At 42.6% G+C, this 72,089-nt stretch overlaps 2 pseudogenes; one reads left to right on the forward strand and one right to left on the reverse strand.

Annotated features, from left to right (window-relative positions):
* Positions 1 to 988: 988 nt before the first annotated feature.
* On the forward strand, positions 989 to 35,378 carry LOC146575916 (protein cramped-like; annotated as a pseudogene).
* LOC146575917 (peroxisomal reductase activating PPAR-gamma-like) lies at positions 35,327 to 39,587 on the reverse strand (annotated as a pseudogene).
* Positions 39,588 to 72,089: the final 32,502 nt, after the last annotated feature.

Here is a 72,089-nt window from a genome sequence, read left to right on the forward strand (position 1 = left end):
GTCTTCCGCTTGATATCTGGAACACTGATTGGAAAATTATATAGTGCAATAAAGTCGTTGTAAGTAAGTAGTTGTCCCTCTTTACTAACCAGCTGAGCCACCAATAGGATCCCATTTTGGAGCCAAGTTTCCAGGAAAAGTGATTTATTTTTCTATAAAATATCTCTGTTGTTCCAGATAAGGTATTTGTGAGGTGAGAAGTTGTGTTTATAAATGAGGGTCCACGCTAAGAGGACCTGCTTATGGAAGGATGAAAGCTTTACAGGGACTTTCTCAACATTGTAATTACAATTTCAAATAAAAGTAAAGCCACCAAAACGAGAGAAAATGTGGTATGGTATAAAGTTCCAGATAGAGGTAGGGTTTTAAGAAAATGTTTGGCCCAATTAATTTTGAAAGTGTTATTTAAAGTAGAAAAGTCTAAGACGTTAAGCCCACCTGATTCGTACTTATTCATCACAACAGTTTTTCTAATATAGTGCGTACGGTTTTTCCATATAAAATTAAAGAGCATACGGTCAATATCTTTACTACTTTTCTTATCCAGATGTAAGGAGAGAGCAGCATATGTTCATCGGGATATCCCTTCAGCTTTAGTAATTAACACTCTACCTTTCAAAGACAAGTCCCTTGTTCCAAGATGGCGCCGCCGCGTATGGATGCCCCGGTGCTTCAGTGCGTTACTTCTGTTTTGTTTTTGTGCATAACTTCTGTGTCTGGGCACTCCTCTGGATATTCTTACACTAGAGAAGAGCTTCTTAACTACAGGACTACAACACCTGTGGATTTACTTCCAATATTTGTCGCATCTGCGGCAGATTTACTGCAGACTCTGATCAGGAAAGTGAGACGCCGAAAGCGAGGAAAGCGAGCCGGCGCACTCGTGCGTCTGAGGAGACGCGGACTGCGAACTGCTCTTCCTGGGATCTTCCTTTCCAACGTACGCTCACTCAGGAATGAGATGGACGAGCTGGCCCTGATGAGAAGCATGAACAGAGACGTTGCCTCCTCCTGTGTCTTGTGTTTTACGGAGTCGTGGCTCTGTGAGGACATCCCGGACAGCGCGCTCAAGCTGGAGGGCTTTCATCTGCTGCGCGCGGACCGGCAGGCCTCTCTCTCTGGTAAGACCACAGGTGGACGTGTCTGCTTCTACATTAATAGTGGCTGGTGCACAGATGTAACAGTGATTGCTCAGCACTGCTCTTCCTCTCTGGAATACCTTTTTATTCACTGCAAACCGTTTTATTCTCCGCGGGAGTTTGCTTCATTCATCTTGGCCGCTGTTTACATCCCGCCAGATGCGGATGCGCAGGCAGCTCAGTGCGCACTCGCGGAGCAGATACTGCACATGGAGCGGACATTCCCGGACTCTCTCATCATTGCTCTTGGGGACTTTTACAACACCCCCCTCCTCACCCCACACAAAAGAGGATTTCACACCACCTCCTCCCACCACAACCCTTCATATTCATGAAGCAGATGCGAGGAAGCAGTTTAAGAGTCTGAATGCTCGGAAAGCTCCCGGCCCAGACGGTGTGTCTCGTCTACTGGACGCAGCCGGAGGGTTCACTTGGTTGTTTGCTCTCAATAGAAGCTGAGCGCGTCTCCGTGTCTGTGCTGGTAAACGATACTGAGTCCCAGTGCTCAGTAAACTGTACACCTGACCGTTATTCTCCCACTGAATCCGGTGTGTCCACGGTCCAACACGTGCTCAACACGATGGTGCTGACCGGTGCCCAAACACACCAGAACACCAAATAAGTAAAATAACACAAACACGAACTTCTCCATGGCTCGTCGGGATGGCAACTGCTCCAAAAGTGACACATGAAATAGGCTGACATTTGAGTTTGACACGGGAGGTGAGGGGGTGTTTTGAATATGCTTGACTCCGTCACGAGGTTGCGCACAGCATCACCGGCAAGGGGGCTTGGTTTGAGAGGTTTTTGGCATCTGTGATGTGATTTACAACCATCCACCCGTGTACAGCAAGAAGCCGCACTCACAACCGTGGGCATCAGCAAGTTGGTGAAATTTAAACAAAACAAAACAGCATTCCATCTGAAACTCTCTTATTGTACCCAAAATACAAATTTTAGTGATTACATGTGGCTTCATTAATTATGTTCAAACGGATGAATACATAACGCAAGTAATAACTTTATGATCAGTCAGTGAATGAAGGAGCTCAAGAGTGCAAATATAGTTGCAATAAAGTGACAAATATGCCCTTTTATGTCAAACAAAGACCGAAATAAGTGGCATCAGTGTGAGGATGAGAATGAGCGATCCAACCTCACACTGCAGATATCAGGGCAAAGCACAGTGGGGGGGTTGCAGTCTGCGCGCACAAGAGGGCTAACAACGCTGTGAGTGACGGAATCCACCCAAACTGAGGAACAGCTTGTTCCCCAGAGCTGAAGCCTGCACTGTTTGCACTATAATATAATATAATATAATATAATATAATATAATATAATATAATATAATATAATATAATATAATATAATATAATTAGGGCTGTCAAATGATTAAAATTTTTAATCAGATTAATCACAGCCTAAAAATTAATTAATCATGATTAATCACAACTCGAAATATGACCAAAATGTGTGCAAACATACGGACAGATAGCGGATTTTTACACACTTGTTAGTGTTATTTAATGCTAAGACCACGCTGAGTGGCCTGCGTTCACTCAGCGTGGTCTGACGTAGGCTGGGTGTTGTGCTGGAAGCGAATTAATCACAGCCTAAAAATGTATTAATCGCAACTCGAAATATATGTGTATATGTGTGTATATATGTGTAAAAATCGGGACAGATAGTGGTTTTTAACACACTTGTTTGTTTTATTTATTATTAATTGTGAGTACAAGCAGTACAAGCAGAACAGGGCTTCAAATAATTGTGAGGGATTTTTACTGAATGTTTTCCACCCGTTTAAATCTAGCACATTGTTTTATCCATATACATCTTCAAGTTCACAGAACATAGGCCTAATTCAACAGGCAAAATGTGGAGGCAGGAGTGGCCAGGTATCTGCGAGCAAGGCGGGCCAGCTGGCTGTGGGCTCCTGCATGAGCTGCCCACCACTGTAAGGGACAGTCCTCTAAGGCAGTGCAGGGCTCTGCTCTGTAGCGCTGTATGGCTCTGTCCTGCTGTACCTCCTCCTCTGACTCAGAGTCAGAGTCCATCTGCAGCAGGCTCAGCCTCTTCTTGGCTGGACCTTCTTCTGCAGTGTGTGATCTTCTAGGAGAGTCTTCATGCAGCATGCCTGCCAGTGTGGTCCACACTGCTTCTCTGTCAGTCTTGGGCACACTGCGTAGGTCTTTAAAACGTGGGTCCAGTGCAGTTGCGATCTGGAGCCATGCATAGTTGGTATGTTCCTGGCGGGAAGCAAGGTCTTCCTTAAACTTCTCTTTAAACCTCACCACATATGCAGGGTCCTCATCAGTTACTTCCATGACACGGCGCAGGTGGCAGAAGGCTGGTAGAACTACAGAGCAGGAGACGTAGGCCTCTCCTCCCAGCAGTTCAGTCACATATCTGCAGTGGAATACACACATACACACATGGGGTGGCTGTAGCTCAGGTGGCAGAGCAGGTCAGCCACTAATCAGAAGGTCGGTGGTTCGATCCCAGGCTGCCTCCTGGCTGCATGCCAAATATCCTTGGGCAAGATACTAACCCCGTGTTTGCCTACTGGTGGTGGTCAGAGGGCCCGGTGGCGCCTGTGTCCGGCAGCCTCGCCTCTGTCAGTGCGCCCCAGGGCAGCTGTGGCTACAATGTAGCTTGCCATCGCCAGTGTGTGAATGTGTGCGTGAATGGGTGAATGACTGAATGTAGTGTAAAGCGCTTTGGGGTCCTATGGACTAGAAAAGCGCTATACAAATGCAGGCCATTTACACACACACACACACACAGATAAGACAGCAAATTAAAAAAAGCTTTTTAATACTAGGTAATATTAATAAAATATTTGATTTCATTTATTTTTTAAATAAGACATTTTCATAATAACAAAACTGATTTAAGATGTATGTTTGATACATTTAATCTAAACCTACAATTATGGTCACAATGACAGGCTCACCTGCAGGGCTCTAGAAGTGTCTCCAGTCTCTGGAGTTTGTCCCACTCTGGAGGCGTCAGGAGGACAAGTTTATGCTTTTGTTTATCCAGAGTCGCGGTTACTGCAGTTTGGTTGCGGATCAAGCGCTTCACCATCTCCAGCGTGGAGTTCCAGCGCGTAGGCACGTCCTGGGCCAACGGCTCCTGCTTGCGCCCCAGTGACACCTGCTCTGCGTTCAGCTCTGCTGTGTTTGCTGGGCTGTGCTTAAAATGGCCAACAATTTTGCGGCATTTGGCCAGCGCAGTGACAAAGCCACTGTCTGCGAGACTCACTGTGATGCATCTCTGTAGAATGTGCGCGGTACACGGCATGTGATTGAATGGCATGATGCGAGCCGCGGCGATCATATTGCGCGCACTGTCCGTGCCTACTGTTGTCACCTTCTCCTCAATTCTCCACCTGCGAGCAACAGTCTGGAACTGCTCTGCACAAGCCTCCGCAAAGTGCCGCTCTTCCGTTTTCATTATAGTCAGCGCAAAGGATGTCAGACCCCAGGCTTCAGTGATTAAATGCGCAGTAACTCCCAGGTAATTGTCATTACTCAATGATGTCCAGTGGTCTCCTGTCAGAGCCACGCATTCTGTGTGAACTAAAGCCTCTTCTTTTTTCTTTTTCTCCGTTTCATACAGTTCGTGGATTCGAATTGTTATTGTGCTTCTCGCTGGGGGCTTGTAGGACGCGTCCTGAGATGCAACCTTTAAAACATCCGCAAAGCCCTTGTCCTCCACAATGCTTAGCGGTCTGCAGTCCTTTGCTATCCATTTGGCTATATTGTCGGTCAGTTTGTCCAAAGAAGACTTACCGAGTGGCCTGCGTTCACTAAGAGTGGTCTGACGCAGGCCGGGTGAAGCTGCTGCCCCGACAAACGCGTGTTTGGCATTAAGGTGGTATTTTAAGGTCGAATTTGAACGGTGAAATTGAAACTCTTTACTACAGTGAGTGCAAATTACAACGCGTTTGTTTATTGTCCCATCTATGTTCTTCTTGTATTTAAATTCCCCATCCAGAAGGCCATCCGCTTCCTGCTTCTCCATTTTCAGTGGCGCGGTAAACAAATCAAGTGGAATTATGGGAGCGACTTATCTGCGTGTTGCGCTAAATAGTTAAATATTCTAACGTAATTAATTCCAAAATTTAATTATCGCAATTAACGCGTTAATTTCGACAGCTATAAATATAATATAATATAATATAATATAATATAATATAATATAATATAATATAATATAATATATCATGTTGCTATTTAATGTTTTTTGTTCGTGTTGCAGCTGCTCTGTGAGCCAAGCTTTCGTTGTCTAAATTCAATGGCAATATATCTCTGCACCACACGATGGCGATAGATTCTCACAGACAGTCTGTGCTCTGCTTCCGCCACCAGTCATCTTTAAATCTTTTTTTTTAATTCAATGAAACCTTTATTTAACTGTCCATCTCGCGGCATTACTTAAAAAAAATCATATTTAAATACAAAGAAGATTAAATACATGAACGACAGTAAATTGATAAAATAAGAGCAAATAAATATATTTACAAATGATAGCAACATCAATGGAATAAAAGCATGAACAGCAGCAGAAGGAGAAAGAGGCCTGTATCTACATTATTACTCTGGCAGCTCTCAGTCTCCATACAGACAGGACACGTTGCAGCGTAATTGCAGACAGGTGCGTGGGCCTGAGCTCCGCCCAGGCAGAATGACGAGTGGAAGAAAGCAGCAACACAATAAACATATGTAGCCTTGCGGAGCCGGCCGGGCAGACACCGAGACAGAGTGCAAAGATTTTATACGTGACAACACACACAAAAAAACACACACAACAAAAATCAGAATGTGTTTGTGATTTGGATTTTTATTTAAAGGTGAAACCTTTTTTCTTTTCTTGTTTTGCCAGATTAGACATTTTGATTCATTTCATTTAGTTTTTTTGTTTTACTTTGATGCTATAATAGATGTTTTTAAAATGTAGTCATATTTAATACTATATTGCATCATGGCAAAACAACAGTCTCCTCAAGCTGCTTTATACTGTAAGGTGAAAACACTACAGAAAAAGCCAGAAAACCCCAACAATCCAAAGATCCCCTTTGAGCAAGCACTGGGCGACAGTGGGGAGGAAAAACTCCCTTTAGGAAGAAACCTCCGGCAGAACCAGGCTCAAGAAGGGGCGGCCATCTGCTGCGACCGGTTGGGGGTGATGGAAAGAGAATAGAGGGAGACAAGATGAAGTATACTTCTAATGGCCTATTCCAATTGGTGGTAATACATCATAAGAATTGAGGAAAGGTGGTGTTGATGGAGACTCTGGGGAAGGCCTTCGTCTGCCAGGGTGTTTTGGAGCCACTTGAATAAATTTAGTTTGCACTGGAGGTGGACGAGGTTTAATCTGTGGAAAGATCTGAGACGGAGTCGGAGTCTCCCCATAACATCTCCCCATCACGCCTCTATGGACCAACGGTGCGAGCTTTTGTCCTTTCTGTTTTTCTAATTTAAGCTGGAGTTGAACGTCTTTCACTCTAGATTTTAGATGACCTATCTCTTTTTCTTCATTGCCAGCTTTTCTGATCATCTGGTTCACTGGTCCAATGAGCTCCTGTTTTTGTTTGAATAAAGCGTATTCGGAAGACTTTACCATATCATTGTACTGCTTTTTAAATGATTCCAGCTCCCGTGTTTTATCTAGTAAAGCTGCATCTAGATCCTTGCATCTGATACGTAGACAGTTCAGCTGTTTTTCAAGAAACTCCTTCGTTGTTCCAACAAAGGGGATGCCTTCCACACCGTCTACGTATTTCTTTTTCAAGTTGTGGAATATATCCCTAAATTCCACCTTTTCTTTTTCTCTGAAGTGACCTGCATGTGGAAATGCCTTTTCAAAGGACAAAACGCACTGGTACAATTCCTCTTGGAAGTGGCGCTTTTTCTTTTCCAGGCAATTCGTTTTTTGTGTGAATATTTCTGTTTGCTTTTTTGTGGCGCGCAGTTGCTCTTCCAGTGAGATCTTTTCAGCCAGTGCCTGATTGTGTGCCGTTTTTACTTTATACCTGTCCACTGCTGTCTTTCTGTGGTTTTCCTGCTCTGTGCTTAGGGCCTTTTTTAGGTCTTCATTTTTCTTTTTCAAAGAATCAACTTCATCTTCGACCATAGCCTTCATTTTCTTTTCAAAGGCCAGAGCCCTAATATTTCTCTGACATTTCCGTTTGATCTCCATATTCTGGGCCTTTTGGTTGTCTATTACTTTGCCCATTTGATCTTTCTCGTCTGTTAATTCTTTCACGGTTTTATCCATCAATTCATTTTCGTCCTGTAACTTTGTATTACGTGTCAGAAGACCCTCAATCCAACACTGCGAGGATTGATGTTGTTCCTCGCGTTCTTTAACCGCATTGACGGCCACACCTCTACTATTTTTTACTGTTCTCTCAAGCTTTTCTATTTTGGAATCATACATTTCCATGACCTCTTCTAACTTTCTGTCTGCAGCATTGGCTTTGTCTTCGAGTTTTTTTTAGTATTTTCCTCGTAAAATTGCTGCATCTTATTTTTTTCCTCTTTGTGGCGTTTCAATAATAATTCAACAACTTGGCTGTTGTGAAATTCCTGACGTACCACCTTTTCTTTTGCTGTTTCCAGCAGTCCTTGCAGGACTTCGACTTCGTCCTCATCATCTGTGATTAGGTATTGAAACAGCTGTTTACTCCCCAGATGTTTGTGTCCTCAAAGAAATTCCATTTAGATTTATGTGAATGTATTGTGCAGGTACTTTCTCTGCTTCGCCCTCATTGCTTGCTTTATCTGAGGACATAATCTGCCTTCTTTCAGCTTGGGGTAGGCCTCAGTTTATGTTTTAAATTAAAAAGCTTGAAGACAAAGTGAACTCTGGACAAGCGTGTGGCCTACCTGAAGCCCAGGTGGGCTTGTTGATAATCACATTTTCACACTCATCTCGGGGCACATCCGTGGTGTTCTGGTGCCAGCCTGTCCCCTCTGTTTTTGTGGGGGTCTTCCCCACATACGAAAATGGCCGCTTCTGCCTGGAGGGAGTTTTTTATTTTTGCTTTGCAGCTGCACAGGATCTGTATAGAAGTTTTAAACACTTCTATTTTAGGCAAATTTATAATATTTTAGACGACAGCACTGTTACGAGTTCAAAAATTGGGGATGGAGACAAGAGGAAAAACCACAATAACAACACTGGTCCGGCCGGGTTAAGTCAAACGATGATTTTAATGATCACACGCGTGGGAGATGGACACTGTATGCAGACAGCCTCAGATCTCAAAATGGTGGAGCATTGATCAAACTCTTATAGCCTCTGGTGCCCCCACCTTATCATAAAAGCCTAAACATTCACATGCTTTCTCTCACACGGCGCCTAAGCTACGACCTTGGCTCCCTGTTTATCTGCTCCTGCTGAGATGGGGCAGAAAACTCCAGCATGTTCCGTTCTCTTCTAATCAGACAAATAAGGCGATGACTTTTCTGCAAACAGTATTTCTTATAACTCAGCAGTATAATGCATCATGAAACAATATCATCCATTCACAATAAATCAGCAGTGTAATGCAAATCAGTTTAACAAATGCAATAGTTATCACCCTCTCCTAATTCAGGAGAATAATGCAAACTAAAACTACATAATAATTCACAATCTTTAATTAGGGGTCTAACATGGCATAAAATAATATTATAAATCTCACAGCACATAAAACACTGTTTGCTTGGATGTGTGTGTTTGTGTGTAAAAAGTGAGATGTTCAGAGGTCTTGCTTCATGGTATCGAACAGCCCACACAAAACAGGTTCTGTATGATTTAATTTAAGTGCTGATGTAAACCACAATGTTCAGCAAACATCTATCAGGTCATTGGACTGTATTTTTTTAAAGCTTAAGTATGCGCACATGGGATATATTAAAAACTGACAAGCCGTTTGAACACATGATGTGAAATCACTTAATCAACCTGCTGGATTTTCCAAAAGTTAAAATATTTATACTACTTTGGCACATTGCTCTTAACTTATTAAGGTGGCTATTAGTGAGGGTCATGATAATCAATTCAATTGAGCAGAAGTGACATTCTTACTTCGATTCGTCCAAATTCATGTGAGTTCCAGTCTGTTCAGCCTGTTTCTGTGTAGCACCAAGCAGTAGACCTAAACCTGGATGTGCTTCTGGGTTCTGCCTCTAATGAAAACGGATGAGTGTAAAATGCAACCATTGTTTGTAGTTTGCTGCCACCTACTGAGTGAAAAAAGAACTGAAGTTGTAAAAAGTCACTATTCCTAATGATAGGCTTCGTTTTGTTTCAGTTTCAGTTCACTATACAGCTCATCAAACTGTTTTCCCTTTACGTTTTGATATACATTGTGAAGTTTGGGTTGTCATGTCTACGTCTCATTATGTTTCCTGTTTTATTGTGAAGAGGTCTGGTGTTTCTGTGTTCATCGTGTTCAGTTTTACTCTTCCCCTGTGGCGTTGTTATGTTTATGTTGATCTACTGTGCCTTTCTGTTCCATGTTTCAGATCCCTATGTTCTGTCTCCCCCAGTCTGTTAAGTCCACATGTCTTGAGTTCCGTCAGTGTGTTTCCTGTTTTACTTTCACAGTCTGTTCTATGTTAATGTTTCTAGTTTTGCTTCCCTTGCCTCGTCCTGCTTAATTACTCTCAGCTGTGCTCTCCTCCTGTGGCTCATTCCCCCTCGTTATCCCTCAGTGTATTTAAGCCCCATGTTTCTCTTTGTCAGTGTTGCGTCCTCCATCATAGCTGTGTGATTTTTCCCTGTGGCTCCTTGTGCTTTAGTTTTTCCCAGTTTAGGTTATTTTGTATTGTTTTTCGTGTCCCACTCCACGCCAGCAATAAAGCTGTGTTTTTTGAGTTTAACTTTTGACTCTGTGAGTTTGCGTTTGGGTCCTTCTCCTGCCTGCCACACAGCCGAACTGTGACACTAAGTAAAGAGAAGGAAGAACACAGAAAGACAGCAGTGGACAGGCATAAAGTAAAAACGGCACACAATCAGGCACTGGCTGAAAAGATCTCACTGGAAGAGCAACTGCGCGCCACAAAAAAGCAAACAGAAATATTCACACAAAAAACGAATTGCCTGGAAAAGAAAAAGCGCCACTTCCAAGAGGAATTGTACCAGTGCGTTTTGTCCTTTGAAAAGGCATTTCCACATGCAGGTCACTTGAGAGAAAAAGAAAAGGTGGAATTTAGGGATATATTCCACAACTTGAAAAAGAAATACGTAGACGGTGTCATGGTCCTGAGTCTGAGGACTCAGTGTTTTGTGTTTCCTTATGCTTTTGTTCATTCCGAGTGTGTATTCTGTTGTTATTTTGCCATTTGTTAGGTTTCTGTTCTTTGCCTGCCTGCTCCCACTTCTCTGTGTTCCCTCTGTCTGTCCATGGTGTTTTTGTGTCTGCTCATGAGTCTGCCTGTCAAGTTCAGTGTCCTGTCTGGTTCTCTGTCTGTTAATTTCCTGTTTTATTCTGAAGGTTCATGTCTGATGTGAGTGTGTTCAGTTTACATTTCCCCTGTCCCGTCAGCTCTGATTTCTCCCAGCTGTGTTGCCCTCCTGTCTCTTATCCCCTGATTACTGGTGTGTGTATTTAAGCCCTGTGTGTTCTCCTGCCTGTTGCCGGTTCGTCTGTATTACTCCATGTAAGTCCGCGCTTTTCTGCATTCATCTGTGTCTCTCTGCGTCTCTGTATCCTCCGTCAGTCTGCGTCTCTCTGCCTTTCTCCCCGTGTCCTGTGGATTTCTAGTTGCTCTTTAGTTTTCCCAGTTTAGGTTTCCGTTAGTTTGTCTCATTATTCGTTTTCTGTTCCTGCCACTGACACCTTGTAAATAAACTCCACTAATCTTTTCATACACTGCTTGCTCTTGGGTCCTTTTTCCAACTCCACACGGCTCGCCTCGGCAGCCGTGACAGACGGTGTGGAAGGCATCCCCTTTGTTGGAACGACCGAGTTTCTTGAAAAACAGCTGAACTGTCTACGTACCAGATGCAAGGATCTAGATGCAGCTTTACTAGATAAAACACGGGAGCTGGAATCATTTAAAAAGCAGTACAATGATATGGTAAAGTCTTCCGAATACGCTTTATTCAAACAAAAACAGGAGCTCATTGGACCAGTGAACCAGATGATCAGAAAGGCTGGCAATGAAGAAAAAGAGATGGGTCATCTAAAATCTAGAGTGAAAGACGTTCAACTCCAGCTTAAATTAGAAAAACAGAAAGGACAAAAGCTCGCACCGTTGGTCCATAGAGGCGTGATGGGGAGATGTTATGGGGAGACTCCGACTCCGTCTCAGATCTTTCCACAGATTAAACCTCGTCCACCTCCAGTGCAAACTAAATTTATTCAAGTGGCTCCAAAACACCCTGGCAGACGAAGGCCTTCCCCAGAGTCTCCATCAACACCACCTTTCCTCAATTCTTATGATGTATTACCACCAATTGGAATAGGCCATTAGAAGTATACTTCATCTTGTCTCCCTCTATTCTCTTTCCATCACCCCCAACCGGTCGCAGCAGATGGCCGCCCCTTCTTGAGCCTGGTTCTGCCGGAGGTTTCTTCCTAAAGGGAGTTTTTCCTCCCCACTGTCGCCCAGTGCTTGCTCAAAGGGGATCTTTGGATTGTTGGGGTTTTCTGGCTTTTTCTGTAGTGTTTTCACCTTACAGTATAAAGCAGCTTGAGGAGACTGTTGTTTTGCCATGATGCAATATAGTATTAAATATTACTAAATTTTAAAAACATCTATTATAGCATCAAAGTAAAACAAAAAAACTAAAGTATACTTCAATGAAATTAATCAAAATGTCTAATCTGGCAAAAAAAAGAAAAGAAAAAAGGTTTCACCTTTAAATAAAAATCCAAATCACAAAAATTCTGATTTTTGTTGTGTGTGGGGGTTTTTGTGTGTGTTGTCAAGTATAAAAGTTTTGCACTCTGTCACGGTCTCGATGTCTGCCCGGCCGGCTCCGCAAGGTTACATATGTTTATTGTGTTGCTGCTTTCTTCCACTCGTCATTCTGCCTGGGCGGAGCTCAGGCCCACGCACCTGTCTGCAATTACGCTGCAACGTGTCCTGTCTGTATGGAGACTGAGAGCTGCCAGAGTAATAATGTAGATACAGGCCTCTTTCTCCTTCTGCTGGTGTTCATGGTTTTATTCCATTGATGTTGCTATCATTTGTAAATATATTTATTTGGTGTTATTTTATCAATTTTCTACTACTGTCGTTCATGTATTTATTTATTTTTTTGTATTTAAATATGATTTTTTTAAAGTAATGCTGCGAGTTAAATAAAGGTTTCATTGAATAAAAAAAAGATTTAAAGATGACTGGTGGCGGAAGCAGAGCACAGACTGTGAGAATCTATCGCCATCGTGTGGTGCAGAGATATATTTCCATTGAATTTAGACTACGAAAGCTTGGCTCACAGAGCAGCTGCAACACGAACAAAAAACATTAAATAGCAACATATTATATTATATTATATTATATTATATTATATTATAGTGCAAACAGTGCAGGCTTCAGCTCTGGGGAAGAAGCTGTTCCTCAGTTTGGGTGGATTCTGTCACTCACAGCGTTGTTAGCCCTCTTGTGCGCGCAGACTGCAACCCCCCCCTCCCCTGCCCCCCCACTGTGCGTTGCCCTGATATCTGCAGTGTGAGGTTGGATCGCTCATTTTCATCCTCACACTGATGCCACTTATTTCGGTCTTTGTTTGACATAAAAGGGCATATTTGTCACTTTATTGCAACTATATTTGCACTCTTGAGCTCCTTCATTCACTGACTGATTATAAAGTTATTACTTGCGTTATGTATTCATCCGTTTGAACATAATTAATGAAGCCACATGTAATCACTAAAATTTGTATTTTGGGTACAATAAGAGAGTTTCAGATGGAATGCTGTTTTGTTTAAATTTCACCAACTTGCTGATGCCCACGGTTGTGAGTGCAGCTTCTTACTGTACATGGGTGGATGGTTGTAAATCACATCACAGATGCCAAAAACCTCTCAAACCAAGCCCTCTTGCCGGTGATGCTGTGCGCAACCTCGTGACAACCACATGACTGATACTAACTCCTGAGCTGACTGTATGCTAACATGCGCCACAAATAAGGGTCATATTTGGATTTAAAACAATCACCGAGAAGCTTCCACTGAATGCTACTTTCCCCTGCATGACACTGAAATCATTAACACATACTAACCCTCACTTATGCTCTTCAGTTTTCTCAGAAATGGATTAAGCCTACACCTAAACCAACGGATATGTTCACTGACTTTTTCTCTTAGTCTGGAAATACTTAGTCAGCCCATTACGCAATTGAATTGATTATCATGACCCTCACTAATAGCCACTTACTAAGCTAAGAGTAATGTGCAAAACCCATTAGCCAAAGTAGTATAAATATTTTAACTTTTAGCAAATCCAGCAGGTTAATTAAGTGATTTCACATCATATGTTCAAACAGCTTGTCAGTTTTTAATATATCCCATGTACGCATACTTAAGCTTTAAAAATAAAGAAAAGTGCAATGACCTGATAGATGTTTGCTGAAAATTGTGGTTTACATCAGCACCTACATTAAAATACAAAGACCCTGTTTTGTGTGAGCTGCTCGATACCATGAAGCAAGACCTCTGAACATCTCAGTTTTTACACACACACACACACACACACACACACAAGTGCAAGCAAATGGTGTTTTATATGCTGTTGTCTAAAATATTATAAAATAAACCGTCTCTTTTTATATGTGGGGGGGGGGCACTCAAAAAACGGAGGGGACAGGTTGGCACCAGAACACCACAGGTCTGCCCCGAGATGAGTGTGAAAATGTGATTATCAACAAGCCCACCTGGACTTCAGTTAGGTCGCACGCTTGTCCAGAGTTCACTTTGTCTTCAAGCGTTTTAATTTAAAACATAAAGTGAGGCCTACCCCAAGCTAAAAGAAGGCAGATTATGTTCTCAGATAAAGCAAGCAATGAGGGCGAAGCAGAGAAAGTACCTGCACAATACATTCACATAAATCAAAATGGAATTTCTTTGAGGACACAAACATCTGGGGAGTAAACAGCTGTTTCAATACCTAATCACAGATTGTGCTCTCTGTTTTACACGTTTTTAGTAAGGCATAATTAACTAAAAGGCTAGAGAGATGAAAGGATGCCAAGCTGATACCAGGCCTCAGTCACATGGATTGTTTCTTAAATTCTGAAATTAAGTGGACATGCAAAAAGATCTGGCACTTCATATATTAAACTGAGAAGCTGTGCTGACCCAAGAAAGCGCCCAGAAATTTGGGCAAATGTCTGCTCTGAAGTTTTTAGCCAAACCAAACTGCAGGTCAGTTTAAAGCGCAAAATTGTGCAAGTAGTCCAAACTAAACCGTTCTTGAGATGCAGAAATGTTGTCACACACAAAAATCAGACGATTGTGCCTCCAAACAAATTGCACTTACAAATGCTTGTAACATAAATGATGAAAATAGTAACTGCAAAGTTGAGACTGAACAGTGTTTCAGTTAAAGTGATAAGCTAGCCATTCAGCTGACTCATTGGTGATTGCAATGATTGCAGGTTTCATTATAGAAGAATATCAAGGAGAAGACAGATGGCAGGGAGTCAGAAACGGGGGATGGAAATGCAAGATATTGAGGACAACTTATGAGCCCAGGCGTCAGGTGTGAACAACAACAATAACTGGGCTGTATTTAGGTGTACAGATCACATGACCATCAAAAGAGCAGTGTAGGAATGAGAGAAGATCAACAGGGGAGCACACAAAGAGGTTTATGGACACAAACTGGGAAAGGTGGCATGCTCAGTTGATCAGTAGAATACCACACTAGACTTTCTTCCAGGACGGTTGAGGACCCTGTTGTGGGGGCGAAGCTTGGGTCCAATGTTCCCTCTAATTTTTCATGTGTCTGAGCGAACACACAAACTCTCTGAGCGGTCCCTTGGACCACTGTGAGCAACAGCAGGCGTGTGCACTGTGGTCACGTCAGCATTGAATCCATCCAAGTTACATGGTTTATTAAAATAATCAAATTACAACATTTAAATTTATGTTAGACTTTTTTTTAATTAACTCCTTTAGCCCACTTACAACAAAAATTCAAAAAAAAATCTTGTTCATGACCTGTGTAGTATGTTAACACTATTGGAAGTAAAAATAACTTGAACTCCAATTTTGAAAACGCAACTTTCTTTTTTAAAAAAAAAAAAAAAAAGCTCTGACTTGTATTATGAGTATGAGTCTGTGGTCTGGGAGAGAGTCCTGTAACTCTCTGTCTGCAAAATACAGTATATAATGACCAATGTTGGGCAATTAATTATATAATTACGTCTTCAAAAAAGTAACTGATCTATGCAAACAAAGTTTTTTGCAGCTGTTTACTTAAAATGCAGCCAAGGCGTTTTTTTAAATAAACATTTCAAACTATTTACAGAACAATCAGCTGTTCTGCATCAAATTTGATGCCACACAAATTATTTGTGCCACTCCAAAAATAATTTCAAATCAAAATCAAATCAAATCACTTTTATTGTCACATCACATGTGCAGGTACATTGGTACAGCACATGTGAGTGAAATTCTTGTGTGCGAGCTTCACAAGCAACAGAGTTGTGCAAAATACAATAATGTAAACAAGCAAAATACAAGAATGGCTACATCTGAAACTAATAAATATATGTACAATATATAATAGTATATGCATTTCTGGATGTGTATACTAAATATTTTTCTACGTGTGTGTGTGTGTGTGTGTGTGTGTGTGTGTGTGTGTGTGTGTGTGTGTGTGTACACATATTTTACAAATTAAATAGAGTCAACAATAAATAAAATATATAAAAATATACAGAGTTGAGACATGTGCAAAACAGTGGCGTTACTGTACAGTATGGAGTGCATAATGTTAAAGTTCCAGTAGTGAAGCTGAGGTGTCTATGAAGTGTTCAGCAGTCTGATGGCCTGATGGAAGAAGCTGTCTCTCAGTCTGCTGGTACGGGACCGGATGCTGCAGAACCTCCTTCCTGATGGAAGCAGTCTGAACAGTTTATGGCTGGGGTGACTGGAGTCCTTGATGATCCTCCCCGCTTTCCTCAGGCACCGCTTCCTGTAGATGTCTTGGAGGGAGGGAAGCTCACCTCCAATTATCCGTTCAGAGCACCGCACTACTCGCTGGAGAGCTTTGCAGTTGTAGGCGGTGCTGTTGCCATACCAGGTGGTGATGCATCCAGTGAGGATGCTCTCAATGGCACAGTGATAGAAGGTCCTGAGGATGCGGGGGCTCATGCCGAATCTTTTCAGTCTCCTGAGAAAGAAGAGGCGCTGCTGCGCCTTCTTCACTGTTTTGTTTGTGTGTACTGACCACGTAAGATCCTCAGCCAGATGTACACCAAGGAACCGGAAGCTGCTCACTCTCTCCACAGCAGCGCCGTTGATGGTGATGGGGGTGTGTACTTCTCTGCACCTCCGGAAGTCCACTATCAGCTCCTTTGTCTTTGCGACGTTGAGTGTGAGATGGTTGTCTTGACACCAGTGGGTCAGGGCGCTGACCTCCTCCCTGTAAGCCGTCTCATCACCATTGGTGATAAGACCCACCACTGTAGTGTCGTCCGCAAACTTCACAATGATGTTGGAGTTGTTAGTGGCTGTGCAGTCGTAGGTGTAGAGTGAGTACAGGAGAGGGCTCAGTACACACCCCTGTGGGGCACCAGTGTTCAGTGTGATGGGGGATGAGGTGATGCTGCCCAGTCTGACCACTTGGCGTCTGTCAGACAGGAAGCTAAGGATCCAGCTGCAGAGGGAGCTGCTCAGTCCTAGATCCTGCAGTTTCCTGTCCAGCTTCGAGGGAACGATGGTATTGAATGCTGAGCTGTAATCTACAAACAGCATTCTCACATACGTGTCTCTCTTCTCCAGGTGTGACAGGGCAGTGTGTAGTGTCAAGGCTATGGCATCATCAGTGGACCTGTTGTGGCGGTATGCGAACTGTAGAGGGTCCAGTGACCGAAGCATTTGCTTACGATGGGGGTCAGGGCTACAGGTCGCCAGTCGTTCAATGAGGAGATGGTGGAGGATTTGGGTACAGGGACGACGGTGGCCATTTTGAAGCAGGCTGGGACTACAGACAGAGAGAGGGAAAGGTTGAAGATGTGCGTGAACACTGCAGCCAGCTGAGCCGCGCATGACTTGAGGACGCGGCCGGGAATCCCGTCCGGACCAGTAGCTTTGCGTGCGTTCACCTTCCTGAAGCACTTCCGCACATCCTCCTCAGACACAGTGTGCGCACTGACGTCATCCGCGGTGCGCACACTGTCCGGTCTCATGGTGTTCGCTGTGTCGAATCTAGCGTAGAATACGTTTAGATCCTCACACAGAGAGGCCGTGGTCTGCGGTGTGCTGGTTTTCCCTCTAAAGTCTGTGATCGTGTTTAGTCCCTGCCACATACTCCGAGGGTTGTCGAACTGTTGCTCCACCCTGTCCCTGTACTCACGTTTGGCTGCTTAGATAGTCTTCCGGAGTTGGTAATGTGCGTGTTTGTAGTCCGATGTGTTCGCGGAGGCAAAGGCGGTGCTCCGTGCCGCCAGTGCCGCGCGAACATCTCCGTTAATCCAGGGTTTTTGATTTGGGAAGGATTTAACTGTTCTGGATGGGACGACATCTTCCACGCATTTCCTGATAAATCCGCAGACTGAGTCTGTGTACTCGTCAATGTCCCTAGCAGCCACGTGAAACATTTCCCAGTCCGCGTGATCAAAACAGCACCGCCCTCCGGGTTGGAGCTTCCTGTTTCAGCTTCTGCCTGTAGGCGGGCAGGAGCAGGATGGAGCGGTGATCTGATTGGCCGAATGGGGTGCGGGGGAGGGCTTTGTACGCATCCCGGAAAGAGATGTAGCAGTGGTCGAGTAGCCGGTCTCCACGAGTGTTAAAATGGATGTGTTGGTGGAGTTTGGGTGAGACTTTCTTCAGGTTTCCCTTATTAAAGTCTCCGGCTGTGATAAACGCTGCCTCTGGGTGTGCGGTTTCCTCACTGCTGATCGCGCTGTACAGTTCCCTGAGTGCTCGGTCAGTGTCGGCTTGTGGGGGAATGTAAACAGCCGTAATAATCACTGCTGTAAATTCCCTCGGTAGCCAGAATGGCCGGCACTTAATCATCAGGTACTCCAGGTCCGGTGAGGTCCAGGTCCACTTATGCTTACTCCAAGCACCGCTGCGAGTTTGGCCGTCAGTGTCAGTTTTCGGATTCGCCTGCTGAGCTGCTGGTGGAGATCCACCCGGACCCAGTGGCGTGTCTAGAAAATTTTTGTTGGGGGGCCAGGTAGGGGCACAGATTTGGAGAAGGGTGGCAGATGTAATTGGCAGATAATGTTTTTAAAAAAAAAATCTACCAACCGTTAACCATAATTCAATAATCCTATAAACCTAATAACCGAATGCGCTTTTAATTCTTATTAGAATGAGATTTTAACCACTATGGTGCAAAGTTTTTAGATACTGCGTTGATAAAGTACAAGAGATACAATCAGTGCTTTGTCAGTGTTTACTCAGCATTCAAGGACAGCAATATTTGCATAATATTTTTACTGACATATAGTGCACATATGTTTTGGGCAAAAACATTTTTGAATATTAAAATACGAACATTTGTAACAAAGAATTGACAAATTAGCCAATGCCAATGCAAAACCAATGCCTATTAAAAAAAAGAAGATAATCTTCTCACAAACTGGTGTTTGATTTTGAAACAGGAAAAAAGTGGGGAAACAACTGAAAAGACTAACATTTGAATAAAACCTGAAAGCAAGTAAATACTTTCTATGCTGCCTTATGGTAAACTTTGGTAATATTGATCAAGAACAACACTGGCTGATGATGAAATACAGTCAGCTGGCATGGTGACACTGCCAGTATTAACCTGCAGGGCTGGACTGGGACAGAAAATCAGGCATTTTGACTAGAGACCGGCCCACCAGGTATTAAAGCCATAAAGACTTTGACTGAAAACAAATGCTGTTGTGACAGTGATGTACACTGTCTTGTTGGTATATGTATGATTTCTATACATTTTACGTCAGATAAAAACTTTGGTTGTAAGATTTAGATAATTATTTAATAAAAGCTAGATATTTTAAATGAGAATAAGAAAGAAAAGTATTTCTTTGTGCCCCACCTTTCCCTGTTAATGCCCTACCTGGCCCCCTGGCAAAACTTTCCTAGATCCACCCCTGCACAGTTGCCAGCTGTCAGCTACATAAAAAAGGATCCTGGTGTTATTTGTGTCTCAGAAACAGTTCATAACTTCCCTTCAACTCATTCATGTGAACTAAAAGGTAAACCTGTTTCTCCATCACCTGTTCAGCTCTGATGATTCAGTAAGGACATCTCCTGGTTTCATCTTCATGTTTCCCTCTCACCACATATCCAAACCGATATCATGACCAGCAGCTTTTACAGCTGTGACTCCAGCAAACATCAGCTGATACTAGAAAGTAATATCAAATAAATTCTAACAACAGCTGATCAAGCTTAAATGTGCTGCTGTTGTTTAGCGCGACATCTGCTGGTTTCCTCTTTCTGGCGCAAAGTGGGCGATAAATAAACAAGGGAGAAAAGCCAATCAGCTGATCATTGATCAGTTTCATGATTGAAGTAGCAACAGGAGAGGCAGGGGAGAGGATGAGAGGAGAAGAGGCAGCTGTGCAGCGTAACGACAGAATAACTCCAGCTTTGTGTCTTTTTTTCATTATAGCGAAAGTCCGGGACAAACTGTGTTCCTTCTCAGCTCAATACGAAACGTGTAATATTTTCTCTGAATGAGGGACCATTCCATTTTTTTAAAGAGCCGTTGGCAACTCTACTAACTAACCTTATGAATAAAATAAAGTTCACTATCAGTAACGTCATAGCACCCACCCAGCTGTATATAAACTCTGTCAAGCTGGCTAGAACCAGTACTAGTTATTGCAACTGAGGGTAAAAAGTCAGCACAACGAAAATAAACTCCACCTAAACTTGGTTTATATCTGACCCAGATAGACTGCAGGTCATAACTTCTTACCTGAAGTTCAGTTCACCTGACACTCGGACTGGCGGTGTTCCAGATCTACTGGCGTTTAGATCAACTGGCGTTGGTCGAACAGATGTGTGGCAGTCTTGCGTTTCAGGAGCTGCTACCGACAAACCAGCAAAAAAACGCCAAATGTGTCATCTGTGACACTTGTGAGGTTATCTCAAACACACTCCGTCAGTCTTGATGCTGTTGAACAACAAAATGTTTAAAATGTGGCGAGTTTATCTGGTGATATCCTCATTCGCGACGCGATCGCGAAAACAGCAAACAATTAACACCACGCCGATGTTGTTCACAGGACAGCAAGAGTAAACGATCGGGAGACTCTTGTCGTCGTTATCGTTCCGCTCGCACGGTTTATTTCTCCGATTTCAGCGTTTTTGCTTCACAACTACAGCGAGCAGTTTACTTTGTGCACTAACATGGAGTCGAGTCAACCAGCGCCACCTCTGGCCAAGTGCCACAGCCTACAGCCAGATCAACCTGTGACACACATCTGCACCACGTTTGAATTCGTGTCATGCACATTTGTACCTTTCAACTGTGTCTGTTTAAATCACGGGCTTAAAATGGACCTGATATCAGGACAGGAAAGGGACATTACTGAACAGGGTTGCTTACAGTTCTTTTGTCTTTTTTCTTATTATTTTCTTTTGGGACTATATAGGAAATTGGACTAGAATGATGTTGCAGTTTTCAGCCAATCATTTCATTGACCCACAGATTTAGCCTAGGCTACCTTTGTTTTGTTTTTTTTATCACCCCCATTTTACAACAAATACCAGTAAAGCAGAGGTTGTAATTTATTTGCCATTATTCAGTTTTGGTTTTGCAAATAATCTGAATGAGCCTCTGTAGTAACTCAGAGGGTGACTGATATCAGGAACTTTCTAAACAATGAATCAAAGCTAGAGATGACTTAAGGCTTTCAGGATGACTTTTAAACACAATGAAGGATTCCCCTGTAGGCTACCAATCACTAATAGTATTGTATTTGCTAAGTGTGAGCTGGTTGGTGTCAGTTTATCTATGCAGACAAGGCATTACCTCCTGGGTTTCCACACTACCTGTCCCTCTGGAGGCACAGACAGCTTTGGGTGGGGCTGAGACTTAGTAAGGTGGTGGTGGTTTTTGAGTTTGTTAATGAGGCTATGCCACCCAGTAATCTGTGTGTTCCTCATTGAAAAGTGGAATTTATTTGGAAAAATATTTCAGTACATTATACATCTGTGATTTTAATTTGTACATTTTTCCTTTTAAAATTGCTTTGTCCACAAAACAGCAGCCATTGATCAGATCAGAAACAATATTATTTACTTGTGTATCCTTTGACAGGTATGACTGGTGGATTTTTGTTGTTTGAAACAGAAAAGCTCTGATTGTGTCAGAAACTATATTTAGATTGAGCACAAACGTTTGACTGTCTGACTAAGAAAGCCTCACTTATTTTTATGTGATGCTATATCGGTGCACTTCTATTTTGAAGGCGACACATTTAGGTTATTGTCTGTGAGCCAGTCACATGCTTGTGTTTGTAAATTAACACCCATTTGGGCTAAAAAAAAACAAAAAAAACAACACTTTTTTTTCTTTATTTATTTTTTTTTATAATGTAGCACAGTACTGCAACAGCAACTCTCTGGGTGCTCCTGCTAATGTCTCCTGGTGTTGTGCACAGTACTGGGCCAGAAAACTTGGCCAGTGGAGCCCACCATGAGTTGGTTTTGGAACTGTGTAATGTAGACCTGACCATAGGGACTGATTGCTTTTCCTGTCTCCTTGCCAGAGCTTAACCACAGAGAGGGAAGCTCTGCAGGTTCTGTGCGCTGTAATGGCAGTGGGTGGCTTTGTGTGCATGTATTTTAACATCTCGCAAATCACACACCTCAGATCAACCTTTTTTCGTTATGACATAAAAAACAGCCAGGGTGGTGAGCTGATATTTAAGTTGTGCCTTTCCTCTGAATGTTTCTGTGTTAAAACAGGGGCAGAGAATGGCTCCTCTTCCCAGGGTGTGGTGGGGCAGACCGGGCCTGTGGTCAGCTCCACGGGGGGAGTATCCAAGACCTCCAAGGGCCAAGGGTCTACAGAGAAGGAAGAACAAGCTGGTAACCAGAAAAGAGCCCGTCGGCAGTGGGAATCCTGGAGCGCCGAGGACAAAAACAGCTTTTTTGAGGGTCTTTATGAGGTAAAGCTTGCAACAACCTTTTACCAAGTTAAAAGTTTACCATGTGTAGATCTTTTGACGTCGTAGATTCACGGCTGCCCTCCTTTGTTCCCAGCACGGGAAGGATTTTGAGGCCATCCAGAACAACATTGCAATGAAGTACAAGAAGAGAGGCAAGCCAGCAAATATGGTGAAGAACAAGGAACAGGTCCGCCACTTTTACTACCGAACTTGGCACAAGATCTCCAAACACATCGACTTCGCTAACGGTGAGTTGCTTTTTTTCTCTCTCTCTTAATTCACCTTGGAATTTTTGATCCCCAAATATGAAGTTTGTACACTGTAATGACTTTATCGAATGACGCCTCATAAAAATGTGTACAACTCATACAACAAGGTGATGTCTTAGGCTGATCTTAATTGGTTTATTTTAGGTTTGTGTTTAGTTGTTTCAGTTATGCTACTTACTGCAGACACTGTGAATGAGAAGTAAAGAAGAGATGCTGTTAAACAGCCACATATATTATTATTTTTTCCTACAACAGAACTCACACTGACATTTTTGTTTTTTAGCAAGCAAAACATATGTTAAAGAAGTTCACCAGATAAGCTGGAGCTCTTTTCCCCTACAAAAAGCACCCAGTGTTACTCTCATGTTATCTTTATGTAGCACGCACAGGCCTCCACCAGTGTTGTGACTTGTGCTTCCTTTCCTTCTCAGTGTACTCCAGGGTGTTAAAGAAATCTTCTCAAGAACTGTACGGCCTCATCTGCTACGCCGAGCTTCGCAAAAAAGTTGGAGGATGTAAGTGAGGGCTGTGAAAGCGCTTGGATGCAATGTAGACTGCGTGTGTTTTGCTGTTTGTTCTGCTGGTTGTGGACACAGGGGATGTGATTAAACTCCAGATGATCCCTGTGGCTCGGGGCAGTTGCCCCTGAGGAGCATGTCTTAACTAGCTGTCTTGTGTTTTGTCTTTGACAGTGATGGATGATAAGAATGTGGCAAAGCTGAACGAACTCATCCAGCAAGGGTAAGTCTGTGGCAGAAGCTTTGGCTAGTGGGTTTACGTACACATCTGGGATTGTGATACTTTAAACTGATGCACTAGATCACATTTGGAAAGATACAGATTAGCACTTTGCTAGTATGAAAAACAAATCTGAGGGCTGAGTTGACAGTATGTAGTCAGATGCTTTCTCTGTGGCACGGCAAGGTTTAGAGCTTACAACATATATGAATAAAGATTCTTCTGTTCCACCAGGGCCACCACCGTGCGCTCTAAGGGGAGGAACCTGCGGATCAAAGCTCCAATGTGCCGAGCGTTGAAGAAACTTTGTGATCCAGATGGTGAGTATGAGCCTGCAGAAACCCAGCACACGCGTTACAGAACAAGCACTGAAAACCTCACTGATGGTGAGACTGGGGGGTTCACGGGGGCGGGGCTTTTTTACAAAAACCATGGCATCAAGTGGGCTGGTGGTGTTTCCATGGTAACTTTGGGTGCAAAGTGAGGAGGATGAAGGAGATGACTGTTCTGACCAGCTGTCATCAACCCCTCTGCTCAATAACACCCACTCATCACACTTACTGAAAATATTTGCTTTCATCAAGGGTAGAAAAAGACTGTCTCTTGTCATTGTTGTATGTAAATCTGTGAATGGATCCCACTGAGATTGATGGCTGCCTTTTCATTTTGTCGTGGTTGATTAAGTGAGAGAGCATAGTTGAGTTTATAGGTTTTGGGCTTTTCTTATAGTGGCTGAATCTGTAATTTTGTGTCCTGCAGGAGTGAGTGATGAAGAGGACCAGAAGCCGGTGCGTCTGCCCTTGAAGGTGGCAGTGGAGCTCCAGCCACGCAGTAACCACTCCTGGGCCCGAGTTCAGAGTCTTGCCCACAACCCTCGCCTCAGGTCTGACATGGATAAGAACCACAATATATTTTCAAAAGCATAACATCCAAGAGTCGGAGAGATGTCATACCTTCATTAATTCATTTTCTATTATTATTTTATTTATTTATTTTATTAGTTCAAGCCATGGTGATGCAACAAAGCCTGAGCTAATTTAAGAACCTCTTCTTGGCTTCAGACTGCTTATTTCAGTTTGATGGTTTGCATGTTTTCCACCGTTTTCTGGGTCAGCTCTTTTTTTTTTTTTTTTTTTTTTTTTGTGCAAATTAAATATGTGTGTATATGTTTTTTTTTTAAGCTAACTCGTGAAATTTGAAAAGTGTAAACACCCTCAGACATGATGCTGTTCAAAGTTTAAACTCTATTTCTTTCATTTTTAATTTTTGTTCTCAGTTCAGTTTTCAGTTAGTGTTCAGACTGGGTTTGCTTCTTTTGAGGTTCAGTTTCGTTTTTACTGGTTTCAGTGTTAGGGTTTTTTTTTGTTTTTTTGTTTAATTATTATGATAATAAGGGTTATTTATCATGGGTAGGTTGAAGAAGGGTAAAGACTTTGTGAAAATGGCTGAATTACAGCAATGTCAGTATGCATTTGTTTGCAAACGTGACAAAACAAATATAGTAAAACTATACATTAATGAACATTTCTGTTTTATTTTAGTTATTTTTGGAGCACGTAGTTGGCGTTTTGATTTTTCCCACACAGGATTATTTCGGTTTTAGAAAACTCTATTAAATTTGATCCACAGTAGTCTAAGTGTAAAATGTAGAAGTAGTTTATGTCAGACGTATTCGACCTGGTAGTGTTGTATTTTGCAAAGTTGACATCAAATGTTTTTTCTGTTTTCTCAGGATGGTGGTGGAGCTCCACAGGAAAGTTTCCAGCCTCATAGAGTATCTGAAACAGAAGTGGGCTTATCATGACCAGTGGATTGTATCCTTTTTAAAAAAAACATTACAGTGCAATATGTATGCAAAACTCTTCAGAGTGTTTTTCATTCCTAGTGTACATATTAGAAATGTACTGCTCTAACATGCTGCTTTCTGGGGCATATACAGTGGGGCAAAAAAGTATTTAGTCAGCCACCGATTGTGCAAGTTCCCCCACCTAAAATGATGACAGAGGTCAGTAATTTGTACCAGAGGTACACTTCAACTGTGAGAGACAGAATGTGGAAAAAAAAAAAAATCCATGAATCCACATGGTAGGATTTGTAAAGAATTTATTCGTAAATCAGGGTGGAAAATAAGTATTTGGTCAATAACAAAAATACAACTCAATACTTTGTAACATAACCTTTGTTGGCAATAACAGAGGTCAAACGTTTACTATAGGTCTTTACCAGGTTTGCACACACAGTAGCTGGTATTTTGGCCCATTCCTCCATGCAGATCTTCTCGAGAGCAGTGATGTTTTGGGGCTGTCGCCGAGCAACACGGACTTTCAACTCCCGCCACAGATTTTCTATGGGGTTGAGGTCTGGAGACTGGCTAGGCCACTCCAGGACTTTCAAATGCTTCTTACGGAGCCACTCCTTTGTTGCCCGGGCGGTGTGTTTTGGATCATTGTCATGTTGGAAGACCCAGCCTCGTTTCATCTTCAAAGTTCTCACTGATGGAAGGAGGTTTTGGCTCAAAATCTCACGATACATGGCCCCATTCATTCTGTCCTTAACACGGATCAGTCGTCCTGTCCCCTTGGCAGAAAAACAGCCCCATAGCATGATGTTTCCACCCCCATGCTTCACAGTAGGTATGGTGTTCTTGGGATGCAACTCAGTATTCTTCTTCCTCCAAACACGACGAGTTGAGTTTATACCAAAAAGTTCTACTTTGGTTTCATCTGACCACATGACATTCTCCCAATCCTCTGCTGTATCATCCATGTGCTCTCTGGCAAACTTCAGACGGGCCTGGACATGCACTGGCTTCAGCAGCGGACCACGTCTGGCACTGCGGGATTTGATTCCCTGCCGTTGTAGTGTGTTACTGATGGTGACCTTTGTTACTTTGGTCCCAGCTCTCTGCAGGTCATTCACCAGGTCCCCCCGTGTGGTTCTGGGATCTTTGCTCACCGTTCTCATGATCATTTTGACCCCACGGGATGAGATCTTGCGTGGAGCCCCAGATCGAGGGAGATTATCAGTGGTCTTGTATGTCTTCCATTTTCTGATGATTGCTCCCACAGTTGATTTTTTCACACCAAGCTGCTTGCCTATTGTAGATTCACTCTTCCCAGTCTGGTGCAGGTCTACAATACTTTTCCTGGTGTCCTTCGAAAGCTCTTTGGTCTTGGCCATAGCGGAGTTTGGAGTCTGACTGTTTGAGGCTGTGGACAGGTGTCTTTTATACAGATGAGTTCAAACAGGTGCCATTCATACAGGTAACGAGTGGGGGGACAGAAAAGCGTCTTACAGAAGACGTTACAGGTCTGTGAGAGCCAGAGATTTTCCTTGTTTGAGGTGACCAAATACTTATTTTCCACCCTGATTTACAAATAAATTCTTTACAAATCCTACCATGTGAATTCATGGATTTTTTTTTTTTCCACATTCTGTCTCTCACAGTTGAAGTGTACCTCTGGTGCAAATTACTGACCTCTGTCATCATTTTAAGTGGGGGAACTTGCACAATCGGTGGCTGACTAAATACTTTTTTGCCCCACTGTACCAGCTTGTGTCGAATATAAACTGGTCCTTAACTTTGAAAACTCAGCTTAAGAGTCTCATGGAGAGAGAGGCTCTAGAAGGCAACCAGACCAGCACAGCCTCTCCCAGCATAACTCAGAAGGAAGAACTTTTTCTTTTTCCAGCTGAGAGCTGCACATTGACTACACTGCCTGGGGTGGCACGTGTGGTTCACTCCAAAGCGTCCTGCACTGTCCATTGGATCGAGAGTGGCAAGAGCCGACCTAATGCCAAGGAGTTGCCAGCTGCCCAGATCCTGGGCATCCATGCAGCTCCACAACCTCGAACTGGCAGCAAATCTGGGCGGGGAAGCGCTGCTGTTGCTGGTGCTTCACTGACTATAACGGGTGATGCTCGTCGAACTGAAACCCCCAACCCTGATCCATCAGCAGACAGTTCTGCAAAGGTAGAGGAGAAGAGACTTCAGTCCCCTTGTGTCCCAGTTTCCTCTCAGCTGACTGTCAGAGAAGAGGGAGATGGGATGGGATCTTCTGATCCAGGAAAGGCCTGCACTGGCGTTGAGGTCAGTGGTGGTTTAGCCATGACCAGAAGCACGGACAGGTCATGTAGTGGTGCCGATGGCTCCGCTGAGCAGTACAAAGAGGAGCAGAGCACCAGCGCGTCTTCCTCGGAGGCAAATCAGCCTCCTTCAGTCAAACCTCCAGTGACTGGCTCAGACGAAGCCGTGTCGCAAGCTTCCCCACCAGCGACCAAAGAACGGGTCGTTGAGCAGATCAGAGAGGAAGGCTGGAGCGCCCGTGACGCAGAGAACGTCACCCTGGCCGAGCTGTACCTGATGTTTGGGAAGCCAGGCAAGCTGCAGCTGGAGTACGAGTGGCAGCCGGTCACAGCTCCACCCAGCAACTCAGAAGAGGGACAAGCCTCAGTGCAGCCAAAGCCCGACAGGACAAATCGAGTTTTGCGCTGCTTACTCAAGCTGGTTTCCACTGAAGTCAACCCCAAACCTCTGGTAAGTTTTCCCTTTTCTGTCTTCCAAGATTGTGGCCTGGTGTGTTGTTTAAATTACAAGTTGAAAAGATGAAAAATGTGTAATTATCAGTGGCATTAAGGCTTAAAATTAAACATTTTTAAGATGCAGCAGTGTGAAGAGTTTATATTCCGTACAAAGCCAGCTGATGAAAAACATGTTACTGGTTATGTACTATGAACACCACAGGTTTTTTTTTTTGTTTGGTTTTTTTTTGTCTTTTTCAATGAAAGTGCTATTTCGAGATAGGAGCATATCATGTGTCTTTTCCTTCAGGCTCCAGAGCTGTGCTCCACAGCCACATCACCCCTCAAGACCTATCAGGAGGAGCAAAACCAGGTCCTCACACCTCCGGCGAAGGGTCCTGTTGCAGGCGCCCGTAGCCCCAGCTGTGGGCGGCCGCAGGCGTCTTTGCGCATGCCCAAGTTACAGCTGCCAAGTGCTGGAGGTATTTATGTCTCTCTCCTGCTGGCTTTTGTGATAAAGTCTTTTCTGTACTTACAGTGCTGTAGTTATTAAACAGCGAGAAGTAATTATGCAGCACCGATGCTTCCTCTTTAGAAGTTGTCTTCAAATAGCTGCCTTTCCTGATGTGGCACCACATCTGTTTCAATCCTGTTCAGGTGGGCGCAACCTTACCCGCTCTCTGCTGGGTTCTACTGCAGTTGGCGAATCAGAAAGCAGCGTGTTCGCAGTACCCACCACGCTGCCACCCAACAGCTCACGGCACAACCGAATGTTCTCCCCTAACAAAGAGGCAGAGCTAGCCTTCAGACAGCAGCTCGACTCGATCAGTGTAAGCCAGAATAATGCATCATTTTTTGTTTATGCCAACTGTACAGAGACATAATTCATGTATTAACGAGCATTAATATGTGCTTTTTTCTTTTCTTTTTCTCACAGATGCAGTCAGATCTTTTCCTTTCTAGACAGAGAAAACCTCGGAACAGACAACTTCGCAAACCACTTGTAGTTCAGGTGAGAGCAAGATCATTATCCATTCATCAGTTCTGGGCTTGGTTGGGTGGAAGGCGGGTTTTCCTAAGTGTGTTTTTGTTTGGCCACTTCTTTCTCGTTCACAGCGAACACTGCTGCCCAGAACTACAGGAGACACTCCTCAACACGTCTGCTCCTTCTCCATCCTCTCCAACTCCTCTGCCACAGGTACTCCTCAGATGGCAGGACAGAACGATAGAATATGTCGTCAGCTGAGGCTGGAAATGTTTAGGGCGTAGTTTTACAGTATGCATTAATGAAATCACAGCTAAAAACGATTTCTCTTTCTCAGCAAGACCCTCTGGTAATTGTCTGCTCTCTCACTTCCTGTTTCTTCCTTCAGGAACTGGATCTTTCCGGCCGATCCATCCCCGACTAGCTCCTTCCTCTCGCTCTGTCCAAACTAAAACAACCCCAGCAACATCCAGCTCTGCGGGGGCCAGCCAGCTCTCTAGTATGGACTTCTTCTGTTATCTACTACATTTTTCTGTTTTATTGAAATATTGATAAACTCTACACCAAATATACTGCAAAAAAATTACATATTGTTGTTTTTATGGGGTCAACAACTTTGCTTTTATAAGCACCCAGTTTCACACCTTGGCTCAGGCGATTAGAGGATCATCAGGGGTCCTTTTGTCCCTCTGTGGGGGGATACTCCCACTAGGTTTAAATCTGGGACTCCCCACCATTTGACCTTAGAACTGAAGAAGCTTCTCGGATGAGAGGTGAAACGTCTTCAAGTAACTTAAAGAAGTCCAGATGCTTTTCTTTGTAAGCTCCTTTGACTACGATGACCTGGATGACTGAGAACCTTCACAGACATATTTTATAAAATTGCTTAAAAACATATTTAAGGTCCAAGTTGTATTTGTGTAAGATTCCTGTGTCAAAATCTAGAACTCTGAGAAGGTCAGTGACAGACAGTATTTCTGTGCAGACGACAGAAGCAAAAACATTTTTCCAGAAGACCTTGGACCATCCTTTTTTTTTTTTTTTCTTCCTGCTCTGCTCTTCACATGCTGTTGCTGTTGATGCTTATCAGGAGTGATATGACAAATCTCTCGTTTGCCTGAACTGTTAATACTTTCAGGTGCCATTGACCTGGCAGCTAAGTCTGCAGGCATCATCCCAGGCAGTCCCTGTCGGGAGGTGGATTCTTCCACTGTGGATAACAGCGCTCTTCTCGCCACCACTCCCATTGCTGATGCTGAGCCAGACTCTCAACTCCACCAGCAAAATGTTCCAGAGGTCAGAGACACACACACACACACACACACACACACACACACACACACACACACACACACACGGACTAGAACCCTCCTTCATTTGATGTCTCCTCCTTGCCTGTGGCATTAGAATAAATGCTATTGCCCATTACCATCTTGGAGTGTTACATTTAAAACGGTCAGTTTTTGATTTATCTTACTTTAATGAAAGTTATTGCTCACTCTAATGATTTTCTGTTTATCTGTGCGGTGTAGGCCAGGTTTTGCATAATGTTTTTCTTTTTACTGTGCATCTGTCGTACAAGACTTCACAAATGATTTAGTAATTTTTATAGATTTTCTTTGTAGACATTATTCTTGCATACAGTTGTCATATTCATGATCACCTGTTTATTTGTCTGTTACGGTTTAAAAACAAGCTGCTCCAAACAGTTTGCCCTGATGGGATAAATAAAGCTGTTTGTATCGCCATCAGAGCGTTTCCTTGCTCACAGTGGACCTTTGTGAGGGAACACTTGGCTTAGTTAAAGGCAGTGAGTCTGCGTAACCTCATTTGTTTTCCAGTCGTAGCTGATCACCATTTGGTAAAGAAAATTGTCAGCTATGCTTGAATAAATGGTTTAAAAAAATGTGATGTGCTAAGTTAAATCGCTCTTTCCATAGAATGGCGTACCACCTCCGTCTCCTGGAGTCACCGGCGGGGGAGACTCACTCCTCTCTCCCCCGAGCGTTGCCTCGCTCCTTGATATCTCACTCCCAGGCCCTCCTGAAGAGGCTCTAACCCCCGGAGAACCTCAAACGCAGATCAGCGACTCCATCATCGAGCTTGCCATCAACTCCACACATTACGGTGCGTGCACGTGCAGACGTCTTACCCGAGCCATATTGACAAGAAACTGCTAAATAAAGCTTGATGATGTTTGTTTAGTGAAATGGAAAGTGAGAGTAGGTTAGAAAGGTTTTGTAATTACCACTGAGGTCAGCTTTGTGGCTCCACAGCATTAATTCCTCTGCAGGTTGTGGAAAAGAGTGCACGTTGACATCCAAACAGCTAAACATCTGAGCCTGCTGAGTTTAATCGCTGATATCTCATTTCTGTTTGCCTGCTGCACTGCAGGTGAGGAGGCTGCTCTCTCTCCAGCCAAGCTGGGCAACAGCGACGGCTCCAAACTGCTGGCCTCGTCTCCCTCGCTCAGCCCATCCAGAGGCTGGATCCCTTCACCCAGCCACGACCCTCAGTGGTACCCCAGCGACTCGTCTGACTCCACACTGGGATGCCTCCTTTGTAAGAGTTTTTTTGCTTCCTTTCTCAAGAGTGTGCCAGAAGTTACATTTTAGGCCAAGAAGAACAGAATATTAAGTGGATGTATTTTTATCATTACTTCCCACTAAAAATGCTGCATACAGCAGCACGTGCAGTCAACATTTACAAAGATTTGTTTGTAAAATCCCCAATATTACTAACACAGCTGTATGATGAAAGGCCATTTACTCAGTCTTTTGCTCTTATTTTCCTTGCAGCCAGCATGGTCTCTCCTGATAAGGGCAGACGGACCACCCTAACCCCCACTGGCCCCTCCAGTGGCACAGCTCTACTCGGTCCTAGCCTCCTGGACTGCAATTCTCATGATTCTCATGATTCAATCCCGTGGCCTTCCTGATGTGGCAGAGGTAAGTAAATGCTTGTTGATTAAATGAAAGAAAGTTGTGACTGAGAAGCAACACTTGCCACAAACACAACACAGTCTGAATCTCAGCAACCAACATGTTATATGTTATTAATTAGTCTCTAAAATGTAAATGTAAAAACATCACTTCCCATTTTAAAAATAACCTGCATTTATATCCACTCTGAAAATGTGGTTCTTATCCCCTTTTGGATCTGTCCTGCTGTGCAAGTGGACTCTGACCCAGAGCCGGTTGTGTTAGGGACCACATGGTACCTTTTGGATAGATCAGCTTCTGGGCTGATCCACCAAATTTTAGGTGATTTTTAATGAAAAACTTGTTGAGTCACACCCTGAGATTCAGACACCATACCTTTTGAAATGCTGACAGCATTTAATATCTGAATCTCAGTCTGTGAACACGTTTCCATTTTTAGTGCTCTCTCTCGCTCTCTTGCGTGCTTTGATAGCGACTTTATGAAGAAATGAATCGGGAGTGTCAGTTAGCTGGTTCAGGTGTGGCAGGAGGGGATGAGGCAGAGAGAAGCTCTAAGTTTGTTAAAGATAACCTGCCAGTGAGCAGGTTTAGTTCAGATTGTGTTAAGTGATTCATCTCAGGGTTAACAAACGCAGACTTGTTAGCTTAAACCTGTTTCCTGGGATGGGGCCCAAACCTGCCTGGGAGGTGAATAGAGCCCGGTGACTGTTGCCTCCTGTGTTTGGACTAACACATCTGCTTTTTCAGTAAATAATTTAATTTCATTGACAGATATTGATGTGATGAACTTTTCCCCCCCTGCACTCTTGACCTAAAGTATGAAACTGTTCGAGGGATGTCTGGAAAAATCTTGTTTTTTGGGGGTTTTTTCTCCTTCTTGGATTTGCCCTTGTTGTCAGTCTGAAAGCTCTTTGGTGTTGCTTGCAGATGGATTCTCAGCTTGCTTGTATGATGAGTGAGAGCAGCATAGACTACATCGCTCGCTTCAATGATCTGGCTCAGGAGCTCGCCGTAACTGAGCCCTCCATTCCACCTCCCTGAGGAAGACTCCACCAAGCCATGGTCATCTGTACCTCTAATCTACAGCCAGTTCCAGGCATTTCCACAGTTCCAGGAGAGAGAGACACAAACTTCTGGGCCCACACTTGGAAGCAGTGACTACTGCTAGAAATTCAAAACCGATTTGCAGCCAGCAGCTGCAAATTACCCCAACTTTTACCACGTCTGGTTCTCACACCTGTCGATAAGCAGGCCATTCCTAAAAAGAGACCAAGGCAGAACTTTGCTCACCTAGAGCATCATGTTGTTGGTGACAAGAGGTACTGTAAGTGAGGAGAGGAGAGGTTTCCTCTCTGTCTTCTCCCTGTTTGGAGAAAGAAGACTGGGGAGAAAGGCCAACCCCATCCCCCCTCAAAGCCATCCATGGCCTGTTTGTAAAAGTGCAATAATAGGTGGTCAACCGTGACCATTGTTCAAAAGCGAGTTGCGTTGGTTTCACTGAACTGTTCTCTAAGGAACAATTCCCTTTAAATACAAACACTTTAGATAAAACAAATGAGTTTACAAAGATACAACCTCATGTACAGGAAAATACTATGCCATATCCGAACAAAATATCTGATCTTTCATGTCTCTTCCTGCTCTCGGTGTGTGAGTGCATGAATGTATCTGTGTGTGCGTGTGTATTAAAGGCTGTAAGGCTGACCGCTCAAAATGTGCAGTTCAGATCATCAGCTGGTGGCAAACAGCCACTGGACTGTGATTTTTATTAAAAGTAATGTCGGTGAGAAAGAGATACTTGGCATAGTTCAGTAGCAAAAGTGGAACAAAACAAAGTGATGTGTAGAAGTTCATTTTTCCTGTTGGCCTCCTTTTTTCTTTTCTTTTTGTTCCTCATCTCTTATGAGTTCAGGTGTTACAGATTGTGTTGTAGTCACACGTGTTTGGAATCGGGTTCTTCATTTCTCAAACCCACATTTAAAAAACAAACAAACAAAAAAACAAAACAAAAAAAACAAACAAATACAAATAAAAAATGGCAGCTTGTTGGTTGACTCCACTTGGGTAGCTCCACAGATGCTGAAAATGTTATTGGAATTATTTTATTGTTGCATTCATTTCTCATTAGTTTTGTGTGCAGAGATGCAAGTTCAAATATTGGATTTTGTTGCATAAACAGGAATACCTTTTTAGATATTTAAGCCCTCTTCACACGTGTGGTATTTGGAGACTGAATCAGAATGTTTTAAAGAGTCTGTGCTGACAGTGCTTATAGCCACAAACAGCATAATGTGCGTAATGTACTGTTCTTCATGGTTGTTGCGTCTGAATGAAAGCCTTGAGGAACGTTCACATTAAAACGTTTCCTTTGACTCGGCGCTTTCCCAGCTCCTCATTCGCAAGCTGCAATAGGGAGAATTTCCCTCCTGTATTGTAGATGTGAGCGTGAATTGCACAGGAAGGTTTTAATGAAGGGAGATGAACAACTCAAAAAGATGCGCGTGAGCGGCAGCACTCTGATGCGTGCCTGTCTGTTAACATACATTCAGGCTTGCGCTGTTTTAAAAGGTGACCTATCCAGACCTGAAGCTTCCAGATCAACAGCAAGGAGGGCGTGTCTTTGTTTACTTTTGCTGTCGTTTTCAGTAACGCTGACACAACAGGTGGGCGCTCTCTTGCCGACGCCATCGATTACAAGGAAATCTAACAATGTTGCTCATTTACTTTCCTTAGTTCTGTTGCTTTCTTGCCGTCCTAATTAGTTCAAACAAATGAGCTGGCTGCAGCCACACATTCATTTTGTTTGACAAACTAGAATTATGAATGTCCTGGCTACTATTGAGTTCCCAGTAGAAATACACTCCATAAGAGCGAGCGGTTAATTTAATGAAACACTAAAGCCATAGTTGACTCCATTTATTTTAATTTTTGTTTTTTATTATATGCCCCCAAATTACTTTCCTCTGACTAGTGGATGCTAACAAAACACTATGACTAAAGAGTGGCTCTTGCATGTTACAGAAGCAGACATCGTTTCTCTGAATTTTTCATGCAGTACAGACTCATTGCCTTCACATTTAATTTGATCAACCAGCATCATCTCTATGCAGCTGTGTGAACCCGTTTGGTGTAAACTGTTAGACCTCTTTGTCATTCCACAAACGAGATTGTAAGACGATCTAACAAATGTAAGCGCTCCTGTGGTGTTAGTTTGTGAACATTTGGAAACGCTTGATCTTGTCACACTAGATGATTCTTAATAAGGAATCCTATTGAAGGATGTATTTGTACAAATGGAAATTCCAGTATTCACTGCGCTTTTGTAACATAATGTAAATCATTATTTGGACTATTTATTGTTAATATTTCTGAGACAAGTGTTTTTTCTGTTTTAATTTAAGGTGACATCCAAGAAAGGAGGAAAAAAAAATACTGTTTTCAGTTTGTAAAAGGTGTTTTATTCTGTGCATAAAGATAGTTATAAAAACCTGCCTGTTTTCTTGTATTCACTGTGTTTGGGGGATACACAGCAGTTCATATGCAAGCTTGTACAAAGTTCGGTCTTTGGCCTTGGGCTTGTTTCTGACAGGTTTGTCAGCTTCTCCAGAGATGGATGAGTGGTTTATCCGCACAGACTCCACACTGAATTCCTCGCTGCTCCCAATAAAAGTACAATCATGCTCCAATCCAGACGACACTTTAAAGTGACAAAGAATATTAGCCGGAAACAAAAACTCGACTGCACGTACGTGTGCTGAAGTGACTCATTTTCAGTGATGTGCTCTGCATACTGCATGGAAAATATGACCCAGAAACAGGTCGGGTGCTGCACCATTTTTCAATGAGAAATTGTTGGCAAACGTTGACTTTGTAACCACAGTAGATATTTTAAAGGAGAGTAAGTGACACAGTTGTGGGTAGACATTCTGCCAAAACATCAGACATGATTCCTTTACCACAGTTTGGTTTATTTAAGCTGTTCTGTTTGCATCAGGAGTCCCAAATTATGGAGTTCAAATTAAACCATCTCTTCTCACCAGCCTGCAAAATGTGATACTGCAGGCTTTTGCCAACAATTTTTGTTGTTTTTGGGTGGGAAGGGTAAAAGTTTCTCAGACATGACAGACAATATCAACATGTAAATTAGACATTAAACAATGAATAGTACAAAAACCCACTCCAGCTCTGTCCCAGATGTTATAAAACAGATCTCCTCATTTCCTCCAAAGTCTTGCTTATTTCAGGTCCTAGACCTCACCAGCTCGAACATCACTTATCCTTAGGTTTTTGCTCCTTTCGAGCGCGCGAGGACATGAGCTTGAAGAAAAGTGCAGGCCAGAGTGTGCGGAGGTATACTGCAGCAGTGGGCAGAGGGCCGGCCAAAACCACGTCTTTACTTTGCTGACGAACAGCCTTTAGGACTTCCCACGCCACGTCCCTGGGGTCCCAGCCCGTAGCTGTAGTTCTGTCCAACACTGAGCGGTAGTTGCAAAGACAAGAGACATGTTGCATCATTGATACAAGAGAGTACAGATTACTTCAATTAATTCAAATTACTTTTATTTATATAGTACCAAATCACAACAGCAGTTGCCTCGAGGTGCTTTTTAATGTAAGGTAAGAAAGACCCTACAATAACTTATAAATTACTCTGGTTATGTTGCTTCTTACTTTTATTATTTAGTTATAAAAATCCATTTGGCTTGTAGTCTTTTCCTTATGTAGTCAAAAAAAAAAATCAGTAAGAAAACACAAAATCCCAGCTGGCATCAAAGATCCACACACATTCCAACACCACCTTAATAACTCTGAGATTTATCACCTGTTACCAGCTGACTCTTAAAAATGCTGCTTTTGCTACTGTTACTCTTTTGTTCCATCCTCTCACTGCCTCACCTCCATACTTGGATCCATCTCCTGTGACAGCATTGATCGACAGGTTGGTTCAGATGTACCCGGGGCTGATCACAGTCACTGGGATCCCGTAGCGCTCCATCTCTGCCCGCAAGCAGTCGAAGTAGGCCTGGGTGGCGTGCTTGGACGCAGCATCTGACCAGCATGAGACAAATCAGAGGCTTGCTTTAGTTACCCTCCTCCTGCTGGCAAACTCATGTTGTGTTTGTTTGCATTAATCAAAGACGACTTACAGGCTGACCGGTAAGGAATGGCTATCTTCCCCTGGACGCTGCTAATCACTACAATATGGCCGCTGTGCCGGCGAACCATGGAAGGCAGGAGAGCTGTGGAGAGAGGAAAGAAATGAAAGAGAGAGGGCTGACTCATATTCATGATAATCTTCACCCAAATCTCTACATAAATGACTTATTAACTTCACATTTAGCTCGGCTCTTTCAACCACAAGCCAAAATAAATGAAAACATCCCGTACGCTGAAACCAACAAGATTAAACAAACCTTGTGTAAGAGCAACGGGCCCGAAGTAATTTGTCTCCATAACATCCCGCTGAACTGAAATGTGAGTCTCTAGTATATTGCCAAGGTAACTGATTCCAGCATTATTAATGAGGATGTCCACTTGTCCGTAACATTTCAGGATCTCTTCTGCAGCTCTCTCCACCGTGTCTGTTTTAGCCAGGTCGAAGACAACAGTACAGGGAGTGTGAATCTGGTGGATAACCAAAGCGAAACAAAACGACTCTTTACAAATGGATCCTTAGAGGCTAAGCTATAGTTCAGACAGACCAGACTTTATTGTGTTACTCCTTTGTGTGTATATACATACCAGTTTCTGTGTGTTTGCTGAACTCGCTGTTAGTTCTTGGACCACCTGCTGCAGGCGAGCTGCGTCACGTCCACACAAGCCGTGCACCTGCAGCGTGGAAGACCCGCGCAGACTCTACAATGCAGAATTCTCGTTGTAGATTAGTGAGCATAAAACAGGGGTGGGTGCAGAGAGCCACACCACTAAGCTGAACTCAAATCTGCTCAGTATCTCTTTAATTCTTACCAGGAGCACTTTATAAAACTGAAATAAGCATAGAAGAAAACTGCTAACATTTTTATCATGATATAATAAACATTCCCCAAAACAATTGTGCACAAAATGTCCATATTTTTGCAAAATTTAAAAGACTTAACTTTATTTTAAAATAAGTGCTATTGCTATTTTTAATTATTTTTTCTTGCTCAGCTACAGGAATCTAGTCCGTCTTGAGTTTCTACAAGTGCATCCAGTGAATCAACAGTGCAACAAACTGAAGTTAACGGTTTTAGTTACAACACCAACAGCATGGTTCACTGACTTGCACAACACCTTCTGCTGTACGATTCAGCGGGGAAAAAAAGCAATTTTACTTCTGGCTTCATTTCAGTCACTTTATCTTGCATCTGCTTTAAAAGTCCCACATTTTTCCCTGTCAGATTTTGACAGGTGTAAGTTGTTTACAAACAAACAAACCTTGGTAGTCCCTTTTACTGAGCCTGTGGCTGCTAAACTCTTTTCGTTGTCCCATGTAAAAAATTCATTAACAGGGCTGGGTCATCACAACTGTCATCCACAGCCACCAAGCACTCTTTGATAAACTCCTCAGAGGATGGCTTGTTTGAAATCACAAAGCTGGTCTTGCCTGCTCCATCCCTGGATGTGTGAGGCTTAGTGAAAAGTCCTGTTGCTTTTCGCAGATTTGCTAGCAACAGTCCAGCTCTTTTCTCTCTCTGTTTAGTCTCACAAAGGGGATTCAATCTGTAATCCATAAACAGAGCACTCTGCTCTCCACAAACTAAACACATGGCTTTACCTCTGACTTCAGTAATTAAATATTGAGAAGTCTACGTCCTGTTAAAAACTCTACACTCCGTATCAATCTTTCCTGTTTTTAAAGGTCAGCTGACATCTTTCGGGGCTAGAAACTCTCAGAAACAAAAGATCAGGCACACTTACAGAGGAGATGCATTCGCTCACAAACATGTGTTTGTAAAGTAAAAAAATAGCATTCATGTTCAAAATAGAAGTGACAAATTTGTAATGTGGTTTCCTACAAAAATCAGGAATCCACTCTCTGACCAGGAATTTATCAAAGAGTGTTTGGTGTCTGAAATGGGACAAAATGATTCATGTATACGTATATATGTTTAAATCCTAATTTCCCATTGATCGCACGCAGACTGGTCCGAGACAACCAACGGGCAGTACAATGTCCAAATCTGATAAAGAACTACAACTACATGTTGGCATCTGCACAACAACACTGAAGAATGAGATTGCACATTATCTAAATAAAAGCCTACTAGCACTAAAGCAGTATGGTTTAGAGAGTTTGCACATGTAAGCTGAAATGAATGAATGGAGGCTGACCTTTCCCGAGTCCAGAGCTGGCCCCAGTTATGACCACTACAGCACCTTGGACTGAAGCCCCTTTTCTGAGACGTACAAGTATCCGGTACAACAATACGACTCCCAAACCGGTTAAAACCACCGGTAGCATTCCTCCTCCCATCACACGCTCCATTACTTGGCAATCACCAGCTACCTGCAGGTAAAAAATAATCAGTAAATACCTTATAAGAAATTATTTACTGTACCTTTAAAGTCCATCTGAATGCAACTACCAACATGACAATAATAAACACACATACAGCCAAAAAAGCGGGGGAATTAAATGGTAATTCATTGTAATAAGAACAGTAGGAGTTATGGATCTTCCTTTATCTTCTTAACCACTTAAGCCCCACCTGCTAGCAACAACCAATAACTTGATATCACCAGACTTCGGACAATCTTATTAAGCAAATGTTAACTAAATACATGCATCACTTAGCACATTAATATTCGCATGGTTAAAAAGTACAGTTCAGTATGCCAGGTGAACACCTTGCACATGCACACACTGGGTTTAGCACTAGCTTGTTCTGCGCAGGCAGTGTCAAAATAACGGCTACTGAGGCTAAAGCTAACAACAGCTAGCATCTCTAGCAAATACTAACAAGTGTTGGTTTGTAGTTCTGTTTTTTACAGGTCTCACCTGAGCCGAGCTGCTGAGCAGAGCAGCAGTAATGTGTCAATGTGTCTCCTCTTCTTTTAGCTGATCTTCTTCCTTCTGTTTTGTCTTTATTGACGGTTAGAAAAACAGCTTTTGGTCGCTTTAGCGCCACCGTCTGATCTGGAGTATGCACTTAACAAAATGCGCTCTTTCAAATGATTAACAAATAAGGAAATAAGCTATTATTTCTCGTAAAGCTCATAATTTGATAATTTGCTATATTAATGCTTTACATTTATATTTAGAGGTCTTTTTAAACCACTAGTGCCTATTTAATCAGCTGCTATCTTCTTCATTGCTACATGATCCATTAGAAGTGTGCTCTACATCTCATTTCAGTTTTTCTTTTTAATTATTTAAAAATTCTTAGTTTACTTTATTTTTTATTATTTATTACAAATTGTAGGGTATTTGTCAGGTTCATATTCTTCAGAAGTCCATCCATCCATCCATTCACTTCCGCTTATCCTTTTCAGGGTCGCGGGGGGCGCTGGAGCCTATCCCAGCTGTCATAGGGCGAGAGGCGGGGTACACCCTGGACAGGTCGCCAGTCTGTCGCAAGGCTAACACACAAGGACAAACAACCATTCGCACTCACATACATTTGCACATTCACACCTAGTGACAATTTGGGTTATCCAATTAACCTATCCCCACAAGCTTCATGTCTTTGGACGGTGGGAGGAAGCCGGAGTACCCGGAGGGAACCCACGCAGACACGGGGAGAACATGCAAACTCCACACAGAAAGACCCCGGCCTGATGTTGGAATTGAACTCAGGACATTCTTGCTGTGCGGCAACAGTGCTAACCACCGTGCCACCGTGCTGCCCTTCAGAAGTTCAGAATGGAAATTGCATCACAAACACAGGAAGTTGACTCAGAGTCATGCAGACATCCTGAGTGTGAATAAATACAGCTGAGGTCAGAAGTTTACAGGGACTCACTATGGACTTTAATTTCATGATCTCTTTGAATTGTCCTGGGTGAAATGATTGTACAGCACACATTTTTAATTTCTTTAAAATGAACAAAAATTAGGTAAACAAGTTTGAACTGGTTTTGAACTTTCTCTAATCCAAGGTTACACGAGGTCAAACGTATGTACCTCTAAGGCTGTTGCAAGTTAAAATTTGTGCTTTATAAATATAATTATAAACGATTTTAATGTAACGTTTTTTTCAAGGGATGATTATACAGCGTACATCTTTAATGACTTTTAAAAAAAGACTTCTTTATTTTGGATTTTCTCTAATCCACACAGGGTCAAAAGTATATATAGGCCCAAATATATACATACACCCCCAGTAATATTTGGTTAAATGTCCTTTAGTAAGTTGTACTTCAACCAGATGCTTTTTGTAGCTATTGATGCTACCACCCTGGTTAACACTGTTACTAAGTTTTAAAGACTCAACATTACTGCCCTGAACTTACCTCTTGTCATTGTGGCCAAACAGGTCAATCTTTGCTTCGTCTGACCATAACACTCCGATTTATAAATCAAATCAAGGTACGGTTTATCATCTCATGTGACTTCTGATGTAGATGTGAGTTCCGGCCACATTTGAGACCTATCCAACACATTTCCCAAGGATACCAAGAATACACCGTTGTGTGGATTGTGATCTGGACTTTCAGAATCAGAATAGTTTATTGATCCCTTGGGGCAATTGTGTAGAAAGCATTATTTTTGCAAGAATTAGTTTCCAACCTGTGTGGTGTTGTAAACAGGGACTATAACTGTTTTGTTTTTTTAAAATCATGTCTAATAGGATTCTTTTTTTGTTATAGTTGTTGATGCATCTTTAATTAAATCTTTCCCTGCAGGTCTTCTATGGGTGGAGCCTCTAACCTGTTTGTGAGTCAGTTTTCAGTCCAAGCAAACAGTGTTTTATGTGCTGTCGTCTAAAATATTATAAAATTGCCTAAAATAGAAGTGTTTAAAACAGATCCTGTGCAGCTGCAAAGCAAAAATAAAAAACTCCCTCCAGGCAGAAGCGGCCATTTTCGTATGTGGGGAAAACCCCCACAAAAACAGAGGGGACAGGCTGGCACCAGAACACCATGGATGTGCCCCGAGATGAGTGTGAAAATGTGATTATCAACAAGCCCACCTGGGCTTCAGGTAGGCCGCACGCTTGTCCAGAGTTCACTTTGTCTTCAAGCTTTTTAATTTAAAACATAAAGTGAGGCCTACCCCAAGCTAAAAGAAGGCAGATTATGTTCTCAGATAAAGCAAGCAATGAGGGCGAAGCAGAGAAAGTACCTGCACAATACATTCACATAAATCAAAATGGAATTTCTTTGAGGACACAAACATCTGGGGAGTAAACAGCTGTTTCAATACCTAATCACAGATTGTGCTCTCTGTTGTACATGTTTTTAGTAAGGCATAATTAACTAAAAGGTTAGAGAGATGAAAGGATGCCAAGCTGATACCAGGCCTCAGTCACATGAGTGGAGATGTGGACATGCAATAAAGATCTGGCACTTCATATATTAAACTGATGAGAGGCTGTGTTCACCCCAGAAAGCTTCCAGAAATTTGGGCAAATGTCTGCTGTGAAGTTTTTAGTCAAACGAAATTGCAGGTCAGTTTAAAGCGCAAAATTGTGCAAGTAGTCCAAACTAAACCGTTCTTGAGATGCAGAAATGTTGTCACACACACAAAAATTAGACGATTGTGCCTCCAAACAAATTGCACTTACAAATGCTTGTGACATAAATGATGAAAACGGTAGGTGCAAAGTTGAGATTGAACAGTGTTACAGTTAAAATGATAAGCCAATGGCAATAGTTCTATTAAAATAATTAACGGCTCCACCCCGAGATTTGACCTGAAACGTGCTATTCGCCAAGGATGTCCTATTTCACCATATTTATTTTTACTTTGTACACAAATTCTTGCAACTAATAGTTCAAACAGTGTTGTACAAGGAATCACCATAGCTGATAAGGAGCTCGTCATCAGCCAGTTAGCCAATGACACCACACTCTTCTTGAAGAATGCAAACCAAATCCCTGCAGCCCTTACTGTGATTAGTGATTTCTCTGAGGCCTCTGGTTTATGCCTAAATCTAAAAAAGTGTGAGTTACTAGCAATTAAAGACTGCCCTGCAAATACTATCTGTAATATCTCTGTTAAACAAGAAGTCACATACTTGGGACTGTTAATATCCAAAGACCAAAAATCAAGATGCTCTTCAAACTTCACTCCAATTATACAGAAAACCCTAAAAAAGTTCAACCAGTGGCTGCAAAGGGACTTGTCTTTGAAAGGTAGAGTGTTAATTACTAAAGCAGAAGGGATATCCCAATTAACATATGCTGCTCTCTCCTTACATCTGGATAAGAAAATTAGTAAAGATATTGACCGTATGCTCTTTAATTTTATATGGAAAAACCGTACGCATTATATTAGAAAAACTGTTGTGATGAATAAGTACAAATCAGGTGGGCTTAACGTCTTAGACTTTTCTACTTTAAATAACACTTTCAAAATTAATTGGGCTAAACATTTTCTTAAAAACTACCTCTATCTGGAACTTTATACCATATTATATTTTCTCTCATTTTGGTGGCTTTAATTTTATTTTAAATTGTAATTACAATGGTGAGAAACTCCCTGTAAAGCTTTCATCCTTCCATAAGCAGGTCCTCTTAGTGTGGACCCTCATTTATAAACACAACTTCTCACCTCACAAATACCTTATCTGGAACAACAGAGATATTTTATAGAAAAATAAATCACTTTTCCTGGAAACTTGGCTCCAAAATGGGATCCTATTGGTGGCTCAGCTGGTTAATAAAGAGGGACAACTACTTACTTACAACGACTTTATTGCACTATATAATTTTCCAATCAGTGTTCAGGAATTCTCAATGGTGCTTGGTGCCATACCCTCAGGGACTTTAATGTTATATAAAAACACTGACAGCTCAATATCTACCTCAGTCACTCTCCCCGATCCAGCTGAGTCACCAATAGGAAAAATCTGCTTTTCATAGGAACTTGGTAACAGCAATAAGAGAATACGTAGTTTATTCCAAGAAGATATCGTCTCTCTCCCATATATAACATCTTATTGGAACCGATATGTTCCAGATATCAAGTGGAAGACAGTCTGGGTGGTCCCCCATAAATATTTGATTGTAAATAAGGTGAAATAAGTCTCTTTTAAAATTCTACATAAATGTTATCCAGCCAGTCACTACATGGTCAAATTTAAAAGGGACATAAATACTAATTGTACTTTCTGTGGGGATCATCCAGAAACTGTGACACATCTTTTTTGGTACTGTTCTTTTACACAGAGATTCTGGAAGGAATTTAGCAGGTTTGTTATTGTCCATATTTTAAGGGAGTTTTCTTTACGATGGGAAAATGTTTTATTCTGTTTCTTTAAGTTCCCCAAGAAGTATGAGAAAAAATTTTTTATGATAAATTTCTTAATACTTTTAGCTAAATTTTTGATCCATAAATGTAAGTTTACTAACAAAACACCATATTTCTGTCATTATTTTAAGGATGTGGAAATGTACATACAATCAATATCAGACTCCAGCAACAAAAAGGCTCTCAAAACAATATATGTATGTGAATTTTTGCGTGTATTCTTATAATTGTTACCTTTTTCTTTTACCCTTGGCTTTTTGTGTTCATGTTCTGTTGTTTTGTATACTTCATCTGTTCGTATATTGTATACTCATTGTTTGATAAATAAAGTTTAAAAAAAAAAAAGACACGCTTTGTTTAGACCCCCAAAATCCTTTCCACGCCCACCCCCGTGACATCACGCTCCAAAGCCCTATTACCACAGAACGTGGTGCCGTTTAATGACATTACGTCACAGAACGTGGTGATGTCATAGTGACAGTCGTTTCATCCTTTGATGTTCAAGTCTATAAATAGAGGAAAGCTGTCAAAGGGAATTCATTGAGCTATCGTTTTGTTGGAGTGATACAGCACATAAAAAAGCAGAAATGACTTCGAAACCTAACAAAGACAGAAATGTTAATTTCTTGAAAGCAATGGTTAAAAAAAGTGAAAAAGAAAAAGAAACATATGCCAGACAGTTCGACCAAAGACTGCAGCCAATGATTGATGAAGTTGAAAAGCTTAAAACTGAGCTTGACTACTTCAAAAAACAGGACACAATCAAGAACAAACGGATCGAGGATCTAACTAAAGAAAACAAAGAACTTTGGCAGAATAATGAGATGCTGTCTTCTGTTGTGGACGACAGGACCAGTATCTCAGACAGGTTGGACTCGAGAAAAGATGACAACGAAGCTCTCATAAAGTTCCGCGCAGAGACGGAGAAAACGCTGGCTGAACTTAATAGGAAACATGAAGAAGATGTTGAAGTGCTGCAAGCATTGCTGGAAACGGAAAAAGAAAAAGTTGCGCGTCAGCAGTTTCACAACAGCCAATTCGTCGACTTACTGGTGAAACGCCACAAAGAGGAGAAAAATCGGATGCAGCAATTTTATGACGAAAATACATCAAAACTCACAGACAAAGCATATGCTGCAGAAACAAAGTTAAAAATCGTCATAGGCATTTATGATAAATATATTGCAAAGCTTGAGAAGAAAATGGAAATTGGTAAAAGTGTGAGCATCAATGCAGTCAAAGAACGTGAGGAGGAACATAAATCCTCGAAGTTTTGGATCGAGGGCCTTTTGACGCATAATGCAAAGCTGCAGGACCAAAACAAATTAATAGGCAAAACGGTGAAAGATTTAACAGATGAGAAAGCTCAAATGGGGAAGACCATCAACGAAAAAACGGCCCAGCAAATGGAGATGAAACAAAAATGTCAGAGAAATATTAGGGCTCTGGCCTTTGAAAAGAAAATGAAGGCTGGGGTGGAAGATGAAAATGATTCTCTGAAAAAGAAAAATGAAGACATAAAAAAGGCCCTAAGTAAAGAGAAGGAAGAACACAGAAAGACAGCAGTGGACAGGCATAAAGTAAAAACGGCACACAATCAGGCACTGGCTGAAAAGATCTCACTGGAAGAGCAACTGCGCGCCACAAAAAAGCAAACAGAAATATTCACACACAAAACGAATTGCCTGGAAAAGAAAAAGCGCCACTTCCAAGAGGAATTGTACCAGTGCGTTTTGTCCTTTGAAAAGGCATTTCCACATGCAGGTCACTTCAGAGAAAAAGAAAAGGTGGAATTTAGGGATAAATTCCTCAACTTGAAAAAGAAATACGTAGACGGTGTGGAAGGCATCCCCTTTGTTGGAACAACGAAGGAGTTTCTTGAAAAACAGCTGAACTGTCTACGTACCAGATGCAAGGATCTAGATGCAGCTTTACTAGATAAAACACGGGAGCTGGAATCATTTAAAAAGCAGTACAATGATATGGTAAAGTCTTCCGAATACGCTTTATTCAAACAAAAACAGGAGCTCATTGGACCAGTGAACCAGATGATCAGAAAGGCTGGCAATGAAGAAAAAGAGATAGGTCATCTAAAATCTAGAGTGAAAGACGTTCAACTCCAGCTTAAATTAGAAAAACAGAAAGGACAAAAGCTCGCACCGTTGGTCCATAGAGGCGTGATGGGGAGATGTTATGGGGAGACTCCGTCTCAGATCTTTCCACAGATTAAACCTCGTCCACCTCCAGTGCAAACTAAATTTATTCAAGTGGCTCCAAAACACCCTGGCAGACGAAGGCCTTCCCCAGAGTCTCCATCAACACCACCTTTCCTCAATTCTTATGATGTATTACCACCAATTGGAATAGGCCATTAGAAGTATACTTCATCTTGTCTCCCTCTATTCTTTTTCCATCACCCCCAACCGGTCGCAGCAGATGGCCGCCCCTTCTTGAGCCTGGTTCTGCCGGAGGTTTCTTCCTAAAGGGAGTTTTTCCTCCCCACTGTCGCCCAGTGCTTGCTCAAAGGGGATCTTTGGATTGTTGGGGTTTTCTGGATTTTTCTGTAGTGTTTTCACCTTACAGTATAACGCAGCTTGAGGAGACTGTTGTTTTGCCATGATGCTATATAATCTTAAATATAACTGAATTTTCTAAACATCTATTATAGCATCAAAGTAAAACAATAAAACTAAAGTATACTTCAATGAAATTAATCAAAATGTCTAACCCTACGGTGGCCCTGAGAGGCCAAACGGACACCAGCAGTAAGAAAAATGCTGCAAAAGCACACAAAACACAACGGAAATAGGAAAAACAAAACAGCATTTTTCTTATCGCTGGTGTTTTCTAAAGTTGCAGTCCGTTTGGCCTCTGAGGGCCACCGTACTAACCTGACCAAAAAAGAAGAGAAAAAATGAATAAATAAATAAAAATCCAAATCACAAAAACCTTCTGATTTCTGTTGTGTTTTATTGTGTTGTATGAAAGGACTTATATTGCAAGGTAAAATCCCCAATATATAAACCAGAAATCCCAACAATAGCAAGTCATTTCACACTTGCTAGAATTCCAAAAACGTCCAAATCTTTTGCATCTGTGTGAGTTTTTGATACAATTTTATATCAGCTTCAAAAGAAACAGAGCAATAAAGTTTTTCTCTTGAGTTCTGCATCTCCCTGCCCTTTTACAACATTTTTGTTTTGGTGGCTGAGTGGCAATTTAGAAAGCTAGCATGTGATTGACAGTTTCCAATTGGCTGAAAGAAGAGATTTAAATTAAGTTTGATAAAACCTTATCTGGTTTCATAATTTATGCTGCTAGTTTGGTGAGTTAAAGTTTATGACGCACTCATCTGATAATTCATCGAGATAACTTTTGACTTCTTTCCTTCTTTATTATTATTATTATTATTATTTAAAGGAACCTATTAAATCTTTTTTGTAATGAAAATCAATCAATAGTAATTGTCGATAGAATGAAAGTCAAAATGGAATTTCTTTACAGATTTGTCGTCAGCTCTTAAGGATTTACGTATTACATGATTTATGACTCATTACATTTTTGTTATTGTTGGAGCTATTTGTTCTTTATTTATTTATTTTTAAATTAGTTAAAGTTTGTTGTTAGTTTACTTATATTTTGGGGTTTATTTGTCGGTTAATATTTTGTTTTAACCCTTGTATGGTGTTCGGGTCTGTGAGACCCGTTTTCAGGCTGGCACCAGAACACCACGGATGTGCCCCGAGATGAGTGTGAAAATGTGATTATCAACAAGCCCACCTGGGCTTCAGGTAGGCCGCACGCTTGTCCAGAGTTCACTTTGTCTTCAAGCGTTTTAATTTAAAACATCAACTGAGGCCTACCCCAAGCTAAAAGAAGCTAAACCTATACACCATGGACAGAGACAGTCTGATTGAGTTTTATTTTAGGCTGGGAATGAGCTACAAACGCATTTTGAAAAGCCTGGCAATGCAAGGAACCATCATTACGGAGAGACATTTAAACCGGATATTGAGAGCCAAGTCGCTTTACAGACGTAAGTACGACCTGGACGCCGGGATAGATTTTATTGTGAACCAACTGCAAGGGCCTGGGAAGGATCACGGTTATCGGTGGATGTTTACAAAGTGCAAACAACACGGCACTGCAATCAGGAAAGAAGACGTCAGGATCCTCATCTCTTTACTGGACCCATTAGGTTCCCAGGTTCGCCAGACCACACGTCTCAGAAGGAGGCAATATTTTGCTCAGGGGCCTAACTTTGTGTGGCACATAGACTCTTATGACAAACTAAAGCCATATGGGATATGTATTAATGGATGCATCGACGGTTTCTCACGCAACATCATTTGGCTGCGGGCCGCACACACTAACAGTGACCCAAAGGTTATCGGAGGTTACTTTGTGGAAGCAGTGGAGAGTCGTGGGGTTGGCCTACCCCAAGCTAAAAGAAGGCAGATTATGTTCTCAGATAAAGCAAGCAATGAGGGCGAAGCAGAGAAAGTACCTGCACAATACATTCACATAAATCAAAATGGAATTTCTTTGAGGACACAAACATCTGGGGAGTAAACAGCTGTTTCAATACCTAATCACAGATGATGAGGACGAAGTCGAAGTCCTGCAAGGACTGCTGGAAACAGCAAAAGAAAAGGTGGTACGTCAGGAATTTCACAACAGCCAAGTTGTTGAATTATTATTGAAACGCCACAAAGAGGAAAAAAATAAGATGCAGCAATTTTACGAGGAAAATACTAAAAAAAACTCGAAGACAAAGCCAATGCTGCAGACAGAAAGTTAGAAGAGGTCATGGAAATGTATGATTCCAAAATAGAAAAGCTTGAGAGAACAGTAAAAAATAGTAGAGGTGTGGCCGTCAATGCGGTTAAAGAACGCGAGGAACAACATCAATCCTCGCAGTGTTGGATTGAGGGTCTTCTGACACGTAATACAAAGTTACAGGACGAAAATGAATTGATGGATAAAACCGTGAAAGAATTAACAGACGAGAAAGATCAAATGGGCAAAGTAATAGACAACCAAAAGGCCCAGAATATGGAGATCAAACGGAAATGTCAGAGAAATATTAGGGCTCTGGCCTTTGAAAAGAAAATGAAGGCTATGGTCGAAGATGAAGTTGATTCTTTGAAAAAGAAAAATGAAGACCTAAAAAAGGCCCTAAGCACAGAGCAGGAAAACCACAGAAAGACAGCAGTGGACAGGTATAAAGTAAAAACGGCACACAATCAGGCACTGGCTGAAAAGATCTCACTGGAAGAGCAACTGCGCGCCACAAAAAAGCAAACAGAAATATTCACACAAAAAACGAATTGCCTGGAAAAGAAAAAGCGCCACTTCCAAGAGGAATTGTACCAGTGCGTTTTGTCCTTTGAAAAGGCATTTCCACATGCAGGTCACTTCAGAGAAAAAGAAAAGGTGGAATTTAGGGATATATTCCACAACTTGAAAAAGAAATACGTAGACGGTGTGGAAGGCATCCCCTTTGTTGGAACAACGAAGGAGTTTCTTGAAAAACAGCTGAACTGTCTACGTATCAGATGCAAGGATCTAGATGCAGCTTTACTAGATAAAACACGGGAGCTGGAATCATTTAAAAAGCAGTACAATGATATGGTAAAGTCTTCCGAATACGCTTTATTCAAACAAAAACAGGAGCTCATTGGACCAGTGAACCAGATGATCAGAAAGGCTGGCAATGAAGAAAAAGAGATAGGTCATCTAAAATCTAGAGTGAAAGATGTTCAACTCCAGCTTAAATTAGAAAAACAGAAAGGACAAAAGCTCGCACCGTTGGTCCATAGAGGCGTGATGGGGAGATGTTATGGGGAGACTCCGACTCCGTCTCAGATCTTTCCACAGATTAAACCTCGTCCACCTCCAGTGCAAACTAAATTTATTCAAGTGGCTCCAAAACACCCTGGCAGACGAAGGCCTTCCCCAGAGTCTCCATCAACACCACCTTTCCTCAATTCTTATGATGTATTACCACCAATTGGAATAGGCCATTAGAAGTATACTTCATCTTGTCTCCCTCTATTCTCTTTCCATCACCCCCAACCGGTCGCAGCAGATGGCCGCCCCTTCTTGAGCCTGGTTCTGCTGGAGGTTTCTTCCTAAAGGGAGTTTTTCCTCCCCACTGTCGCCCAGTGCTTGCTCAAAGGGGATCTTTGGATTGTTGGGGTTTTCTGGCTTTTTCTGTAGTGTTTTCACCTTACAGTATAAAGCAGCTTGAGGAGACTGTTGTTTTGCCATGATGCAATATAGTATTAAATATGACTACATTTTAAAAACATCTATTATAGCATCAAAGTAAAACAAAAAAACTAAATGAAATGAATCAAAATGTCTAATCTGGCAAAACAAGAAAAGAAAAAAGGTTTCACCTTTAAATAAAAATCCAAATCACAAACACATTCTGATTTTTGTTGTGTGTGTTTTTTTGTGTGTGTTGTCACGTATAAAATCTTTGCACTCTGTCTCGGTGTCTGCCCGGCCGGCTCCGCAAGGCTACATATGTTTATTGTGTTGCTGCTTTCTTCCACTCGTCATTCTGCCTGGGCGGAGCTCAGGCCCACGCACCTGTCTGCAATTACGCTGCAACGTGTCCTGTCTGTATGGAGACTGAGAGCTGCCAGAGTAATAATGTAGATACAGGCCTCTTTCTCCTTCTGCTGCTGTTCATGCTTTTATTCCATTGATGTTGCTATCATTTGTAAATATATTTATTTGCTCTTATTTTATCAATTTACTGTCGTTCATGTATTTAATCTTCTTTGTATTTAAATATGATTTTTTTTAAGTAATGCCGCGAGATGGACAGTTAAATAAAGGTTTCATTGAATTAAAAAAAAGATTTAAAGATGACTGGTGGCGGAAGCAGAGCACAGACTGTCTGTGAGAATCTATCGCCATCGTGTGGTGCAGAGATATATTGCCATTGAATTTAGACAACGAAAGCTTGGCTCACAGAGCAGCTGCAACAGAACAAAAAACATTAAATAGCAACATGATATATTATATTATATTATATTATATTATATTATATTATATTATATTATATTATATTATATTTATAGCTGTCGAAATTAACGCGTTAATTGCGATAATTAAATTTTGGAATTAATTACGTTAGAATATTTAACTATTTAGCGCAACACGCAGATAAGTCGCTCCCATAATTCCACTTGATTTGTTTACCGCGCCACTGAAAATGGAGAAGCAGGAAGCGGATGGCCTTCTGGATGGGGAATTTAAATACAAGAAGAACATAGATGGGACAATAAACAAACGCGTTGTAATTTGCACTCACTGTAGTAAAGAGTTTCAATTTCACCGTTCAAATTCGACCTTAAAATACCACCTTAATGCCAAACACGCGTTTGTCGGGGCAGCAGCTTCACCCGGCCTGCGTCAGACCACTCTTAGTGAACGCAGGCCACTCGGTAAGTCTTCTTTGGACAAACTGACCGACAATATAGCCAAATGGATAGCAAAGGACTGCAGACCGCTAAGCATTGTGGAGGACAAGGGCTTTGCGGATGTTTTAAAGGTTGCATCTCAGGACGCGTCCTACAAGCCCCCAGCGAGAAGCACAATAACAATTCGAATCCACGAACTGTATGAAACGGAGAAAAAGAAAAAAGAAGAGGCTTTAGTTCACACAGAATGCGTGGCTCTGACAGGAGACCACTGGACATCATTGAGTAATGACAATTACCTGGGAGTTACTGCGCATTTAATCACTGAAGCCTGGGGTCTGACATCCTTTGCGCTGACTATAATGAAAACGGAAGAGCGGCACTTTGCGGAGGCTTGTGCAGAGCAGTTCCAGACTGTTGCTCGCAGGTGGAGAATTGAGGAGAAGGTGACAACAGTAGGCACGGACAGTGCGCGCAATATGATCGCCGCGGCTCGCATCATGCCATTCAATCACATGCCGTGTACCGCGCACATTCTACAGAGATGCATCACAGTGAGTCTCGCAGACAGTGGCTTTGTCACTGCGCTGGCCAAATGCCGCAAAATTGTTGGCCATTTTAAGCACAGCCCAGCAAACACAGCAGAGCTGAACGCAGAGCAGGTGTCACTGGGGCGCAAGCAGGAGCCGTTGGCCCAGGACGTGCCTACGCGCTGGAACTCCACGCTGGAGATGGTGAAGCGCTTGATCCGCAACCAAACTGCAGTAACCGCGACTCTGGATAAACAAAAGCATAAACTTGTCCTCCTGACGCCTCCAGAGTGGGACAAACTCCAGAGACTGGAGACACTTCTAGAGCCCTGCAGGTGAGCCTGTCATTGTGACCATAATTGTAGGTTTAGATTAAATGTATCAAACATACATCTTAAATCAGTTTTGTTATTATGAAAATGTCTTATTTAAAAAATAAATGAAATCAAATATTTTATTAATATTACCTAGTATTAAAAAGCTTTTTTTAATTTGCTGTCTTATCTCTCTCTCTCTCTCTGTGTGTGTGTGTGTGTGTGTGTGTGTGTGTGTGTGTGTGTGTGTGTGTGTGTGTGTGTGTGTGTATTCCACTGCAGATATGTGACTGAACTGCTGGGAGGAGAGGCCTACGTCTCCTGCTCTGTAGTTCTACCAGCCTTCTGCCACCTGCGCCGTGTCATGGAAGTAACTGATGAGGACCCTGCATATGTGGTGAGGTTTAAAGAGAAGTTTAAGGAAGACCTTGCTTCCCGCCAGGAACATACCAACTATGCATGGCTCCAGATCGCAACTGCACTGGACCCACGTTTTAAAGACCTACGCAGTGTGCCCAAGACTGACAGAGAAGCAGTGTGGACCACACTGGCAGGCATGCTGCATGAAGACTCTCCTAGAAGATCACACACTGCAGAAGAAGGTCCAGCCAAGAAGACTGCAACCCCCCCACTGTGCTTTGCCCTGATATCTGCAGTGTGAGGTTGGATCGCTCATTCTCATCCTCACACTGATGCCACTTATTTCGGTCTTTGTTTGACATAAAAGGGCATATTTGTCACTTTATTGCAACTATATTTGCACTCTTGAGCTCCTTCATTCACTGACTGATCATAAAGTTATTACTTGCGTTATGTATTCATCCGTTTGAACATAATTAATGAAGCCACATGTAATCACTAAAATTTGTATTTTGGGTACAATAAGAGAGTTTCAGATGGAATGCTGTTTTGTTTTGTTTAAATTTCACCAACTTGCTGATGCCCACGGTTGTGAGTGCGGCTTCTTGCTGTACATGGGTGGATGGTTGTAAATCACATCACAGATGCCAAAAACCTCTCAAACCAAGCCCCCTTGCCGGTGATGCTGTGCGCAACCTCGTGACGGAGTCAAGCATATTCAAAACACCCCCTCACCTCCCGTGTCAAACTCAAATGTCAGCCTATTTCATGTGTCACTTTTGGAGCAGTTGCCATCCCGACGAGCCATGGAGAAGTTCGTGTTTGTGTTATTTTACTTATTTGGTGTTCTGGTGTGTTTGGGCACCGGTCAGCACCATCGTGTTGAGCACGTGTTGGACCGTGGACACACCGGATTCAGTGGGAGAATAACGGTCAGGTGTACAGTTTACTGAGCACTGGGACTCAGTATCGTTTACCAGCACAGACACGGAGACGCGCTCAGCTTCTATTGAGAGCAAACAACCAAGTGAACCCTCCGGCTGCGTCCAGTAGACGAGACACACCGTCTGGGCCGGGAGCTTTCCGAGCATTCAGACTCTTAAACTGCTTCCTCGCATCTGCTTCATGAATATGAAGGGTTGTGGTGGGAGGAGGTGGTGTGAAATCCTCTTTTGTGTGGGGTGAGGAGGGGGGTGTTGTAAAAGTCCCCAAGAGCAATGATGAGAGAGTCCGGGAATGTCCGCTCCATGTGCAGTATCTGCTCCGCGAGTGCGCACTGAGCTGCCTGCGCATCCGCATCTGGCGGGATGTAAACAGCGGCCAAGATGAATGAAGCAAACTCCCGCGGAGAATAAAACGGTTTGCAGTGAATAAAAAGGTATTCCAGAGAGGAAGAGCAGTGCTGAGCAATCACTGTTACATCTGTGCACCAGCCACTATTAATGTAGAAGCAGACACGTCCACCTGTGGTCTTACCAGAGAGAGAGGCCTGCCGGTCCGCGCGCAGCAGATGAAAGCCCTCCAGCTTGAGCGTGCTGTCCGGGATGTCCTCACAGAGCCACGACTCCGTAAAACACAAGACACAGGAGGAGGCAACGTCTCTGTTCATGCTTCTCATCAGGGCCAGCTCGTCCATCTCATTCCTGAGTGAGCGTACGTTGGAAAGGAAGATCCCAGGAAGAGCAGTTCGCAGTCCGCGTCTCCTCAGACGCACGAGTGCGCCGGCTCGCTTTCCTCGCTTTCGGCGTCTCACTTTCCTGATCAGAGTCTGCAGTAAATCTGCCGCAGATGCGACAAATATTGGAAGTAAATCCACAGGTGTTGTAGTCCTGTAGTTAAGAAGCTCTTCTCTAGTGTAAGAATATCCAGAGGAGTGCCCAGACACAGAAGTTATGCACAAAAACAAAACAGAAGTAACGCACTGAAGCACCGGGGCATCCATACGCGGCGGCGCCATCTTGGAACAAGGGACTTGTCTTTGAAAGGTAGAGTGTTAATTACTAAAGCTGAAGGGATATCCCGATGAACATATGCTGCTCTCTCCTTACATCTGGATAAGAAAAGTAGTAAAGATATTGACCGTATGCTCTTTAATTTTATATGGAAAAACCGTACGCACTATATTAGAAAAACTGTTGTGATGAATAAGTACGAATCAGGTGGGCTTAACGTCTTAGACTTTTCTACTTTAAATAACACTTTCAAAATTAATTGGGCCAAACATTTTCTTAAAACCCTACCTCTATCTGGAACTTTATACCATACCACATTTTCTCTCGTTTTGGTGGCTTTACTTTTATTTGAAATTGTAATTACAATGTTGAGAAAGTCCCTGTAAAGCTTTCATCCTTCCATAAGCAGGTCCTCTTAGCGTGGACCCTCATTTATAAACACAACTTCTCACCTCACAAATACCTTATCTGGAACAACAGAGATATTTTATAGAAAAATAAATCACTTTTCCTGGAAACTTGGCTCCAAAATGGGATCCTATTGGTGGCTCAGCTGGTTAGTAAAGAGGGACAACTACTTACTTACAACGACTTTATTGCACTATATAATTTTCCAATCAGTGTTCCAGATATCAAGCGGAAGACAGTCTGGATGGTCCCCCATAAATATTTGATTGTAAATAAGGTGAAAGAAGTCTCTTTTAAAATTCGACATACATGTTATCCAGCCAGTCACTACATGGTCAAATTCAAAAGGGACATAAATACTAATTGTACTTTCTGTGGGGATCATCCAGAAACGGTGACACATCTTTTTTGGTACTGTTCTTTTACACAGAGATTCTGGAAGGAATTTAGCAGCTTTGTTATTGTCCATATTTTAAGGGAGTTTTCTTTACGATGGGAAAATGTTTTATTCTGTTTCTTTAAGTTCCCCAAGAAGTATGAGAAATGTTTTTTATGATTAATTTCTTAATACTTTTAGCTAAATTTTTTATCCATAAATGTAAGTTTACTAACAAAACACCATATTTCTGTCATTATTTTAAGGATGTGCACATGCACATACAATCAATATCAGACTGCACCAACAAAAAGGCTCTCACAACAATATATGTATGTGAATTTTTGCGTGTATTCTTATAATTGTTACCTTTTTCTTTCACCCTTGGCTTTTTGTGTTCATGTTCTGTTGTATACTTCATCTGTTCGTATGTTGTATACTCATTGTTTGTTAAATAAAGTTTTAAAAAAAAAAGACACGCTTTGTTTAGACCCCCAAAATCCTTTCCACGCCCACCCCCATGACATCACGCTCCAAAGCCCTGTTACGTCACAGAACGTGGTGATGTCATAGTGACAGTCCTTTCATCCTTTGATGTTCAAGTCTATAAATAGAGGACAGCTGTCAAAGGGAATTCATTAAGCTATCGTTTTGTTGGAGTGATACAGCACATAAAAAAGCAGAAATGAGTTCGAAAGCTAACAAAGACAGAAATGTTAATTTCTCGAAAACAATGGTTAAAAAAAGTGAAAAAGAAAAAGAAACATATGCCAGACAGTTCGAGCAAAGACTGCAGCCAATGATCGACGAGGTTGAAAAGCTCAAAACTGAGCTTGACTACTTCAAAAACCTGCATACAGTCAATAAGAAACGGATCGAGGATCTAACAAAAGAAAACAATGAACTTTTGCAGAATAATAAGCTGCTGGGTTCGGTCTTGGATGACAGGACAAACATCGCAGACAGGTTGGACTCGATAAAAGATGACCACGAAGCTCTGGTAAAGTTCCGCGCAGAGACGGAGAAAACTCTGGCTGAGCTTAAAGAAAAACACGAGGACGAAGTCCAAGTCCTGCAAGGACTGCTGGAAACAGAGAAAGAAAAGGTGGCACGTCAGCAATTTCACAACAGCCAAGTTGTTGAATTATTATTGAAACGCCACAAAGAGGAAAAAAATAAGATGCAGCAGTTTTACCAGGAAAATACTAAAAAACTGGAAAACAAAGCAAATGCTGCAGACAGGAAGTTAGAAGAGGTGATCAACATGTATGACTCCAAAATAGAAAAGCTGCAGACGGCAGTAAAAAATAGTAGAGGTGTGACCGTCAATGCGGTTAAGGAACGCGAGGAAGACCGTCAATCCTCGCAGGGTTGGATTGACGGTGTTTTGTGGCATAATACACAGTTACAAGACGAAAATGAATTTATGGTTAAAAACATGAAAGAATTAACAGAGGAGAAAGGTCAAATGGGCAAAGTGATAGACGACCAAAAGGCCCAGAATATGGCGATCAAGCAGAAATGCCAGAGTAATATTAGAGCTCTGGCCTTGGAAAAGAAAATGAAGGCTATGCTTGAAGACGAAGTTGATTCTTTGAAAAAGAAAATTGAAGACGTCAAAAAGGCCCTAAGCACAGAGCAGGAAAACCACAGAAAGACAGCAGTGGACCGGCACAAAGTAAAAGCGGCACACAATCAGGCACTGGCTGAAAAGGTGGCGCTGGAAGAGAAACTGCGCTCCACAAAAAAGCAACGGGAAAGATTTATATCCAAAGTGAATTGGCTGGAGAAGAAAGAGCGCTACTTCCAAGAGGAATTGTGCCAGTGCGTTTTGTCCTTTGAAAAGGCATTTCCACATGAAGGTCACTTGAGAGGAAAAGAAAAGGTGGAATTTAGGGATATGTTCCACTACTTGAAAAATAAATACGTAGACGGAGTGGAAGGCACCCCCTTTGTTGGAACAACGAAGGAGTTTCTTGAAAAACAGCTGAACTGTCTACGTATCAGATGCAAGGATCTAGATGCAGCTTTACTAGATAAAACACGGGAGCTGGAATCATTTAAAAAGCAGTACAATGACATGGTAAAGTCTTCCGAGTACGCTTTATTCCGACAAAGAGAGGAGCTCATTGGACCAGTGAACCAGATTATCCAAAAGGCTGCCAATGAAGAAAAAGAGATAGGTCATCTAAAATCTAGAGTGAAAGACGCTCAACTCCAGCTTAAATTAGAAAAACAGAAAGGACAAAAGCTGGCATCGTTGGACCATAGAAGCATGATGGGGAGATGTTCTGAGGAGACTCCGTCTCAGATTAATCCTCGTCCACTTCCAGGGAAAACTACATTTATTCAGGTACGTCCAAGACACCCTGGCAGAAGTGCAGGTATGGCTTCCCCAGTGAATCCTCCTGTAGAGTCTCCATCAACACCACCTTTCCTCAATTCTGATGATGGATTACCACCAGTTGATTGTTAAAAATTAACTGCTAAAATAGGCCATTAGAAGTATACTTCATCTTGTCTCCCTATATCATGGGTGGGCATTCTCAGTCCACGAGGGCCGGTGTCCCTGCAGGTTTTAGATCTCACCTTGGCTCAACACACCTGAATCACATGATTAGTTCGTTACCAGGCCTCTGGAGAACTTCAGGACATGTTGAGGAGCTAATTTAGCCGTTTAAATCAGCTGTGTTGGTTCGAGGACACATCTAAAACCTGCAGGGACACCGGCCCTCGTGGACTGAGATTGCCCACCCACCCCCAACCGGTCGCAGCAGATGGCCGCCCCTTCTTGAGCCTGGTTCTGCCGGAGGTTTCTTCCTAAAGGGAGTTTTTCCTCCCCACTGTCGCCCAGTGCTTGCTCAAAGGGGATCATTGGATTGTTGGGGTTTTCTGGCTTTTACTGTAGTGTTTTTACCTTACAGTATAAAGCAGCTTGAGGAGACTGTTGTTTTGCCATGATGCAATATAGTATTAAATATGACTACATTTTAAAAACATCTATTATAGCATCAAAGTAAAACAAAAAAACTAAATGAAATGAATCAAAATGTCTAATCTGGCAAAACAAGAAAAGAAAAAAGGTTTCACCTTTAAATAAAAATCCAAATCACAAACACATTCTGATTTTTGTTGTGTGTGTTTTTTTGTGTATGTTGTCACGTATAAAATCGTTGCACTCTGTCTCGGTGTCTGCCCGGCCGGCTCCGCAAGGCTACATATGTTTATTGTGTTGCTGCTTTCTTCCACTCGTCATTCTGCCTGGGCGGAGCTCAGGCCCACGCACCTGTCTGCAATTACGCTGCAACGTGTCCTGTCTGTATGGAGACTGAGAGCTGCCAGAGTAATAATGTAGATACAGGCCTCTTTCTCCTTCTGCTGCTGTTCATGCTTTTATTCCATTGATGTTGCTATCATTTGTAAATATATTTATTTGCTCTTATTTTATCAATTTACTGTCGTTCATGTATTTAATCTTCTTTGTATTTAAATATGATTTTTTTTAAGTAATGCCGCGAGATGGACAGTTAAATAAAGGTTTCATTGAATTAAAAAAAAAGATTTAAAGATGACTGGTGGCGGAAGCAGAGCACAGACTGTCTGTGAGAATCTATCGCCATCGTGTGGTGCAGAGATATATTGCCATTGAATTTAGACAACGAAAGCTTGGCTCACAGAGCAGCTGCAACACGAACAAAAAACATTAAATAGCAACATGATATATTATATTATATTATATTATATTATATTTATAGCTGTCGAAATTAACGCGTTAATTGCGATAATTAAATTTTGGAATTAATTACGTTAGAATATATAACTATTTAGCGCAACACGCAGATAAGTCGCTCCCATAATTCCACTTGATTTGTTTACCGCGCCACTGAAAATGGAGAAGCAGGAAGCGGATGGCCTTCTGGATGGGGAATTTAAATACAAGAAGAACATAGATGGGACAATAAACAAACGCGTTGTAATTTGCACTCACTGTAGTAAAGAGTTTCAATTTCACCGTTCAAATTCGACCTTAAAATACCACCTTAATGCCAAACACGCGTTTGTCGGGGCAGCAGCTTCACCCGGCCTGCGTCAGACCACTCTTAGTGAACGCAGGCCACTCGGTAAGTCTTCTTTGGACAAACTGACCGACAATATAGCCAAATGGATAGCAAAGGACTGCAGACCGCTAAGCATTGTGGAGGACAAGGGCTTTGCGGATGTTTTAAAGGTTGCATCTCAGGACGCGTCCTACAAGCCCCCAGCGAGAAGCACAATAACAATTCGAATCCACGAACTGTATGAAACGGAGAAAAAGAAAAAAGAAGAGGCTTTAGTTCACACAGAATGCGTGGCTCTGACAGGAGACCACTGGACATCATTGAGTAATGACAATTACCTGGGAGTTACTGCGCATTTAATCACTGAAGCCTGGGGTCTGACATCCTTTGCGCTGACTATAATGAAAACGGAAGAGCGGCACTTTGCGGAGGCTTGTGCAGAGCAGTTCCAGACTGTTGCTCGCAGGTGGAGAATTGAGGAGAAGGTGACAACAGTAGGCACGGACAGTGCGCGCAATATGATCGCCGCGGCTCGCATCATGCCATTCAATCACATGCCGTGTACCGCGCACATTCTACAGAGATGCATCACAGTGAGTCTCGCAGACAGTGGCTTTGTCACTGCGCTGGCCAAATGCCGCAAAATTGTTGGCCATTTTAAGCACAGCCCAGCAAACACAGCAGAGCTGAACGCAGAGCAGGTGTCACTGGGGCGCAAGCAGGAGCCGTTGGCCCAGGACGTGCCTACGCGCTGGAACTCCACGCTGGAGATGGTGAAGCGCTTGATCCGCAACCAAACTGCAGTAACCGCGACTCTGGATAAACAAAAGCATAAACTTGTCCTCCTGACGCCTCCAGAGTGGGACAAACTCCAGAGACTGGAGACACTTCTAGAGCCCTGCAGGTGAGCCTGTCATTGTGACCATAATTGTAGGTTTAGATTAAATGTATCAAACATACATCTTAAATCAGTTTTGTTATTATGAAAATGTCTTATTTAAAAAATAAATGAAATCAAATATTTTATTAATATTACCTAGTATTAAAAAGCTTTTTTTAATTTGCTGTCTTATCTCTCTCTCTCTGTGTGTGTGTGTGTGTGTGTGTGTGTGTGTGTGTGTGTGTGTGTGTGTGTGTGTGTATTCCACTGCAGATATGTGACTGAACTGCTGGGAGGAGAGGCCTACGTCTCCTGCTCTGTAGTTCTACCAGCCTTCTGCCACCTGCGCCGTGTCATGGAAGTAACTGATGAGGACCCTGCATATGTGGTGAGGTTTAAAGAGAAGTTTAAGGAAGACCTTGCTTCCCGCCAGGAACATACCAACTATGCATGGCTCCAGATCGCAACTGCACTGGACCCACGTTTTAAAGACCTACGCAGTGTGCCCAAGACTGACAGAGAAGCAGTGTGGACCACACTGGCAGGCATGCTGCATGAAGACTCTCCTAGAAGATCACACACTGCAGAAGAAGGTCCAGCCAAGAAGACTGCAACCCCCCCACTGTGCTTTGCCCTGATATCTGCAGTGTGAGGTTGGATCGCTCATTCTCATCCTCACACTGATGCCACTTATTTCGGTCTTTGTTTGACATAAAAGGGCATATTTGTCACTTTATTGCAACTATATTTGCACTCTTGAGCTCCTTCATTCACTGACTGATCATAAAGTTATTACTTGCGTTATGTATTCATCCGTTTGAACATAATTAATGAAGCCACATGTAATCACTAAAATTTGTATTTTGGGTACAATAAGAGAGTTTCAGATGGAATGCTGTTTTGTTTTGTTTAAATTTCACCAACTTGCTGATGCCCACGGTTGTGAGTGCGGCTTCTTGCTGTACATGGGTGGATGGTTGTAAATCACATCACAGATGCCAAAAACCTCTCAAACCAAGCCCCCTTGCCGGTGATGCTGTGCGCAACCTCGTGACGGAGTCAAGCATATTCAAAACACCCCCTCACCTCCCGTGTCAAACTCAAATGTCAGCCTATTTCATGTGTCACTTTTGGAGCAGTTGCCATCCCGACGAGCCATGGAGAAGTTCGTGTTTGTGTTATTTTACTTATTTGGTGTTCTGGTGTGTTTGGGCACCGGTCAGCACCATCGTGTTGAGCACGTGTTGGACCGTGGACACACCGGATTCAGTGGGAGAATAACGGTCAGGTGTACAGTTTACTGAGCACTGGGACTCAGTATCGTTTACCAGCACAGACACGGAGACGCGCTCAGCTTCTATTGAGAGCAAACAACCAAGTGAACCCTCCGGCTGCGTCCAGTAGACGAGACACACCGTCTGGGCCGGGAGCTTTCCGAGCATTCAGACTCTTAAACTGCTTCCTCGCATCTGCTTCATGAATATGAAGGGTTGTGGTGGGAGGAGGTGGTGTGAAATCCTCTTTTGTGTGGGGTGAGGAGGGGGGTGTTGTAAAAGTCCCCAAGAGCAATGATGAGAGAGTCCGGGAATGTCCGCTCCATGTGCAGTATCTGCTCCGCGAGTGCGCACTGAGCTGCCTGCGCATCCGCATCTGGCGGGATGTAAACAGCGGCCAAGATGAATGAAGCAAACTCCCGCGGAGAATAAAACGGTTTGCAGTGAATAAAAAGGTATTCCAGAGAGGAAGAGCAGTGCTGAGCAATCACTGTTACATCTGTGCACCAGCCACTATTAATGTAGAAGCAGACACGTCCACCTGTGGTCTTACCAGAGAGAGAGGCCTGCCGGTCCGCGCGCAGCAGATGAAAGCCCTCCAGCTTGAGCGCGCTGTCCGGGATGTCCTCACAGAGCCACGACTCCGTAAAACACAAGACACAGGAGGAGGCAACGTCTCTGTTCATGCTTCTCATCAGGGCCAGCTCGTCCATCTCATTCCTGAGTGAGCGTACGTTGGAAAGGAAGATCCCAGGAAGAGCAGTTCGCAGCACTCCTCAGACGCACGAGTGCGCCGGCTCGCTTTCCTCGCTTTCGGCGTCTCACTTTCCTGATCAGAGTCTGCAGTAAATCTGCCGCAGATGCGACAAATATTGGAAGTAAATCCACAGGTGTTGTAGTCCTGTAGTTAAGAAGCTCTTCTCTAGTGTAAGAATATCCAGAGGAGTGCCCAGACACAGAAGTTATGCACAAAAACAAAACAGAAGTAACGCACTGAAGCACCGGGGCATCCATACGCGGCGGCGCCATCTTGGAACAAGGGACTTGTCTTTGAAAGGTAGAGTGTTAATTACTAAAGCTGAAGGGATATCCCGATGAACATATGCTGCTCTCTCCTTACATCTGGATAAGAAAAGTAGTAAAGATATTGACCGTATGCTCTTTAATTTTATATGGAAAAACCGTACGCACTATATTAGAAAAACTGTTGTGATGAATAAGTACGAATCAGGTGGGCTTAACGTCTTAGACTTTTCTACTTTAAATAACACTTTCAAAATTAATTGGGCCAAACATTTTCTTAAAACCCTACCTCTATCTGGAACTTTATACCATACCACATTTTCTCTCGTTTTGGTGGCTTTACTTTTATTTGAAATTGTAATTACAATGTTGAGAAAGTCCCTGTAAAGCTTTCATCCTTCCATAAGCAGGTCCTCTTAGCGTGGACCCTCATTTATAAACACAACTTCTCACCTCACAAATACCTTATCTGGAACAACAGAGATATTTTATAGAAAAATAAATCACTTTTCCTGGAAACTTGGCTCCAAAATGGGATCCTATTGGTGGCTCAGCTGGTTAGTAAAGAGGGACAACTACTTACTTACAACGACTTTATTGCACTATATAATTTTCCAATCAGTGTTCCAGATATCAAGCGGAAGACAGTCTGGATGGTCCCCCATAAATATTTGATTGTAAATAAGGTGAAAGAAGTCTCTTTTAAAATTCGACATACATGTTATCCAGCCAGTCACTACATGGTCAAATTTAAAAGGGACATAAATACTAATTGTACTTTCTGTGGGGATCATCCAGAAACGGTGACACATCTTTTTTGGTACTGTTCTTTTACACAGAGATTCTGGAAGGAATTTAGCAGCTTTGTTATTGTCCATATTTTAAGGGAGTTTTCTTTACGATGGGAAAATGTTTTATTCTGTTTCTTTAAGTTCCCCAAGAAGTATGAGAAATGTTTTTTATGATTAATTTCTTAATACTTTTAGCTAAATTTTTTATCCATAAATGTAAGTTTACTAACAAAACACCATATTTCTGTCATTATTTTAAGGATGTGCACATGCACATACAATCAATATCAGACTGCACCAACAAAAAGGCTCTCACAACAATATATGTATGTGAATTTTTGCGTGTATTCTTATAATTGTTACCTTTTTCTTTCACCCTTGGCTTTTTGTGTTCATGTTCTGTTGTATACTTCATCTGTTCGTATGTTGTATACTCATTGTTTGTTAAATAAAGTTTTAAAAAAAAAAGACACGCTTTGTTTAGACCCCCAAAATCCTTTCCACGCCCACCCCCGTGACATCACGCTCCAAAGCCCTGTTACGTCACAGAACGTGGTGATGTCATAGTGACAGTCCTTTCATCCTTTGATGTTCAAGTCTATAAATAGAGGACAGCTGTCAAAGGGAATTCATTAAGCTATCGTTTTGTTGGAGTGATACAGCACATAAAAAAGCAGAAATGAGTTCGAAAGCTAACAAAGACAGAAATGTTAATTTCTCGAAAACAATGGTTAAAAAAAGTGAAAAAGAAAAAGAAACATATGCCAGACAGTTCGAGCAAAGACTGCAGCCAATGATCGACGAGGTTGAAAAGCTCAAAACTGAGCTTGACTACTTCAAAAACCTGCATACAGTCAATAAGAAACGGATCGAGGATCTAACAAAAGAAAACAATGAACTTTTGCAGAATAATAAGCTGCTGGGTTCGGTCTTGGATGACAGGACAAACATCGCAGACAGGTTGGACTCGATAAAAGATGACCACGAAGCTCTGGTAAAGTTCCGCGCAGAGACGGAGAAAACTCTGGCTGAGCTTAAAGAAAAACACGAGGACGAAGTCCAAGTCCTGCAAGGACTGCTGGAAACAGAGAAAGAAAAGGTGGCACGTCAGCAATTTCACAACAGCCAAGTTGTTGAATTATTATTGAAACGCCACAAAGAGGAAAAAAATAAGATGCAGCAGTTTTACCAGGAAAATACTAAAAAACTGGAAAACAAAGCAAATGCTGCAGACAGGAAGTTAGAAGAGGTGATCAACATGTATGACTCCAAAATAGAAAAGCTGCAGACGGCAGTAAAAAATAGTAGAGGTGTGACCGTCAATGCGGTTAAGGAACGCGAGGAAGAACGTCAATCCTCGCAGGGTTGGATTGACGGTGTTTTGTGGCATAATACACAGTTACAAGACGAAAATGAATTTATGGTTAAAAACATGAAAGAATTAACAGAGGAGAAAGGTCAAATGGGCAAAGTGATAGACGACCAAAAGGCCCAGAATATGGCGATCAAGCAGAAATGCCAGAGTAATATTAGAGCTCTGGCCTTGGAAAAGAAAATGAAGGCTATGCTTGAAGACGAAGTTGATTCTTTGAAAAAGAAAATTGAAGACGTCAAAAAGGCCCTAAGCACAGAGCAGGAAAACCACAGAAAGACAGCAGTGGACCGGCACAAAGTAAAAGCGGCACACAATCAGGCACTGGCTGAAAAGGTGGCGCTGGAAGAGAAACTGCGCTCCACAAAAAAGCAACGGGAAAGATTTATATCCAAAGTGAATTGGCTGGAGAAGAAAGAGCGCTACTTCCAAGAGGAATTGTGCCAGTGCGTTTTGTCCTTTGAAAAGGCATTTCCACATGAAGGTCACTTGAGAGGAAAAGAAAAGGTGGAATTTAGGGATATGTTCCACTACTTGAAAAATAAATACGTAGACGGAGTGGAAGGCACCCCCTTTGTTGGAACAACGAAGGAGTTTCTTGAAAAACAGCTGAACTGTCTACGTATCAGATGCAAGGATCTAGATGCAGCTTTACTAGATAAAACACGGGAGCTGGAATCATTTAAAAAGCAGTACAATGACATGGTAAAGTCTTCCGAGTACGCTTTATTCCGACAAAGAGAGGAGCTCATTGGACCAGTGAACCAGATTATCCAAAAGGCTGGCAATGAAGAAAAAGAGATAGGTCATCTAAAATCTAGAGTGAAAGACGCTCAACTCCAGCTTAAATTAGAAAAACAGAAAGGACAAAAGCTGGCATCGTTGGACCATAGAAGCATGATGGGGAGATGTTCTGAGGAGACTCCGTCTCAGATTAATCCTCGTCCACTTCCAGGGAAAACTACATTTATTCAGGTACGTCCAAGACACCCTGGCAGAAGTGCAGGTATGGCTTCCCCAGTGAATCCTCCTGTAGAGTCTCCATCAACACCACCTTTCCTCAATTCTGATGATGGATTACCACCAGTTGATTGTTAAAAATTAACTGCTAAAATAGGCCATTAGAAGTATACTTCATCTTGTCTCCCTATATCATGGGTGGGCATTCTCAGTCCACGAGGGCCGGTGTCCCTGCAGGTTTTAGATCTCACCTTGGCTCAACACACCTGAATCACATGATTAGTTCGTTACCAGGCCTCTGGAGAACTTCAGGACATGTTGAGGAGCTAATTTAGCCGTTTAAATCAGCTGTGTTGGTTCGAGGACACATCTAAAACCTGCAGGGACACCGGCCCTCGTGGACTGAGATTGCCCACCCACCCCCAACCGGTCGCAGCAGATGGCCGCCCCTTCTTGAGCCTGGTTCTGCCGGAGGTTTCTTCCTAAAGGGAGTTTTTCCTCCCCACTGTCGCCCAGTGCTTGCTCAAAGGGGATCATTGGATTGTTGGGGTTTTCTGGCTTTTACTGTAGTGTTTTTACCTTACAGTATAAAGCAGCTTGAGGAGACTGTTGTTTTGCCATGATGCAATATAGTATTAAATATGACTACATTTTAAAAACATCTATTATAGCATCAAAGTAAAACAAAAAAACTAAATGAAATGAATCAAAATGTCTAATCTGGCAAAACAAGAAAAGAAAAAAGGTTTCACCTTTAAATAAAAATCCAAATCACAAACACATTCTGATTTTTGTTGTGTGTGTTTTTTTGTGTATGTTGTCACGTATAAAATCGTTGCACTCTGTCTCGGTGTCTGCCCGGCCGGCTCCGCAAGGCTACATATGTTTATTGTGTTGCTGCTTTCTTCCACTCGTCATTCTGCCTGGGCGGAGCTCAGGCCCACGCACCTGTCTGCAATTACGCTGCAACGTGTCCTGTCTGTATGGAGACTGAGAGCTGCCAGAGTAATAATGTAGATACAGGCCTCTTTCTCCTTCTGCTGCTGTTCATGCTTTTATTCCATTGATGTTGCTATCATTTGTAAATATATTTATTTGCTCTTATTTTATCAATTTACTGTCGTTCATGTATTTAATCTTCTTTGTATTTAAATATGATTTTTTTTAAGTAATGCCGCGAGATGGACAGTTAAATAAAGGTTTCATTGAATTAAAAAAAAGATTTAAAGATGACTGGTGGCGGAAGCAGAGCACAGACTGTCTGTGAGAATCTATCGCCATCGTGTGGTGCAGAGATATATTGCCATTGAATTTAGACAACGAAAGCTTGGCTCACAGAGCAGCTGCAACACGAACAAAAAACATTAAATAGCAACATGATATATTATATTATATTATATTATATTATATTATATTATATTATATTTATAGCTGTCGAAATTAACGCGTTAATTGCGATAATTAAATTTTGGAATTAATTACGTTAGAATATTTAACTATTTAGCGCAACACGCAGATAAGTCGCTCCCATAATTCCACTTGATTTGTTTACCGCGCCACTGAAAATGGAGAAGCAGGAAGCGGATGGCCTTCTGGATGGGGAATTTAAATACAAGAAGAACATAGATGGGACAATAAACAAACGCGTTGTAATTTGCACTCACTGTAGTAAAGAGTTTCAATTTCACCGTTCAAATTCGACCTTAAAATACCACCTTAATGCCAAACACGCGTTTGTCGGGGCAGCAGCTTCACCCGGCCTGCGTCAGACCACTCTTAGTGAACGCAGGCCACTCGGTAAGTCTTCTTTGGACAAACTGACCGACAATATAGCCAAATGGATAGCAAAGGACTGCAGACCGCTAAGCATTGTGGAGGACAAGGGCTTTGCGGATGTTTTAAAGGTTGCATCTCAGGACGCGTCCTACAAGCCCCCAGCGAGAAGCACAATAACAATTCGAATCCACGAACTGTATGAAACGGAGAAAAAGAAAAAAGAAGAGGCTTTAGTTCACACAGAATGCGTGGCTCTGACAGGAGACCACTGGACATCATTGAGTAATGACAATTACCTGGGAGTTACTGCGCATTTAATCACTGAAGCCTGGGGTCTGACATCCTTTGCGCTGACTATAATGAAAACGGAAGAGCGGCACTTTGCGGAGGCTTGTGCAGAGCAGTTCCAGACTGTTGCTCGCAGGTGGAGAATTGAGGAGAAGGTGACAACAGTAGGCACGGACAGTGCGCGCAATATGATCGCCGCGGCTCGCATCATGCCATTCAATCACATGCCGTGTACCGCGCACATTCTACAGAGATGCATCACAGTGAGTCTCGCAGACAGTGGCTTTGTCACTGCGCTGGCCAAATGCCGCAAAATTGTTGGCCATTTTAAGCACAGCCCAGCAAACACAGCAGAGCTGAACGCAGAGCAGGTGTCACTGGGGCGCAAGCAGGAGCCGTTGGCCCAGGACGTGCCTACGCGCTGGAACTCCACGCTGGAGATGGTGAAGCGCTTGATCCGCAACCAAACTGCAGTAACCGCGACTCTGGATAAACAAAAGCATAAACTTGTCCTCCTGACGCCTCCAGAGTGGGACAAACTCCAGAGACTGGAGACACTTCTAGAGCCCTGCAGGTGAGCCTGTCATTGTGACCATAATTGTAGGTTTAGATTAAATGTATCAAACATACATCTTAAATCAGTTTTGTTATTATGAAAATGTCTTATTTAAAAAATAAATGAAATCAAATATTTTATTAATATTACCTAGTATTAAAAAGCTTTTTTTAATTTGCTGTCTTATCTGTGTGTGTGTGTGTGTGTGTGTAAATGGCCTGCATTTGTATAGCGCTTTTCTAGTCCATAGGACCCCAAAGCGCTTTACACTACATTCAGTCATTCACCCATTCACGCACACATTCACACACTGGCGATGGCAAGCTACATTGTAGCCACAGCTGCCCTGGGGCGCACTGACAGAGGCGAGGCTGCCGGACACAGGCGCCACCGGGCCCTCTGACCACCACCAGTAGGCAAACACGGGGTTAGTATCTTGCCCAAGGATATTTGGCATGCAGCCAGGAGGCAGCCTGGGATCGAACCACCGACCTTCTGATTAGTGGCTGACCTGCTCTGCCACCTGAGCTACAGCCACCCCATGTGTGTATGTGTGTATTCCACTGCAGATATGTGACTGAACTGCTGGGAGGAGAGGCCTACGTCTCCTGCTCTGTAGTTCTACCAGCCTTCTGCCACCTGCGCCGTGTCATGGAAGTAACTGATGAGGACCCTGCATATGTGGTGAGGTTTAAAGAGAAGTTTAAGGAAGACCTTGCTTCCCGCCAGGAACATACCAACTATGCATGGCTCCAGATCGCAACTGCACTGGACCCACGTTTTAAAGACCTACGCAGTGTGCCCAAGACTGACAGAGAAGCAGTGTGGACCACACTGGCAGGCATGCTGCATGAAGACTCTCCTAGAAGATCACACACTGCAGAAGAAGGTCCAGCCAAGAAGAGGCTGAGCCTGCTGCAGATGGACTCTGACTCTGAGTCAGAGGAGGAGGTACAGCAGGACAGAGCCATACAGCGCTACAGAGCAGAGCCCTGCACTGCCTTAGAGGACTGTCCCTTACAGTGGTGGGCAGCTCATGCAGGAGCCCACAGCCAGCTGGCCCGCCTTGCTCGCAGATACCTGGCCACTCCTGCCTCCACATTTTGCCTGTTGAATTAGGCCTATGTTCTGTGAACTTGAAGATGTATATGGATAAAACAATGTGCTAGATTTAAATGGGTGGAAAACATTCAGTAAAAATCCCTCACAATTATTTGAAGCCCTGTTCTGCTTGTACTGCTTGTACTCACAATTAATAATAAATAAAACAAACAAGTGTGTTAAAAACCACTATCTGTCCCGATTTTTACACATATATACACACATATACACATATATTTCGAGTTGCGATTAATACATTTTTAGGCTGTGATTAATTCGCTTCCAGCACAACACCCAGCCTACGTCAGACCACGCTGAGTGAACGCAGGCCACTCAGCGTGGTCTTAGCATTAAATAACACTAACAAGTGTGTAAAAATCCGCTATCTGTCCGTATGTTTGCACACATTTTGGTCATATTTCGAGTTGTGATTAATCATGATTAATTAATTTTTAGGCTGTGATTAATCTGATTAAAAATTTTAATCATTTGACAGCCCTAATTATATTATATTATATTATATTATATTATATTATATTATATTATATTATATTATATTATATTATATTATAGTGCAAACAGTGCAGGCTTCAGCTCTGGGGAACAAGCTGTTCCTCAGTTTGGGTGGATTCCGTCACTCACAGCGTTGTTAGCCCTCTTGTGCGCGCAGACTGCAACCCCCCCACTGTGCTTTGCCCTGATATCTGCAGTGTGAGGTTGGATCGCTCATTCTCATCCTCACACTGATGCCACTTATTTCGGTCTTTGTTTGACATAAAAGGGCATATTTGTCACTTTATTGCAACTATATTTGCACTCTTGAGCTCCTTCATTCACTGACTGATCATAAAGTTATTACTTGCGTTATGTATTCATCCGTTTGAACATAATTAATGAAGCCACATGTAATCACTAAAATTTGTATTTTGGGTACAATAAGAGAGTTTCAGATGGAATGCTGTTTTGTTTTGTTTAAATTTCACCAACTTGCTGATGCCCACGGTTGTGAGTGCGGCTTCTTGCTGTACATGGGTGGATGGTTGTAAATCACATCACAGATGCCAAAAACCTCTCAAACCAAGCCCCCTTGCCGGTGATGCTGTGCGCAACCTCGTGACGGAGTCAAGCATATTCAAAACACCCCCTCACCTCCCGTGTCAAACTCAAATGTCAGCCTATTTCATGTGTCACTTTTGGAGCAGTTGCCATCCCGACGAGCCATGGAGAAGTTCGTGTTTGTGTTATTTTACTTATTTGGTGTTCTGGTGTGTTTGGGCACCGGTCAGCACCATCGTGTTGAGCACGTGTTGGACCGTGGACACACCGGATTCAGTGGGAGAATAACGGTCAGGTGTACAGTTTACTGAGCACTGGGACTCAGTATCGTTTACCAGCACAGACACGGAGACGCGCTCAGCTTCTATTGAGAGCAAACAACCAAGTGAACCCTCCGGCTGCGTCCAGTAGACGAGACACACCGTCTGGGCCGGGAGCTTTCCGAGCATTCAGACTCTTAAACTGCTTCCTCGCATCTGCTTCATGAATATGAAGGGTTGTGGTGGGAGGAGGTGGTGTGAAATCCTCTTTTGTGTGGGGTGAGGAGGGGGGTGTTGTAAAAGTCCCCAAGAGCAATGATGAGAGAGTCCGGGAATGTCCGCTCCATGTGCAGTATCTGCTCCGCGAGTGCGCACTGAGCTGCCTGCGCATCCGCATCTGGCGGGATGTAAACAGCGGCCAAGATGAATGAAGCAAACTCCCGCGGAGAATAAAACGGTTTGCAGTGAATAAAAAGGTATTCCAGAGAGGAAGAGCAGTGCTGAGCAATCACTGTTACATCTGTGCACCAGCCACTATTAATGTAGAAGCAGACACGTCCACCTGTGGTCTTACCAGAGAGAGAGGCCTGCCGGTCCGCGCGCAGCAGATGAAAGCCCTCCAGCTTGAGCGCGCTGTCCGGGATGTCCTCACAGAGCCACGACTCCGTAAAACACAAGACACAGGAGGAGGCAACGTCTCTGTTCATGCTTCTCATCAGGGCCAGCTCGTCCATCTCATTCCTGAGTGAGCGTACGTTGGAAAGGAAGATCCCAGGAAGAGCAGTTCGCAGTCCGCGTCTCCTCAGACGCACGAGTGCGCCGGCTCGCTTTCCTCGCTTTCGGCGTCTCACTTTCCTGATCAGAGTCTGCAGTAAATCTGCCGCAGATGCGACAAATATTGGAAGTAAATCCACAGGTGTTGTAGTCCTGTAGTTAAGAAGCTCTTCTCTAGTGTAAGAATATCCAGAGGAGTGCCCAGACACAGAAGTTATGCACAAAAACAAAACAGAAGTAACGCACTGAAGCA

This window comes from Mchenga conophoros, linkage group LG4, assembly GCF_057382185.1.
Source record: "Mchenga conophoros isolate Kocher_MC1m ecotype Shallow Benthic linkage group LG4, M_conophoros_male_GT1.1, whole genome shotgun sequence".
Taxonomy (NCBI): domain Eukaryota; kingdom Metazoa; phylum Chordata; class Actinopteri; order Cichliformes; family Cichlidae; genus Mchenga; species Mchenga conophoros.